General features: G+C 36.0%; 3 protein-coding genes and 1 pseudogene across 7 annotated transcripts; 3 read left to right on the top strand and 1 right to left on the bottom strand.

Moving 5' to 3' along the window:
- The first annotated feature begins 15,910 nt into the window (after positions 1 to 15,910).
- On the top strand, positions 15,911 to 27,529 carry CUNH2orf69 (chromosome unknown C2orf69 homolog). 3 transcript variants are annotated; one of them, XM_023535950.1, is made up of 3 exons: positions 16,249 to 16,381; positions 17,122 to 17,248; positions 24,534 to 27,529. In XM_023535950.1, the coding sequence occupies exons 2-3, from the start codon at positions 17,168 to 17,170 to the stop codon at positions 25,359 to 25,361; spliced, it is 909 nt and encodes a 302-aa protein (XP_023391718.1). In that variant the 5' UTR covers positions 16,249 to 16,381; positions 17,122 to 17,167; the 3' UTR covers positions 25,362 to 27,529. The 3 variants fall into 3 exon arrangements, with proteins under 3 accessions (XP_011367511.1, XP_023391718.1, XP_023391719.1); XM_023535951.1 differs by lacking the exon at positions 17,122 to 17,248 and adding an exon at positions 19,866 to 19,908 and having other exon boundaries at positions 16,270 to 16,381; XM_011369209.2 differs by lacking the exon at positions 17,122 to 17,248 and having other exon boundaries at positions 15,911 to 16,381.
- Positions 27,530 to 28,087: 558 nt separating this feature from the next.
- Positions 28,088 to 46,952, bottom strand: TYW5 (tRNA-yW synthesizing protein 5). 2 transcript variants are annotated; one of them, XM_011369210.2, is made up of 8 exons: positions 46,789 to 46,952; positions 42,257 to 42,411; positions 38,497 to 38,566; positions 36,061 to 36,105; positions 35,097 to 35,234; positions 34,145 to 34,232; positions 33,662 to 33,778; positions 28,088 to 31,576 (listed from the first exon to the last, which is right to left on the bottom strand). In XM_011369210.2, exons 1-8 carry the CDS (start codon positions 46,864 to 46,866, stop codon positions 31,320 to 31,322), a joined length of 948 nt encoding a protein of 315 aa, XP_011367512.1. In that variant the 5' UTR covers positions 46,867 to 46,952; the 3' UTR covers positions 28,088 to 31,319. The 2 variants fall into 2 exon arrangements, with proteins under 2 accessions (XP_011367512.1, XP_023391720.1); XM_023535952.1 differs by lacking the exon at positions 35,097 to 35,234.
- Positions 46,869 to 54,469, top strand: MAIP1 (matrix AAA peptidase interacting protein 1). Of its 2 annotated transcripts, XM_023535953.1 has the most exons (6): positions 46,869 to 46,994; positions 47,154 to 47,641; positions 50,610 to 50,681; positions 51,101 to 51,227; positions 52,433 to 52,580; positions 54,071 to 54,469. In XM_023535953.1, exons 2-6 carry the CDS (start codon positions 47,192 to 47,194, stop codon positions 54,147 to 54,149), a joined length of 876 nt encoding a protein of 291 aa, XP_023391721.1. In that variant the 5' UTR covers positions 46,869 to 46,994; positions 47,154 to 47,191; the 3' UTR covers positions 54,150 to 54,469. The 2 variants fall into 2 exon arrangements, with proteins under 2 accessions (XP_023391721.1, XP_011367513.1); XM_011369211.2 differs by lacking the exon at positions 46,869 to 46,994 and having other exon boundaries at positions 47,055 to 47,641.
- A 3,025-nt stretch (positions 54,470 to 57,494) lies between these two features.
- On the top strand, positions 57,495 to 57,613 carry LOC111745092 (annotated as a pseudogene).
- The last annotated feature ends 14,476 nt before the right edge of the window (positions 57,614 to 72,089 follow it).

Here is a 72,089-nt window from a genome sequence, read left to right as displayed (position 1 = left end):
GAAAACAAGAAAATCCTGTCACTTGCAGCAACATGGATAGACTGTGAAGGCATTATGCTAAGTGAAGTAAATCAGACAAAGACAAATATTTTATATGAAGAATCTAAAAAAAAAATCAAACTCACAGATCTAGAGAACAGATTGGTAGTTATCAGAGGTGAAGGGTTGAGGGCGGTGAAATGGGTGAAGGTGGTTAGAAGGTATAAACTTCCAGTTATAAAATAGATAAGTCCTGGGGATGTAATATACAGCATGGTGACAACAGTTTAATACTGTGTTGTATATTTGTAAGATGCTGAGAGTAAACCTTAAAAGTTCTCACCACAAGAAAAAAAGTTTCTAACTGTGTATGGCGATGGACATTAACCTTATGTGGCAATCATTTCACATTATATACACATATAGAATCATTATGTTGTACACCTGAAACTAACAATGTTATATGTCAATTTAAAAAAGACACACTTGGATGCATTTAATCAATTTATCTGTATTATAGTTTGCAGTGTACTATGAGATTAAAATAATCCCATATATATGGTAAATTTTAAAACATGTACCATGCCATTGTTCTTAAAATCCAGGGTTATGGAGTCAGATGTGGACTCTTTTAAACCAGCCAAGTGACTGAGCAGTTTCCTAATTCAAGCCTCAGTTTCTCTGTTATAAAAATAGTTATAAGAAAACCTACCTCAATGGGTTTTTATAGAATTAAATCAAATAATAACATGTCTATGTAAAAATAGAACACAATACCAAACACATATTAGGTGCACAAAAAGGGTTAGTTCCTTCACTATCTTAGGAAGCAGAGCTAGAGCAGTAGTTTTTTGTTTTTGTTTTTTAACTTTACTGTCCTGAGAATGACCTTGGGAGTTGATAGAAATAGTGATTCCTAGGCCCCTCTTCTGAATCTGTGAATTCTTGGGTTTGGCGCAGAAAATCACCAAGAATGACTTTTGATGTAGATGGTCCCTAAATCTTCTTCTGAGAAAAAATGGTTCAGGTGAAAAGGATACCAGGTGGTGGTATATGTAGGAAAAGTTCTCTGATTTAGCTTGCCTTTCTAAGAGATTTAACATATAGTTTAAGACAAGTTATCTTCCTTTCTATACCTCCTTTAGCCATCTGTAAAATAGGTAATAACTACTTCTTCCTCATCATAAAATACTAAATGAGAATTTAGAGATCAAATATACTATTGCTTTTGATCTAGGTGAAACTTTTGTAAATAATGACCAAGGAAAGGAGAGTTAAATTTGAAAAAGGAATAAAAGCAAGAGAAAATATGTTTGGTAAAAGGCATAAAATTATGTTTGGAATGAGGTGGGATATGAACAAACAAACTAAAAAGGGATTGGAAACAAGCAAAACAAAGATGCAGCAGAAATATGGGGCAGATACGTTTATTTGGGGAATTCAGGAATGAATAGTTACTCCAAAAAGGGAAGGTGTTAAAAGGAAAAGTAGCAAAATGTACAGGAATAAAAGGATTGAATGAATACACAGGAGAGGAAAAACTTCAAGAAAAGGAAGGCGGAGGGGTCCTAGAATTTGTATCTTGCCTAATTATTCCCTTAAGATCCATGAGAAAAAAAAAATTCTGCTGAAGGAAAAGAACTAAGCAGAATTTCTGAAGAGCACAGAACCCAGAACCTAAAGGAAAATTTGTAGCTGTGAGATTTTTCTTCTAAGTCAGCAAATACCCATGCACGGATTTCATTGAAGGATATTTAATTATAAAGTCACTAGGGATGATTTAAAGCTCTCCCATTGACTCAGATGCAAGGATGAAAGACAGACTTTCAGGAATAGACTAATACAAAGCAAATTTTTAAAAAAATCTTTGGGAGGGGAGAAAAAACATCCGGCTATTAACACTATTAAAATAGGATACAGAGTTTTTAAATGATTTTTTAAAATATGTTATCTATAATAAACTGATAGGAAGGGATCATAGAAATGGTAAAACTCCTGAAAAAATGGAATGTGAAAAGAAAAATTATAAAAATGTAATAAAACATCTATAGCAAGGTAATTCGAGTTACTGGTTTGTGCTTGTCCTCTCTACCTCCCTCTGTTTTTCTCTCACTCCATTTCAAGCAGGCAGTCATGCTTTGGAATCCCTTTGTCAGAGGAGTTGTGTAGCTAGTTTAGTCTAAAAACATGAGATATATAAACTCAAGCTCTTTCTATCTTTTGTAAAAGCCAAAATTCATCAAAGATATTATGGCAGGAACCCCACTGGGGAGGGGAGAAAAGGCAGCCAGAAAAGAAATATCAGCTGTGCCAACTGACTTTCCAAATGTTTTAAAGGGCATTCATGGGTGAAAAGGATTGTAGTACTTAACAATCATTGTGATTTTAATAGCATCCAGTTTTTTCAAGTTGTAAATGTAAAACTAGTTTTTCTTAAGATTGAAACATAACATCTAATAAATACAGTTTATTTTATTGTGGATTTAAAAAATCATAAAATATTTCAAGCTTACAAAAATGTATGTATATGTATGTGTATATATACACACATATATACAACATGATACATATGAAATAATATTTATGGTTCACAGAATAACAAAATAAACATCCATGTGGCCACCACCCTGCTTAAGAAAACAAACATTACCTAAGAAGCCCTTTGAGCCTCTTCCTGATGACGTCCTCTTCCCTTACCATCTCTTCTAGAGATAACTGCCTAATTTATTTTTGTGCTCATAATTTCCTTGCTTTCCATAATAGTTTTATCTACAAATGAATGTATATTCTTAAATCATATAGTTTAGTGTTGTATGTCTTTGAACCTGTCTTTTCAGATTTTGTCTGTAATTTGCTTTTTTACTCAACAGTATATTTCTGAGGTTCATCTAAGTGATTACTTCTGCTTATAGCTCGCTCATTTTTCACTGCTGTATAATAGTCTATAATTTGAATAAAAAACTATATTCATCCTTCTGTTAATGGACATTTGGGTTGTTTTTGGTTCTTTTGTTTTGTTTTGCCATTATGAACAAGGCTGCTATGACCATTCTTGAACATATCTCATACTATATACATATAAGACTCTTCCTAGGATAAAATCACAGGGATATAAAATCACCTAGGAGTAGAATCGCTGGGTTGTAAGGTACACTAAATTGTGTCCCAAAGGGTCCCATCACTTTATATTCTCTCAAACCAAGTGGTCTTCATCCTCCTCAACACTTGGTATAGTCAGACTTTTTCATCATTACCAATGTGCTGAGGGATAAAATTCCTTTATAAATCATTTTTGTTTATTCGATGATTAATGTTCGATTAATTTATAAATTCAACAGATTAAAATTCCTTAAAAAGTTAACCCTCCATTACAAAAAAATTAGGCCTTTTTAACTATTTGATGTTTTAAACTATTTAAGATATCTAATTACCTAAGCCACTTTACATGAGTGACAAGGCAGACTAACAACTCACAAGCAAAATCTAAGATTCAAAACTATTATAACTCTAATGAATCAAACTCATACATGTGTTAAGTCAAGGCTCTCTTAAACATTCAATACTATTTACATATTAACTATTTACAGTTTTATTCAATACTATTTACATATTAACTATTTACAGTTTTAAATATATATATTTTTATACACATCCTTAAGTATAACATCAAATAATCTTAATTTTTCTGACTTAAATCACAAGCTAATATATCAAATTCTCTTTATCTTTTCAATTATTTAAAATAACAAAACAAAAGCAATAATTACAAAGTTTATTCCTAACTCATGATAACTATTAACTGATTTACTTCATCAGTATAATTGACTTACCTAACTATAGGGTATATACTTATAATCACAGGTCAGCTAGTTGAGAGATTGCAAACTGCTTTATGGATTATTGGTTAGAGATTTGAGACAACAGTCAAGATTAAATGTTACTTCTAGGATCATTCTGTCAAAGTTATGTTACTTCACCGAGTCCTTAGTAGGATTTCTGCTTGCTCTATTGATGTTCGGGTTATTTATTGTTGCACAAAACTTCCCCCAAAACTCAGTGGCTTAAAACAACTATAATTTATTATATTGATGATTTTTATAAGCCACAAATTCAAGCAAGGATTGACTGGGAGTTACTTCTGCTCCGTATGACTACCTAGGCAGCCATTTGGTGATATTTAGCTGATGGCTGAGCTAGGCTAGAGAGTCAAAGATAGTGTAACTCACTCATCTGTATCTTAATGTAGACATCTAGAAGGCTGGGCTTAGATGGGCCCCTCTCCCTGTAGTCTCTCCTACAGAGTCATCAAACTTGTTACATGGTTGCTCAAGGCTCCAAGATTGTTTCAAGAGGCTCAGACAGAACCCCCTAGGCCTTTTTTATGACAGCCTCAGAAGTTCCAGAGTGTCACTTCTACCATATTGCATTGATCAAGCAAGTTACTAAGTGCAGCCTAGATTCAAAGGAGGAATTAGACTTCACCTCTCAATGAGATGACTGTCAAAAAATTTGCATCCATCTTTAATCTACCACAGTTGAGTTCTGCTTGCTATGTCAACTGACAGTCCTATCTATATTCACACTGATCTTCTAGAATTTAGTTTACCAGAAAAATCATACGCTGCTAGGCGTCTCTCAAGTTTCGTATTTTTCAAATTTACACTATAAACATTTTCAAAATTTAATCGCCTGACTTGAGAAAATAAGATTCTGAACTTCCCACCCAGGTTGCAGCTAATCTCTTAGTAAATGATGGGTTAATTTAATTTTATTCTCCACCACTACTCCTAATCTGGCCTGTAACACTTTATTTAAATTTTGCTTTTTATCTGCCTCTCCCGTCACAATTTTATAATCATTATATTACATCCTTTACTGGAAAAGGTCGGAGGTTGCCAGATTCCAGAGTGTCAGCATCAGGTATATGATAAGACAGCAGAGGGCAAGTAAGTAGGCTGAATTGAAGGCACAGAAGCTACTAACTAGCAAAAGATTCTTATCCCCCAAGCAGGCAGAAGAGTTGCTGGATCTAAAGAATTGGCCATGGACTGGGGGCAGTGGTTATTTTAGTAAAAAGCAGAATGAGCCAATAACCTAAATTCAGGTATCTGAAGGGTCCTCTGCAGTACTGGCCTTTGTACAGTTCAGAGAGGAGGAGGTCTGTGAGCCCCAATAACTATCGAGAATGAATTAGTCTCCAGCTTTATTAATATAAGGCTAAAAGTTAAATTTAAATTGATTTTCAAAAAACAGTGTGGTATGTTTTGTAGACCTGAGTTAATGGACAAAGATTCACGCTGGACCTGGCTAGAACTTTAATACTGTTTGCCAATCCTCTTACTATCCTTTGGTGAAAACTCTTGTTACCCTGACAACCATCCCGAGTAGCTATTAACATTCTTCTATCACTACTCTCAAGACTCCTATTCTCACATTCTCAACCAATGGACCTGTTTCCTTCTTCTCAGAAAACTTTCAATTTCCTGTCCATCTGTCTCCCAGACTTAGCTATGTCCATATGCATTCTTCATGGCAGAGGAAGAAGTGTTCATATGTTAGCAGAGTTAACTATTCCTCTTCAAGGCTAATTACCCTCCTGCCTCTTGCCTTCTATAGAAACTAGACTCTCATCTGAACCATCAATTTCTCTTTTTCTAGTCCATACTTTAGCTCCATCTATAAACTGGTGAAATCTTTTCCAGTCTTAAAAAAAATTATCTTTGGTCCTAAGCTCCCCTCTAGAACCTGCTTCACCTCTCTCTTTTTCATAGCCAAATTTCCAAAAATACTTACTCTAAACTATTTCACATCTCTAATTTACTCTTTGACCCCCTGTAATACAGCTTTGACCCTCATTACTGACACTAAAATTTCTCTTGCAAAGGTAAGAAAGGCCCAGGCCCCAACTTTGATTCCTTCTGACAGTTTTCAGCACTGGTCTTATTTGATTGCTCTGCAGTTTTCTGTACTATAAACTAAACCCTCCTTAAAGATCTCCCCTTCTTCATCTCAAGGTACTCCTGTCTCTCTGACCACTCATTCTCAAGTTCCAGCATTAAATACTCTTTCTGTAAATAATTATTCTTCAGAGTTCTGTAAATAAGAATTAAATACTCTTTCTGTAAACAAGAATTCTTCAGAGTTCTGACCTTGGAGTCCTACTTATTCAACAGTGTTTCCCTAGGCCATCTTATATGCTTCCATATGTTTAAATCTTGATTTGTACAGGCCTTCTCTTTTGAATTCCAGCTCAATACATTCAAGTTAAACTCCACAAGAGGCTGAAATAAGAATAATGGGAGGACAACCTACCTTAAATAGCAAAGTCAGGGAAGACTTCTTTGGAGAGATAAATTGAGACCTAAAAAAATTAAGAGCTAGCTAAAAAAAAACGAGCAGAAGAAAGAGTTACTCAGGCAGAGAAAGGCAAAAGCCCTGAAGAAGCAAAGCATTGGGTTATTCTAGGAAATCAAAGATTAGTGTGGCTGAAACACCATGGGCAAAAGGGAAAAGAAAAATGAGTTTCCTCACATAGAACCCCAAAATTAGCCTGTTCACCCATCACATTGCAGCACTGGGCCAGAGTAGGCCTTGTGCCATCTCCGCACAAGGCAGAGCCTGCTTGTAGAGGGGTACAGGACAATATGCTCTTTGTAGGCAGGCTTATTACCAAGGAGAAAAAGAAAGGAATTGAGCTGAGCATGCTCTGTATACTCTTCCCAAATTTTCCAGACAAGTTTCTCTACCTCTCTAGGCAGGATGAATAAAGAGGCAAAGACAGGTATTATCAAAGGCATCATCATAATAATCGCTCATAGAATTTAAGCCAAACAAAATGTTGGTAGAACAAAAAAGGAGTTGATCAATAAACAAAGTGGGTGGGGTGTCAAGTTACTGGGAGTCTCAGTTAAATCAACAAAGCCTGGCTGTGGGAGTCCTACAGAAAAAGAACTGAAAAGATAGAAGGATAATGGTCAAAAAGCCAGATATTTGCAGCCAAGATTTCAGAGGTAGTGCAAACTTTGGTTCTGATAAATTCAGGAAATGGCTACGGGCATGTGGCTACAATGAAATGGATGAAAAGGTGTTGGAGGAGAGAGGATTAAGGACTGAGAAAGCAGATGTAGAATAAATTATCCACATGAATGATAAAGTTCTAAGGATGTCATAGAAGAAAGAGATGAAGAGAAAGACCAAGATGTGAACCAAAAGCTAAAGTTTCCAATGGATGAGAAGGGGAAGGAGGCCACTTTCCTTCTTAGGCTCAAACTTGTGGCAGTATCTTTATTCCTCCTGTCACATATATAAAGTCCAAAAAGATAAAGACAGTTCTTAATTTTTGAATGATAGACACTTTAAGAACCTGATGACAAGTATATAGCCCTTACTTCAGAAAAATGCACACTGTCGTTTTTTACTTAGTTTTAGAGGTTCACAGACCCCTTGAAGCTCTAACATGGACTGCTTTAAAACTCTTGATATAAATATTTAGAATTTATTAGAGATGATTTAAATTTTTCCTTTTTGCTTATCTTTATTTTCTAATGCTTCCAAAATAAAAATAGATTATTTTAAAATATATCAATGTTTTCTAAAATACCACCGCATTCTATATGGTTTACTTTAAAAATCTTGCAAAATAAATTCATTCTGTAGTGAACTTGTTGGAGACTGACAGACTTTGATTAGAAATGACTGTCATACAAGGCACTCAGTTTTCCCATCTATAAAATGGAGTAATTAATATTAATTAGTCATTACGTTTTATAAATTAATGCTTGGAAAATTCTAATAATTATAATTTACATATGCTCCCTCTGGGTACTCTCCGTTATTTAGGTTGTAGTTTTGTTCTCTAGTCTTGAAGCAGATATAATTCCACAGCTGTTGCTTCAGCTATTCTGTGTTCTGTGAAGGAACACCTGCTTAGAATGTACCTAAGGAGTTATTTCTTTGTTTTTTTTTTTTTGTTTTTTTGTTTTTTTTTTTTTTTTTTTTTGATAATTAAAGCTCTGCTATGGCGATGGCAGACATCTGGATTCACTTTTAAAGACTTCGCTGTTTTTCTGGCTCCTCGGAGATTCATGAACTATAATGTATTAGATGAAAATGTGGTGATGTGCTTCATTTTGCAACAGCAATTTTACTCTTGCTTTGTTATTTCCCCATTGCAATGAGTGAGAGCTGCCACTTTGTTACTGCTGCTAAGAGACTAAGGGAACTGAGTTGAGCTCCAGAAATTTAATATGCTATATAATGCCTGATTTATTTTGATTCTGGCTTTGACTTGAACCGATAAACTCACTTGGGGCTGCTCTGCAGAATCAATATTCAGGGAATAATTTTTTTTTATAAACTGGTTATGAAATAACTTCTTTGGAGGAACAGGAAAGTCTAAGTTCACTTAGCTGCTCCCAATACTAATAGAAAAAGAGAAACTTGGCAAAAATATTCTATTATATATAATTTCCTCAAAAGCTATATTCCTCAATCTCCACTCAATTATACCTCAATAAACTATTTTAGGATTTGCTTTCTAGAATTATGATTACATTATCACTGCCTCTTCTTTGACATTCTTCTTGGTCTGTTACTCATAGGTAACAATACCAATGAAGAAATATATATCAGTCAGGACTAAAAGTTGAAAGTATCATAACCTGATTCTGGCTGAGTGAACAGAAAAGCTTGAAAGGAGATGAGAGAACTCAGAATTGGTGGGAGACTGGAGGAACAGGCATGGAGCTAAGCTTCCAAGAACAAAGCTTATAGCTCCCTTGTAGCACTGACCTGATGAAGAAGCCATGCCGTTACTTACTAGTGCCCAACAAACACTGAAAGCAACTGCCGTCACTCCTGCTGCCCACCAAGGCCACTTCTACACTAGAGATTTAACCTTTTAAGCATTGCCACCCCCAATTGTCAGATGCCTTAATCAGCAGATTGGTTTCTAAGCAGAATCTTTCTTTCCTCAAGCTACTAACTTCCAGATCGAAGTCTTATGCAGGTGCACTAAATGTTGCAGCCTAGGTCACATGACTGTGTGCTAGCTGTGAGAGTCTAGAGATTTTGTTTTCAGTTTACCTTAGGAAAGCAGCACTTACATTAATATTGGAAATTCTCTAAACATAGCAAATATGTTCATAGCATCCTGGGCAGCCAGGAAATATGAAAATGTTTACTACAGGAGAGAATTAATATTTGCTGAGAATATACGTGAAGTGCCAGTTCTTTAAAGATATTACATTATTTAATCTGCAACAAAATAGATATTTTAACACTACTTTAATGATGAGGAAACTGAGGCACAAAGAAGTCGTTGCTAACCCTGATCATAGATTCATGTCTAGGCTTTTTTTCCTTCAGAATTTTTCCTTTTCTCATAAGGTAAACCTAATTTCCATTTCCCGAGTTCTAGTTCAGCTATGAACAGCGGTATACCAAGTAGTGGGTTGAAGGGAGAGTGGAAGCACCAGCACTAGGAGCAGGCAACAAAGGGTGCATTAGCTGCAAGAAAATGTAAAGACAATAATAAAACAGACTAAAAATAGGTCTACTTTATTATTATTATTATTATCATCATTATCATGTGACGGCAATTCTAAAGTATGTCAGCAATAACATATTCCCCTTGCTGAGGTATTCCTACTCCTTGATACACAAGTATATGAAAGAAGCCCTCAATTTAATTTTCAAGTTTTTTTAAAGAGAAGTTTGTTTAAAACTCATAATCAAAATGTCATAAACACTTTTACGTTCCTAGAATAAGCCATATAACGGGGCCATTTAACACATGATGTATCTAAGTCCCTATCTTTTAACGTTATTTCTAAGAAAAGATGAGCTCTAATTTTTATTTCAGAAGTACATCTCTCCCAAGCTGGCAGTGTGAACAGAGGATTTTTTACCTTCCAGTAGCAGCGGAGACTTTGGTAGTAAGGCAGAACCTTCTTGGAGAGTTCCTTTGATGGTAGAGGCTCTCTCGGCAAGGTAACTATTAGTGATGAGGAGGAATGTGAGATGGATCCTTATAATTTATACAGTGGAATAGGAAAAAGTATCTCTTTAAATTGACATGAGACAGTTAGTGTTTAGATGAATCCCCAGATACAGCGATGATGAGATCTTAAAGAATTACTTTACCCCAGCATGAAGTCTTATAAATTCTAGCTCCTAAATATATGTCAGATATGTCTTCTTTCCTCCTTGGCCTATTCAGATCCCAATACTATTTAACCTAGACTATTAGCTGTTAGCTGGTCTTCCTTTCTGTCATTAGTCTCAGCTAATTCCAATCTATTATTCATATAACTATCAGAAAGATCTATGAAATCATGAGTGAGATTATGAAGTTTCCTTGCTTAAAACCTTACATTGACTTTCATGGCCACAGGATAATAATGCAAACTCCTTTGCAAGACTCAGAAATTTCTTTTCTGATATGGTCCCTCCTTACCTTTTCATCCTTTGCCATAGTATAGCTAATCTGAACTACTAGCCCTCCAATTGTGTGATGCTCTTTGAAGTCTTTCTGGTATTGCATATGTTGTCAATTCAGCAGGTGTCACTCCTATTCGTGGTCCTCTAATAAGTCTTCTCTCTTTCCCGAACTCAAACTGCATTAAGTACTCCATACTCTGTGCTCTGTTCTAAAATACTGAAGATTTACTTTCATATTAGAACTTAAATTACAGAAAAGTAATTGCATTCTGGTCTGGCTTCTCCGGCCAGATTATAAACTCTGTAAAGGCAGTGGCTTTGTCTTTTATCTTTGCCACTCAGCATTTAGTGCTGTTTTTAATACAGGTATTATGTACCTGATAAAAATTTTTAAAATAAATGCCAGGTTCTACACAGTATACAAGATATAAAGAAGGTGACAGTCTAGTAGTAAAGATAAGTCAAATTCATATAACTGAAACAATGCATAAACTGTGCCACAATTGAGGTGTAAGTGAAATACTTTGGTTATTTTAAATGGAGAGCTCTTAGTTCTAGTTTTAGAGTGAGGTGGGGGCACAAAAATGAGAGGGATCGAGGGAGAAGATGGCATTTGAGATAGATTCTAACCAAAAAAATCGATAGTTGAAGATGCGGCAAGTATAAAGGATAGGTTAGGTCACATACTGATACAGTAAAATAGTGAGGGTGATACAAGATTATAGAGTAGCCCCACTGAGCATGTAAGATAATATTGAAAAAAAGCTGGAGAAGTAAGTTAGGCCTTACATGATGGCTAAGGAGTCTGTGTTTAATTTAGAAAGCAACTACAGTGTACTTAAAGGCAATAATTAGCAGAAGACAAACTATTAGAGCAACTGTAATAGTGGAATAAGGAATAACAAGGTCATATTTGACACGTAGTATAGCATAGATAGGCAGGCAGACCTGGGCTATTTATTAGTGGTATGATTTGACATGGTATTTAAACTCACAAACTCAAGTTTCCTCATTTATTTCAAAAGACTGTTGTGATTGAATTTATGTAAAGAGATTAGCACAGTGTTTGGCATGCAGCAAATGGTTGAATTAATCAGTGATATTTCAGCTGCAACTGATAAAAATTCACAAATCAGCATAAGCAAATAAAGTAAATTATTAAGAGGCTACTGACAAGATCAATGGAACAGAATAGAGAGCCTCAAAATAGAGCCATACTAATATAGTCAAATGATCTTAGTTTTCTCAACAAATGGTGCTGGAATAACTGTACATCCATATGCAGAAAAATAAATCTAGACAAAGATCTTATACCCTATATAAAAATTAACTCAAAATGTATATAGACACAAATGTAAAATGCAAAACTATAAAACTCCTAGAAGATAACATACAAGAAAAATCTAGGTGACTTTGGGTTTGGTGATAACTTTATTTTTTTTTCAGCAGAAAAAAAAAAAGCTTTATTAGAAGCGATAGTACACTTCTAGACTTGGAAGTGGGCCTGAGCAAGAGAAGAGTGGCTCAACGGCCTGGTGATGACTTTTTAAATACAACACCCAAAGCATAATCCATGAAAGAAAAAAAAAATGATGAGTTGGACTTCATTAAAATTAAAAGCTTCTGCTTTGTGAAAGACACGTTTAAGAGAATGAAAAGACATTCGCAGGCTGGGAGAAAATTTTGGAAAACATATATCTGGTAAATGATTGGACTTCATTAAAATTAAAAGCTTCTGCTTTGTGAAAGACACTTTTAAGAGAATGAAAAGACATTCGCAGGCTGGGAGAAAATTTTGGAAAACATATATCTGGTAAATGACTGGTATCTATAATCTATAAAAGACTCTTAAAACTCAGCAACAAGAAAACAAACCCAATTAAAAATGAGCAAAAGATCTGAGAAGAGGCCTCACCCAAAAAAGATTTACAGATGAAAATAAGCATATGAAAAGACGCTCAACATCATATGTCACCAAAGAATTATGAAATAAAGCAACAATTACATACCACTACACATCTATCAGAATGGCTGAAATCTAAAATGCTGACAATACCAAATGCTGGTGAGGATATGAAGCAACCGGGACTCTCATTTATTGCTGGTGGGAATGCAAAATGGTACAGCCACTTTGGAAAACAGTTTGGTGGTTTCTTACAAAACTAACCTTACTCTTATCACACAATCCAGCAATTATACTCTTTGGCATTTACCCAAATGACTTGAAAACTCATGTCCACACAGAAACCTGTACATGAGTATTTAAGTTAGCTTTATTCGTAACTGCCAAAAGTTGGAAGGAACCAAAATGTCCTTCAATAGGTAAATGGATAAAAAAAAACTGTGGTACATCAATACAAGGGAATATACTTCAGCAATAAAAAGAAATGAGCTATTGTGCTATGAAAAAATAAAAAAACATGAAGGGAAGTTAAATGCATATTGCTAAGTGAAAGAAGTCAATCTGAAAAGCCAACATACTATATCATTTCGGCTATATGACATTCCAAAACAAGCAAAATTATGGAGGCAGTAAAAAGATCAGAGGTTGCCAGGGGTTCAGAGGGAGGGAAGGAAGGAGGGAAGTACACAGGATCTCTATTATTTCTACAACTGCACATGAATCTACAATTAGTGGAAAAAAAGTTCAATTTTTAAAAATTTCATTAGGCTTATTTTTTCATCCTCGGACTGCAGATAACAGTTTTACCAGCTGTTTTGCTATCATATAAGTCACCGCATTTCAAGTCTTCAATAGAACTTTCTAGTTGACTTCGTATCCCAGATTCCCCACACAGCCACCAGCGTCAGATATAAATCTAGGCCTTCTGGGGATGCAGGGAGAAGAGATGTCATTATTCGTGACATGTGAAGAAAACCTGCCTCCCTACCAGAGGATGAAAACAAAGAAAACAAGAGAGAAATCAAATTCCCTGTTTTAGCTTTATTCGAAGCCCTGGGCTGCCTTTGTTTCTGGGAATTACCTCAATAACCATTTTTTTAGAGCACATTAAAAAAAATTTTTTTCATTAAGGCATATGAATTGTATATATATATATATTGCTTAGTGAATTTTTAAATTACTAACTATATTTTTAGAATAGTTTTAGGTTTATAGAAAAATTGAGTGGAAAGTACAGAGAGTTCCCATATCCCCCCCTATTCCTCCACCCTAGTTTCCCTATTATTAATACCTTCCATTAGTTTGGTACATTTGCTACAATTGATGAGTCAACATTGTTACATTAAGTAAAGCCCATAGTTTATATTAGGGTTCACTTTTGTGTTTTACATTTCATGGATTTTGTTCAATGCATAATGCCATGTATTCACCAATACAGTATCATACTGAATAGTTTCATTACCCTAAATATCTCCAGTGATGTCATTTAAATTGCTTTTCCCTTATAGGTAAGGTGTTAATTTTCTCTGGATGCTTTCAAGATTTTTCCTTTGTCTTTAGTTTCTACACATTTAACTTTGATGTTATATCTATTAGCATAGATTTTTTTTTTTGATTTATCTTATTGGGAGTTCATTCAAATTCTTGAATCTGTAAGATTATGTGGAGATCTCTCTATTAGAAAGGAGGGGTAAACTCAAACAACTGGTTACAGTGACATTAAATGTAAGGCCTCTTGTGGGGAAGGAAATCCAAGCTCTAACTGAGAATAAAGGAGGAAAGTTCTGGGCTGTCTGTGCCTATGGCTGTTGGAAAAGTAGTCATTTATAAAACTGGTCTTCCTAGAAACAGGAAAGATGAAAAGAGAAAAGCAGGTATTACAGTAATATTGATGGGACCTAGAAGAAGGAATTACAATATCTACGACTTACTATAAATCAACTGCTAGACTGAGAGTTGTTACTTTCTCTGGAAGTGGTTCTTGTAAGGTTGTATAAATCCTTGACCATGGGGTGAGGGGGATGGGAACTTGTGCTTACTTCACTGTTTCTTTACTCTGCCCCTTAAATCTTTAATTGTATTTCTCAAAGACATCAATTATATTAGAGATACTGAGACAACTTTTAGTATTTATCTTTACTACAATTAATTTTCTTTTTAAAATACAAACATTTCCCCATTCCCTTCGATAGCGATAGATTCAATTAAAAGGTCAATCTTAAAACAAGACACGAAAATCAAAACCTATGTTTGGAGAACATACACATGTGTGGGCTTTCGGATCATATTTCAGTAATCCTCTACCTAACAAGAGAAAGTAAAAAAATGTATGTGGTTTGCAAAATAGAATGAAAGCTGGTTGCTTCAATATCGTTATATATCCATTATCATATAATTAGTCTCTGCTTCTTTTTAACCAGTTATTTTTAGAAAGCAGATCTACTTAAATACAAATAATTTTTGATTGGTTACACCACCATGATGTCAGATGGAACCCAATAACTTAGAACAGAGTAGGACAGCATATTACACCTCTCTGAAGTCACTAAGTATATATAAATATATAGGAAAAATTATATTTTATCATTTGTTCATTGTGTTCTTACTTCAAGGCTATTGTTAATATTTGATATGTGGAGCAAAGAAAACAGTACGTGTGCTTTAACATATATAGACTCAGATCAGTTAATATATGAAGTTCTTAGTTTTATTCTTGGCCTATAGTAAGGCCTCCATAAATGTCGGCCATAATTTTTATAATTCTTACTAATATTCTCTCTCACAATGTTCTTTAAAGTGCCTCACCTCACAATTTTAGAATACTGGATCCTCTCGACTTCATTTTCTGTCTTTAGCATACACTTAGCCAAATTTTATTCTTACACAACTGGCCATAGATGGTTGTTGGACCTCTACAATTTTTCCCATTGTTCAAACTTGTTTTCGAAACCCTAAAATAGAAAATTCCATTGGCTGCAAACACCCAACAGCAAGTATATGTCTTGCCCCCATTTTTCCTGTCTCAGTCTATGTGTCCTGCTCCCTGCTACCAACTAGAGATGCATAAGACTTCATATCTAATCATAAATTCTTATGGACCTAGAAATCTTCGTATTTCTTTACAAAGAAAATGCGAGGGCATGAGAAAAGGGAGATTCCCTTTATCCAGGGCATGTAGAAGACTTCCCACACGGTTTCAAACAGGGCAAAATTTGTCCACTTATATATTTGGGGCTGTGTCCCTTTTAAGGCTCAAAGGACTAGAAAACCCTCCCCTGAAAGGTGAGCCTAACGAAACGGGCGCATGGGGTAGTCAAAACTCTATACCGCATTACTGGACAGCGACCGTCGGGCCGCTCCAGCTCCAGCGCATGCGCCACAACTGCCAGCCTTCTTGCTGGGTGTCTTTAGCTCATTCTGTGTTTTTTTGCTCTCTTTCGGCTCGTTCCCAAACTTCCGTTCGAATTTCCCGGCTATGGCAGAATCCACCAATCACAAACGTCCTTCATCGGGCCACGCCCTTCCATTGCCCAGTCCGGGAACCCGAGATTGATTTCGCGCACACCCCTCCTTCCCTACGCACGCTGCGCGCAGACGTCGGTCTCTGACGCCGTCGTCACCCCTGCGCGGACTCCCCCTAGGGCCGCTCCCTCCGACCGTTGGGTGTCCTGTAGAAGTCCCTCCTTTAGGACTTCCCCTCTCCGCCAACCGTTCTTGCGGCTGCAACCCATGTGGGAGTTCGGGCTCCTGCGGTCGCCACGGCTGCTGCTCCTGTTGCCGCAGCTCGGACTCGGAATCGCCGCCTCACGCTTTCAGGCCGGAACCATGAACTTGGGCGGCGGCAGCAGCAGTGCGCGATGCACCCCTTCCGACGAGGACCGCCAGTGCCTGCATCTGTCCACGGTGCCAGGAGCCGACCCGCAGCGCAGCAACGAGTTGCTCCTGCTGGTGGCAGCAGCGGAGGGACCGGAACGGCGGGGTCTCTCTGGGGACCGGGCGAAGGAGGGGCCTCAGCCGCAGCCCCAGCATCACGTTCTCTATTTCCCCGGGGATGTACAGGTAACCTGGGGCCTGCCTGGGCACCTGTGCGTATGCGAACTCCCTAGAGTCTCTCCTCAGAGCTGGTGCCGGGTTTCTTGCCTCGCCAGAACACAACCACACATGCAGTCACGGAGGTGGCTTTTCGGTTACTCCCCGAAATCCAAACCGCCGCTTCCACACCCCTGACCCCGTCCTCTTGAAGCCCCGGAGGGACGGTATCCTTGCAGAGTTAAGCCCTCCGAAGAGCTAGCTGTCAGTTTAGGTTCCCAAGAGAGTAGAATTTGAAACACAGAAGGAATGAGACACATAATGGCTACTCATTCTATAACTTGGTTTCTCTTAGGGGTGTATGTGAGGTGGGGTAGGGCAGGAGACATGGCTTTTAAAATAATTTGGCACATTGTGTTACACTGGCAGTAATTATAAAGCAGGCAAACAAACAACAACAACAAAAACATTACAAAGGTATGCCACTCAGTAACCCCAAGAAAGGGAGCGTGGGCGGAAGAAATGGACAGTAATTGCTAAGCATGTCAGTGTTTTGATGTTCACCTAAATTGTGTACTTTTGTTTTTTGTGTGATTTTCTCTTTATTATCAGTTTTATAGCTGCAGGCATATAACTGTAGCTATGTTGTCTTGGAAAGCTGGGCCTCAGTCAAGATCTTAATCTAGAACTGTGTTGTCTAATAGGGTAGCCATTAGCTCTCTATGGCAATTTAAATTAAATAGAATTAAAAATCTGGTTCTTCTTACTAGCTGCATTTCCGGTGCTCAGTAGCAGCTAAGGTTTGTGTGTGCTGTAATGGACAGCACAAATACAGAAGAAGGTTCCAGAGAACGTTTCCATCACTCAGAGTTCTATCGGATAGAACTCTGTAGCCAGGTAAAGCTACAATATGGCTAGATGTGCTTCTTATACTATGGAACAGTATTAATGTATTGTTTTCGAAATTGATGCTTTAAAATGATATACTTAAAAACTTTTTGCCCCAAGTCAAATGATGATTAAAATATCTGTAGTTTTTTTCTCATCTTCAAAATAATTGATTTAGTTAACTGCTAATAAATACTATGAAAAAACTAGCATTCAGATTTAAGAGAAGAAACTTAATTTACTCAATCAATACCCTTTTCTTTAGTTTGGGAAAACAGCATGACATTGTTGATAGTGACTTCCAGATTGTGAACCAGCTACTATTGTGTGCATTTATAATAATGATGATGATGATAGTATGATAACTAACCTTCATTTAGCACTTACTAAGTGCTTTTAAAGTGTGCCAGCCAGAGTATAAGTACAGATCTTTAGATGAGGTCTAAAAAATGTTAAGTACAGTTAGGGTAATACCTCCTTCCATTTTGACATCATCCATTTCTTTATGTAGCCTGAGATTCCATTAGTTTTTTTGGACAGTGATATACTGTTGATTGATGAAGAGTATGAAAGATCTGAAAATCCAGATCTTTTAGAGAAGGAGTAGAGGATAATGCATCAAAAGGCTTTGAGACCAGATTGCCTAGGTTCGAACCCCGATTCTGCACTTTTTAGCTATTAAATCTCTGGTCAGTTGCATCTTCAACTATAAAATAAGAATAATAATTTATGGGATATCAGTGAGGATTAAATGTGTGAATACCCACTGAATTATAATTCCTTCTCATCTTCCGGATGACCTTTTTAATTATTGGGGGTACCCTAGTGCTCAGTTCTTGGACTTTTCTTCTACCTTTACTCCTTGAGTGATCTCTTTCAGTCTGTGGCTGTACTTACTACCTGTACTCTCACGACCTTCAACATTTGTTTATCTAGCCTAGACATATTCCCCAAACTTTAGTCTTACCAATTGCATACACAATATTTTATTTTGAATATTTAATAGATGTCTCAAACTTAAAATCTCTGGATCTTTGCCCCTAGACCTGTTCTTTCTGCAGTATTCCTCATCTCAGTTAATGGAAACTTCCTTTTTAGTTGGTCAAGTTAGAAATCTTGAAGTTATCTTTTAGTCCTTTCTTTCACATATCATATCTTAATTCATCAACAAATAAAGTGGCTTCACCCTTTTAATGTATCTAAAAATGATCAGAATCATCATTTTAAAATGTAAGTCAAATCATGCCACACATCTTTCTGCTTAAAACTCTCCAGTAGCTTCCCATATTGCTCAGGGAAAATAAAAGCTAGGTGATTTCTTGATGGTCTGCAAGGCCCTTCACTGTCTTTACTTTTTTCCAGCTTGTTGCTTTTCTGACTATTTCTTTTTTGTTTGTTTTACTCTGTTCCAGCCACACCAGCCTTCTTCAAATGGCTCATGGTTAGGCACACTTCACCTCAAAAGCTTTGAACATACTGCCTGGAACAGTCTTCCTGCAGATACCTATAAGATTCATTATCTTACCTGTCAAGTCTTTGCTCAAAGTTGCCTTCACAGGGAGACCGTTTCTGATCACCCTATTTAATAATCAAACATATGCACAGGATCCCTGTTAACTTTAATTTTTATTTATTTAACTTACTATATTAGTTATTCATTTTGATTTTTGTCTGTCTTCTACAATTTAAGATTTATGTCTGTTTTCTTCACTGATATATCTATGATGCTTAGTGATTGGCATGTAGTAGGTGTTCAGCAGATAACTTGTTGAATGAATGAATGTATGGAAGTTGATTTGAACATTGCATGAAGTGTTTGATAAGTCTTGGCAAGTATTATATGAAATGCTTTTAGGCTCAGATTTTCTCATCCATATTTTTGTACTTGATTCTTTTGCGCTTTATGTTTATCCATAGGAAAATTACCCTGTTAATTACAGCTCATCTTTTTAGTGTATTGATCCTTTAAGAACCATTATTTGAGTTTGTATCATGTGAGATTAAATAAGCATTCTTTCTATATCTTTATTCTTATTTTAGATAAGTATTGAACAGAATAGGGCCAAAAAGAATTTTGTTTGGTATCATTAGAAGCTTCACCTCATCTTAACACAGATTCATTATTTGATATTAATTGGATCTGGCTGTCCATGTAATTTTAAATCCTAATTACCATTTCTTTCTTAATGTTCCTTTTGCATTCATTTTTTGTTGTATATCCTTTTTTATTCTATATTTGTCCTTTTATCATTTGTATTACAGGAAAGCTGAGGCTGTAGTAATCCATATTAGGTACCTCTTGATGTTTTTCTTATCCATCAGTAATGATTTTAGAGGGGGATCAGGATTCTTTTAAGTAGGCATTTTCTAATTTTCTTGAGTTATCTTGCTTTATAAAGCCTCAGGATATAGAATTATACTTCTTTCTTTTTTTTTAATTGTAAGCTTACAATTTGGTGAATTTTGACAAATATTATAGTAATGTAACCAACACCACAATCATGTTATATAACATCTCTATCACTCTAAAAAGTACCCTCATGCCCCACCTCAGTCAGTCTCTTTTCTCTCAGTCCCAGGCAATCACTGATCTGCTTTTGTTCACTATAGTTTTTGCTTTTCCTAGATTTTCATTAATTGGGAACATCAAGATGGAAGAGATGCATAGGGTAAGGTATGTGGGAATGGGTGTGGAGCTTCCATGCTCTCTCTGAACACATCACTTTCCTAGCACCTCCATGTGTTCACCAACCTGGAAGCTATTCAAACCCGTACTTTGGGGATTTTTATGAAGGGTTCATTGCATAGTCATGATCTATCATCATTTCCAGCCCCTCTCTGGGGAATGGGTAGTGGGGCTGAAAGTTCCAAACTTCTGATCATGTCTTGTTCTTTCTGGTGACTAGCCCCTCTCCAGGAGCCCATCAAGAGTCACCTCATTAGAAAAGAGATGCTCCTATCACCCAGGAAATTCCAAGGGTTTTAGGAGGTCTGTGCCAGGAATCAGGGACAGAGACACTGCGTGCGTGCGTGCGTGCGTGCGTGTGTGTGTGTGTGTGTGTGTGTGTGTGTGTACTATATTTTTTCACACCTGGCCATGTACCCTAGGGCTCTGTCAGGCTGCCTTCTTCTTAGGCTGGATCCTTCTAGCTAGCTTACTTGAAATGCCCACTTCATGCTCAACAAAGCTTTATGTCCCCTTGCCCCATTTTTGATGGATGTACAGCTTGTGCCCAATAAAGTTCTCGTACTGCTTTAAGAGTAGTCCACCTAGCTTAAATCTTTATCATAAATGTATATACTCTTGGAGACATGTGTGACGTTTTCCTAAATATCCTTTGTACCTTTACTTCATTAGCAGTATAGGGTGGGCCTGTAAGTTTTTGCAGGTTAGCAGGCATTTGCCTATGGAATAAACATCCCTTAATCTCTCCAAGAGATTCTCTTGCCATCTGCCTCACTGGGGATGATGAGAAGCATGCTCCTACCTCTTAACTCCTACAAAGAGAGTAAATGCATTGCATTCCCAACTGGGATGAAAATTCTCTCAAAAGAAACTCTCTCTTCCCAAAGTCTTTAGCCTTTTTTGTAGATTGGCCTTGGGTAGTTTTGGCTACTTATTAGCAGGTCCTATGAGGATGTCTGGTGTCTTTTTTTTTTTTTTTTTAAATATGGGAGTGCTTATCCATTGTTCTCAGATCTGGGCTTTAACACAACAGTTAAGAATCCCATCTTTACATTTTAGCATGCACAGTTCCTTAGCATAAGCATTTTCTCCCTCTGATCATGGGAGGAATCGAAGAAAATACCAAGTTTTTAGATTTACTACCTCCTGGTAGAGATTGAGACTCATAAAGTCTCGAGTTAATTTTGGCTCATTAACTAGATAACTACATGATATAAATAACTATAGTTTCTAGGACCTCAGTTTCCTTAGCTATAAAAAGGATTTAAATGAGCCCTTTCAGATATAAGCTTCCTATGATCACTTTAGTATAATTTTATCACAAATCTGGATGTGCAGAAGGCAATAGCATAATCCATAAAAAGTTAACTGATAGCCTTTTAATATAGATGATAAACTACTAATAGTAATAAGCTACAAAGTGTTAAGAAGGACTTCGAGCATCCTATTGGGAAAACTGACAAAGTACATAAAAAGATAACTAACACACAAAAAAGAAAATTGCCAATAAACATAGAAAAATATTCAACCTGATTAGGAATTAAAACATGCAAATTAAATTAAAAGTAAGATATTTTATCATAGTAGCAAAAGTGTTTTAAAAATTACTGCTAATAGCCAGTGCAGGCCAGGTTGTGGGAAAATAAGCACTCTTATATACTTCTAGTGGGAATGTAAATTGATATTAATCTTTTTGATGGGAAGTCTAAAAATTATGATGCAAATTTATATTGGTATTGAATCATGCCTATAGTTAAGTGAAAACTGCATGTGTAAGCTTGTAGGGGGAGAAGAATACTCTCATATACATATTTATATGTGTATGTATATTAAAGAAAACTAGAATCCTAGACACCAAAATTTAATAACGATTATTTCTAATTGGTGGTTTTATGGAGGGTTTTTCTATCTTTTTGTAGCTTTGGACGTAAACTGAATTTTTGTAGCATTTATTTTAATTTTTAAATAGAAAAAAAATGTGCATTTTGCCAAAAGTTTACTTTATTCGATTGTACATTGAAAAGTAAGTTTTCAGTCTATGGCCACGCCACCCTGAACGTGCCCGATCTTGTCTGATCTCAAAAGCTAAGCAGGGTCAGGCCTGGTTAGTACTTAGATGGGAGACCACCTTGGTGCTGTAGGCATTTAAATACAAAAAAAAAAGCAAAAAATAAAAATAAAAGTAAGTTTTCTTTTAATCCCATTCCCTCTAGAGTCCCATTTTTTTTCCCCAAGGCTATCACTGTTACCAATTTCTCTGTCTTTCCGGAGACATTCTATGCTGATGCAAACTTTTTTTAAAACAAATGGTAGTATAGCATACAAGGGTTTTTTTAGCTCTTATCTTACAACCCATAGGAGTACTCATAGAGCTGTCTCATTCTTTCGAAGCAGAAATAAATATCATAAATATTTATTCATATATAAGTATATCACTGAGATAAATTGCTAGAAGTGGAATTACTACGTCAAAAGGGAGGTGCATTTAAAACTGTTTGCTATAGAGTATATGACTTAAGAATAAAGAAAAATTACCAGTTTCTCTTTCTCTCACACCCTATGTCCAATCCATCAGCAAATGCTGTTGATTCTGCTTTCAGAATATATTCAAAATCTGACCACTTCTTACCGCCTTTGCTTCTACCACCACTCTGGTTCAAACCACCTTCTCTCACATCAGGGTTATACTTGAGTAGCCTCTGCTTCAACTGTTAGCCCTTCACATGTAGTAATCCTTTCAAAACACAAATTATAACAGCAGAAGACTGTCATATCATAGCAAAAGCCCAAGTCTTCACAATGTTTTACAAGGCATGATCAGCATGACCCTCCTCCCAGCAATATGACTTCCCTAGTGATGACTTTTCCTCCTCCTTCACTCCGCTGGAACGCCTCTGGCCTCATCGCTGTACCTTGGTTATGCCAAGCATGCTTCCTCTTCAGGGCCTTTTGCAATTGCAGTGTCTTATGCCTGAAATATCATGATTCATTTCCTCAGTTCCTTCAGGTCCTTCTCAACAGTCATCATATTGCAGACCACCTGTGTTTTACATAATCTCCTGCCCTGCCCTCTCCAAAACCTTGCACTCCTTTTCCCCTGCTTTATTGTACTCCATCGCACTTATTGTTATCTACTGTTTTGTGCTGTCCAGACACTAGCCACTTGTAGCTGTCGACCACTTGAAATGTTAGTCTAATCAAGGAACTAAATTTTTAATTGTGTGTAACTTTAAATCTAAAAACTTAAAAAAAAAAAATCTAAAAATTGATTCTCAAGTCAGTTCCTGGAAAAGTTTTAAGTGTGTTTGAACAACTTAGTATGTGAATCTACTTTTTCAACAGTAAATTTTATGAAATCTAAATTCAGATTAAGTTATTTCTGATGAAAATATAGCATCCAACTTGAGATGCGCTGTAAGTGTAAAATACACACTGGATTTCAAAGACTTAGTAAGAAAAAGAAATGTAATAATTTCTCTGTAGTTTTTTATATGGGTTGAAGAAGTAATATTTTGAATATATTGGGCTCAATAAAATGTATTAAAAATAATTCTCACATGTTAACTTTTTTAGTTACTAGGAAATTTTGTGTAGCTTATATTTCTGTTGGACAATGTTGCTCTATTTACTAATGGAGTTGTTTGTTGTGTATTTCTGTACTTACAATGTCAGCTCCACATAGGCAGGAATTTAGTCTGTTCTGATCCATAACCAATCAGGTATCTAATCGATTTTATAGAATAAATAAATTTGAATTTCCTTTCTTTTAAAACTATGAATAAAAATTAAAAGGAAAATAAAATCTATGTGCATGTCTTAGAACCTAAACAAAAAGTTATTAATACATATAGAATACTTATAAATATAAGATGCAATTAAAAAGGGGTAAAAGACATGAACTTACACAAGGAGAAATCCAGATGGCTAATAAATATATGAACAAATTTCAACTTCAAATTGTCAGTAAATACAAACTAGAGTATCATTCCTGTGTCTATGAAATTAATGAAGATAAAAGTTATATATATTTCTCTGGAAGACAGTATTAAATTATAATCTAGTTTTTCCATACCTAGGAATTTAAGAATGTAATCACAGATGTGTCAAAAGATTTTTCTATAACGTTCATTGCAGCTTGGTAAAATAAAAATTGAAATCAAACAGGATTCACGTTGCTAGAGTTATCCAAAGAGGGAGGAATGCAGGATGGCAGTTTTAATAGGAAAATATTTTTAAATTCTGTGTTGGTTAAAAAGCATAATAAACCAAATCTTTGTTTTGGTTGTTAATGTGTTATGAATAATAGATTGTATGTATACTAAGTAAAATTTATTAAAAATATCCGTAATCTTGAAATAAGTGTTTTATTATTTAAATTCCTACTGTGCTGTTTAGCTTTACTTTATAACCCTGTCTTTTGATGGATTTGAGGCTTAAACTGAAGATTTGTTCAAAATCTTATAACCAGAAATAACATTTAGTTTTTATAGTATGTTAATCATAGGTCATAACCTCCCAACTTCCTCAGTAAAGATGAGAAACTATTTTGCAGGAATAGGTTTATATAAATGTGTATTTAATGCTTGTTTCATCTTTCTTACCTTTCAGAATTATCATGAAATTATGACTCGTCATCCTGAGAATTACCAGTGGGAAAACTGGAGTCTAGAAAATGTTGCTAACATTTTAGTCCAACGATTCCCCAATAGTTATATTTGGGTGATAAAGTGTTCCCGAATGCATTTGCACAAATTCAGCTGCTATGACAATTTCGTGAAAAGTAATATGTTTGGTGCTCCAGAACACAGTACTGACTTTGGAGCTTTTAAGCACCTTTATACATTATTAGGTAATGCTTTTAACCTAAGTCAGAACAGTTTGCTATCAAAGAAGAATGTGAATGATTTAAATAAGGACTCTAAAACATCTAATTGTAGATCCAGTTCTTCTCATACTACAAATGGTTGCCAGGGAGAAAAAGAGAGGACCTGTAAAAACTTTGATGAGTCGGCCATGAATTTTTATCCACCATCACTAAATGGTGCTGCTTTTACTTTAATTGGATTCAGTAAAGGATGTGTTGTTTTGAATCAGTTGCTTTTTGAACTGAAAGAAGCTAAGAAAGACAAGAACATAGATGCTTTTATCAAAAGCATAAGAACAATGTACTGGCTGGATGGTGGTCATTCTGGAGGAAGCAATACTTGGATTACTTATCCAGAAGTCTTGAAAGAATTTGCACAAACAGGCATTATTGTTCACACCCATGTAACACCTTACCAAGTACGTGATCCAATGAGATCTTGGATTGGAAAGGAGCACAAGAAATTTGTTCAGATACTTGGAGATTTTGGTATGCAGGTGACTAGCCAAATTCATTTTGCAAAGGAAGCTCCTTCCATAGAGAATCACTTCAGGGTTCATGAGGTATTTTAACACTATAAGAATATTAATGTACTCGTTCATTGGAAGAGCAGAAGCACTTTGTTTTATAAATTCAGATGAGATGTAATTCAAAAAAGCATTTTCCATTTTGGGTGGGGAGCACACATTCCTAAAATGAGTGTAATGTGCAATAGTATTCCTTGTGAATGTGAACAGTTTTTAATTTGGACTGGGTTAGAATTAGTTCATTTGAAATCTAAAAGATGGTTTGTGATGATCCTGATAATAATGACCCTTTAGAATGAAAGTTACAGTATAATCCTTATAAAAGGTAATTATTAGAAATAGTTTATTTTCTGAGTAATGTTTAAAATTAGTTTTGGTGGCACTATAACAGTAATTAGATATTTTGGCACTGAAAACTTTTGAGTAGAAACACTATTTCTCTTCAAACAAAGCAAAGGCACCCTTACGTTTTCCATCATTTTGGAAAAATTATACCCTGCCTTTATGTTTTATAAACTCGTGGAATCATTCTTTAATGTGCCACCAAGAGTTTTGAGAGTCAAAATATATCTGTTTCCCAATATCCAAGAATGTGTAGTAGTATAAAGTTTTTTAAAAACATTACACTTAAGCACTCTGGCTAAATTTTCACTTCTGGACATTTTGGAATTTCTTGATCTCAGCCCAAAACCAGTTCTTTTGGGAAAATTGTTTTAAATTGAACATAAGTATGTATATTGGATACAAATATATTACAGATTTAAAATCTTTTTATTGTATCAGTCTTTTGAAAGAGATCAACTTAGGTAAAATATATAATCCTCTGTTAGTGCTCTGTTGACAAGGAAACATATACAGGTCTAAGTCATTTTTTCTCCAGAAGCATTTTTGTCTGCCAAAAGAAAGTAGCATTCTTTGGCCAAAATGCAAATTATATTGCTATAGAAAAGTTACAAGGAAAAGGTTGAAGACAAATGATTTAATTTTGACTCAGAAACTTAGTTTGCCTAATACTGCTACATGATTTGGGTGAGGTTCCTTCTGCATATTTTTCTTGACCTAAATAAAATACATTGACAAAGTAATATCAACAAACACTGAAATGTAGCTGTGTAATTGCAATAAAGAGTGGTCATATTTATAATTAGTTTTTGCAGGACATGAAAAAAGCATGCAAGTAACATGCTGCTTTCAGAATAAGAAAAAAGACAATATCTTAATAACCCGGAGGACCTAAATTTATAATTAAAATGTTAATTTCTTATTTTTTCCCCAAAATATTTTAATGACTCTATACATTCCAAATATTCAGACTTAGGATAAAGAATTCTTAACCAAATGCTTAAAGATAATATCCCTTAATTGTACGAACTAGAGTAGTCTCTCTAAATGTTATATATTTTTTTGAGGACAAAGTAGCTTTATATATTGCTTTGGTTTCTTTAAATAACTTTTTTCCAAGACCAAAAATTCCCAACAAGGAAACAAGTCAGCCTGATTCTAGCATCTTATTACTGTGTCTTAAAGCAACATAATTGATTAGATGGCTTTTTTCGATGTTTAGTAATCCTTGGTTAAATTCATGTGTATCTAATGTAAAATTGCTGTTACTGAATGCTCTAATGGGGGGAAGGAAAGGTATTTAGTTTTACAGGATTAAAATGGAAAAATAGGACTTTTCAGCAGGATTCATTAAAAAATCTGAGCTATTAAAAATCTAGGTTCTTTAGTCATGTGACTACTTCATTATAATTGTTATGTTGAGTGGATATTAATCTCACTGGACAGTTGGAACTGCCACTGCATCAAAATGAGATAGTGTTGAAGAGTATTTCTTGAATGAAATATATTCAAAGTGACCCATATTCAAATATTTTAATACTTCAAATTTGTTCTCCACATTTGTCTAAAACTTTTGTAAATGTTAGTGTATCTTTTTGGATTATACCTTTTGTCATGAATGGAGAAAAGTAGTCATACAAATAATGTTAAAGTTGTTACTGTCACAGCATGAATGTACAATTGTATTAAATCTAATCCACAGAAGTGTTTGGATATGCTTTATGTTATTAGATTTGTTAAAACTTCAGACTGTTATTTGAAAGGAAGCTATTTCCACTGCCAATTTGGGTATGTTTTCATTGACCCCCATGTTTTTTTCAAATGAGCAACTTTGAAACTTCCTTTTAAAATATATCTGCTTTATATTGCTCTACACAAGTCTGCATTATTTCCACTTCTTCTGTTCCAAGTGAACAAAATCTCTCAAAAATGAGTTCTTCCTTTTGTGCTAATCTCATCAGGTATCTGTATTCTTTTAGCTCTCCTTAAGAGACTTGGTTAGAATATGGTGTGATCTGTTTTTCATTTTATTCATGTAGTAGTAGTACCTAAGCACCCACCAAGGCAAGGAGGGTCTAGGCACTAAGAATATAGTACAAACAAAACAGTCCCAGCATGTTAGTAAAGAAATGTGTAAAGCTTAAGAGGTAAAATAGGAAACAAATGGTAGTAGTCTTAAAAGAGCTATTCTGTTAGGCTTCATTTAAGGGCCTTTAAGAGAAACATGCTTTAAAGGATAAGATATACATGTAGATATACTTCGTCTGTAAATTCAGGTTGCTCTTTACAAAGGCAGTGAGGCCTACTAGCTCTGTTAGTGGTAGAGAAGCAGAGTCACTTAGATGGCCATTTTAGTATCCCATTTAATGAAACTTTAAAAATTGAATACAACTTAGGTGTATTTAAGACATTCAAACACTCATGGCCTGTATGCTTAAAATAAGACTTTAAGGTAACACCAGAGATATGTGGGTGACTGCCAATCCATGTTAGTTCCTCCTGACTACATCTGTTTTAGCGCCGGGGGAAGGAATCACAGCAGCACAGTTCCAATTCCATCCAGACCTGCACACCAGCTTCCTGTTTTTTTTTTTGGCAGCTTCTTAAATTCAGCTTAGATGTCTACTGGCAACTTTAGATAGGTGGGAGAAAAGCCTTGTTACTAAGGTTCTTTCCAAATGTTCACATAGCTGCTATTAAAAAGGTTGGAAAGATAGAAAATAAGCCTTCTGGACTTTGTTTCCCTTGTTTTGATATTTTATGGAAGTGATAAGTCTGAAATTCATTGCTGAATAGCATTCCAATGTAATTATGTATCAAGACATACTGTTAATGTGTTCATGAAAAGCTAATAATTACAATATACACGTTTTTCAATTAATTTTAAAATACAGGAGCAAAAATTTCAACTAGATTCCAGTCTGCCACCTATTTGTCTAACCTGAGGCAGTGTCTATCACTGGTTTCTTGTATATTGCTGCAGTAATAATTTTATGTATGTACAAATGTTTACTTACAGCGTATCTTTGTTTTACAAAATAGCAGCATATACCCAGTTTCAAACCTTTTTTCTCATTTAATTACCTTGGAAAAATTCCTTGCCAGTACCTACATATATCTCTGTCTCATTCTTTTACTGCATGGTATTCCATTTTTATATTATACTCTACTGTCTACCTGTTTATCATTAGTCTTAACTTTGTATCCCTTGTCTATGCAGCAAGCAGTACAATGAGTTTTGCTGGCAGAGGAAAACTATTCCTTTGTGCATCAGGCCAAGCCCCCAAACTGTTGCCAAATAATTATATAATGTATTCAGAAGTATTTGAGATGAGCTGCACCTAAGGCAGAAAGAATGGAGAATTACTAACCTGGTCACCATAACTAATTCCAGTTTCTATCACCTAGCTTTGTGAGCCTGGATAATCATTTAAGCAATCTGGACTGATTAGTGATTTCTAAGATCCCTTTCAGCAATAAAATTCTAAGATTTGGAATTCCTGAGAAGTTGCAGCAAACAAATACTGTAATATTTTATACATTCAAAACATCGTTTGGTCTCAACCAGTTAGGCAAAAAAGATTAAAACAAACACCAACATTAAAATTATGACCAGAGAAATAATTTTAAAACTTCCCAAGGTGTTCATCTCAAGCTTTCCAGATATCATAATTAACCTCAAATCACTCAGCGAAGAAATATAATTAAGTGGAAGCTAGCACCAGTCATCAATTATGTGCCTACCCTTGAACCAACTCTGTATTTTTGTAGCAATCCTATAAAGTCTTACTTAGTTCTATTTTAAAGATGAGGAAAACAAGCATCATTAAGATTAACTTGCCTAAGGTCATTCAGTTTGCTTCCCAAATAAACAATTAAAATGAACATTCACTGAGCCAACTGTAATCTGTTTTCCAAGTTTTCTACATGGCTCTGGGTATATACTTTGCACTGATTCTCTCACTGGTTAAAAAAGGGGTGGGGGGAGGAGGGCAAAACAGAGGGTTTATTAAATAACTGACTATAAATACTGTTCAAACAGGGGCATTGTCTTTTTTTTTTCTTCCCAAAGGACTCATGTAAAAAAGTTCTTTGCTTAACCTAAGACATAACCAAATTTCAAAATGTAATAATTAGATCTGGCTAACATAACAATTTCTTTTCTGATAGAATCTCTTCACTTTTGTTGATCGGAGTAACTTCAATACCTTTTCTCAGACACCTAGGAAGTTCACAATAGTTTTTTATACACTTTTCCTTTCTGATTATAATTTGCTTTTTATACCTGAAATTAATCCAACTCCAAACACAGAATATGAAATGAATTATTTCCAAATGAAAAATCATTCTGAATTAAAATACACCAAATTGATATACTCAGAACCCTTTAGATGGGCACATTTGTGTTTAGGAAATATATTTCATCTTCAATTACAGTGCAAATAATTACTAAGGTCCAAAACAAAGAATGGCACAGATCCACATACAATGGCTCATTGTCTTCAATGGTGACATTTTTGGGCTCTCTCACTTATTTTTTTTAAATATTTTTTCTTTAAGGGATAAGTGGAAAAGCATTTCATGGGGGAAAACTTGAATGAGGGTGAAGTTTAACCATAGGTATAAATTAAAACTAATTTGAGTATTTTCTGACATTCAAAACCTGAAAAAAGGGGCAGGCCTAAGTTATACTGGGTTCCAAGAAAAACCAGGATCATTAATTTGTTTTAAATGAATCACAAAACTAGTAATCTAAATTACTATCATCTAATCCAGTTGTTCTCAGTCCTGATTATACATCAAAATAACCTATGATGTCTATCAAATACAGTTTTGGTAAAACCTGAAACACACTGAATCAGTCTATAAAGTTAGGACCCAGGCATCTGTACTTAAAAGCTCAAAAGATTAATATAGTAGACATTTGTTAGTTGCCCACCATTTTTCCTTATCAGAATTCTTATTTTAAAAATAATCATTCTGCCCCCATATGTACCTCATGTACCTTAGCTCTAGTAGACCTGATTGGCCCTGGGGTTATTCCATACCTCTTGCCAGTGACTGGCTAGGGAATGGACTGGTCTAAGCCACTTTAGATCAGTGAGACCAAGAATTTGGTGGCAAACTCTGGGAAAGCTTTCTTGTATTGAGAGGGCCCCTGGAATCCAGCCTGACTCCTCCACTGCATTTAAATGAAGGTGCACACGGCCCCAACTGCTACTGGCAATCATTCCATGACCACGAGGTAACCAGCCTTAGAATGATGCCAATGCAGCAGTTGAAAAAGGGAGGAAAAAACCCAGAAGTTCTTAATGACAATACTAAATCACTGGATCAGAAATAGTGAAGCCCAATTATCATGAGACTATATGTATAATTATTCAATACATTTTCTTAAGTCACTTAGAATTTTTAATTATTTGCACCTAAAAGCTAAAGAGTAGTCCCAGCACAACATTCTTTGAACCATAACAATCTGTATTAAGTAGAAGCCACACAACATCCCTTGATACTTATTTAATTTATAAATCTGAGACTGATTTATCTTTCCTCTTTTAACAAAAAATCTATAAAAATAATTTATATCTTGTATATTTTTCTAATATTTGAGCTGAACTAGATCTATTTACAAGTTTATATTCATTGCATTCGCTCTGTTATTTACTCAAAGTTTTTGCTATAGGCTTTGTCTTGAATGTGTAAGACCATTCGCCGTGCATAAAAGTCCTGGTATTCCTCTGGTAATTCAGCCAATGTTTTTATGGCTCTGTCCAAAATTTGTGCAGCTCTTGATGCTGCTGTAGGATCTTTGTTTCCATAGGTATCTGTTTTATCATAGCATTCAGATGGAAGGTGTTTCCAAAAGACATTCACTCCCACTCCAAACTCTTCAGAAATTACATTATGGAACCATAAAGCTGGAGGAAAAAAAAATTTTAAGTTAAAAATAAGAACTACAGTTAAAAAAATAAAATGTCAGTGAAATATCACGAATTGCATGTAGCCAATGTAAGAAATAATTCTTGTAACGAAGATTCCTTCGTTAGCATACTCCCAGCTTTTAACAGAATCATCTTAACTTTTATGAATTGCCAACCAATTTAAAGTGTCAACAGCACAACCCTACATTTAAAACCTTTGGAAATAGCAATTTTTCCTTTTTAACTTAAAAGACATAATAAAGTTATATTTGTTTTGTAGTTTTGTAATTTGGGGCTGTGTTTTGTGTTACTTGTTTACACTTCCTGAGTCCCATGACCACATCAAAACTATTTTTTTTGTATACAGAACATTTTAATTATTTGAGGAGTATATATGACCTTTTCTTGCTCAGTACAGTACTTTTGTTCTCAGAGACTTCCTGTTCTAGTTGTATTTGATTTTCTAACTTGCTTAAATTTGCATTCATTGTAGCCTACTCAGTTTTATATTTCTAATGCAATTACAATCAGCTTGTATTTCTTTCAGCTTCTTTACAATAAGTATATAAAACTAGAGCAAACATTTTGGTGAAGGAGAGGATGAGTAAACTTTTTCATATTATATAGCTATTTTTTACTTCCACCATAAAGTTTACTTCTTTGTTTTCAATTGAGTTTAAACATTTTTAAAATATGGGTGCTACAAGAATACTAAAGCAATACCACAATATAACAAAGATAAAGTAACAATCACATTAAAAAAAGGTTTAAGCTAGTCAAACAATGAAAGGAAGATTTATAAGATACTAAATTTTAGAAACAAACTCAGAGTGCTCTAGGAAAAACAAAAGCTTAAAATATTTTGACTTGCAAAACTAGTTTTCAAACATGGTTTTAATCTTAAGCACTCTTTCTTTCAGAATCTCTTTTTCCTTATTTAGTGAAACAGGAAAAAAAGCTAAACATTTTGTTAAATTTAAATCCAAAGATGGAGCTTTTGCTTTTATTTCAAAATATATGCAAATGTTCAGTATTTCTGGTTTTTCCTTTTTAAAAAAAAAAATTGTGCACAGAATAAGGGAAAACTACAAAGCCCTTAACCACATTCTAAAGATAAAAAAAACTCCGAAATTTAAATAATGGCAAGAGATTTAAAGACTAGTGCGCTGATTGTTTTCAATGAATATAGAAAGTCAATGTATCAAATTTTTATAGACAATCAATTATATGAAGGACATTGTATCCAGCCCCTCAGGAGGAATATAAAGATTAACAACACATGGTTTATTGTTCTCAAGGAATTTATAATCTAGCCCCAAATGAGATATTTTTACTAATATTTTTAAACTTAATTTTCATTAATACTGTTTAACTTAATTTCATCACTGAAAAGAGGTATTAATGTTTATAAATATATTAACTAAGATATGGGGAAATAACTATAGAGATAGAATTTGTTAATGCACCCCTTTAATCTTAATTATGGTTTTTATAATTTTCAGGTATTCATTTCAGAATCATAATTACAGATATTAATTACATTACTGGTTAGTAACAACTAACGCTTATTTATTATACAAAGAAATTAACTAACACTAATTCAGACTGTAGAAAAATAATGCACACAAAAGACATCACAGGTGTTGGAAATTATAACATTTTGATATTTAATAAAATCTCTAATCTGTTTTGGCTTTAAAATATATTTACCATTTCTTAGTAACTACTTAAATTACATAGTTCTAAAACATATAAATATATTAGAAATAAAATCATTAAAAAGAAAAACCAGGTATAATATTTTCCCGGATAGAAAGGTATCTTGCTTGACGTCATTTAAAAAAATAATTTGGAGTATATAAAAATATATTTATAGGGTGCCTTTGAAAAAGACTGTTGATTTTCTAAAAATGTGCCTAAGCATACTTTAAACACACACAGACACACATTTGTGTATAAAAATCATATTGTACAGGACAGGATACATATTACCAATATACTTTTGTACTAAAAAATCATATAATGGATAAGTGACAGTACAGATTTTATAAATAGCAAACTACGGAGTTTTAGAAATCTTACCAGGAATGAATAATACATCTCCAGCTTTAAGGGAACATTCATACCTTCTAGCCTTGGAAAACAGTGGATATTTAGCTAAGTCTGGGTTATCTATATTTAGTACTTCTGATTTAGTACCTGAAAAGTTCCAAAAAAGGATAACATAGATTGAACAAAGTTAGCATTTTTAAAAAATTACATAAACTTGAAAATTTATTTTCTGTACAATTACTTACAGTACCCACAGTGAGAAGAATTATTATTTTCCTTTCAATGACCCACCCTTTATTTATGACCACTGACATCCATATAATACAATTAAGAAAACCTGAAAATCTCATTCTTTATATTAGCTATCATGACATATATACATAATGGAGAACACAATACATCATAATTAGGAAGAAGCTCTAAAATGTTTTTCTATGAGAATAAAGAGAATTCTTAAAAAAAGTAACTGAATAAACTACTTTAGAAATATTCACTTAAAAAATAAAAAAGTACCTGATAAATATAAATACTGGGCATCTCGAGGACTGAACAGTACAACACGCTTTTTTCCTGTCACTTGTATTAAGAAGTTATCCATTACCTGAAGACCAATGAGAACTTATAGATAAGAAATACCTAAAACTTACATACATAGAACCAATGATATTGCAGTTAATTGTAAATCTTATCCTTTAATGAGACTTGACTCACATTATCTAAAACTCTTATATTAATATTCCAATGAAAATACTTGTATTCCAAACACAACCGTGCCTTTATTAAAGATATTTCTGCAGCACTGCCTTAAAATGGAAAAGGCTGGCAAGCCATTAGGAAATCTGAAGTGAAAACTATGTGCTCTTGTCCCACCATTACAACAGTGAGGGTATTTACACCTACTCGAGGCTCCCTCTGATTAGTATATATTACTTGTCTGTCAAGCAATGCTATAAGGCCAACATTGGACAACAGATTGAAAGCACTTAGAAAAATTAAGTGTTGGGAAAATATAAGGTATTGTGGCAACCACTGCTCTTTTAGTAACTTTTAATATATGGCCAACTATAATATGGTTATAGGTATCTTGATTTCTAAATTACTTCTGTAGGACTAGAACATCCTCATAACATTATCTCATCACTTTTTCCACTTTCATAATTTTCGCCCTTGTCTGGTGGCCATTTTTCACATGTAAAAAAAACACTGCATAAAACTTGATATACATATACGATGAATTAAGAACAAGACAGAGAAATGTACATGTTGAGAAACTAAGCTTTAGCATTATTTAATAATTCACTCCCATATCACCATCTTGCAGAGAGCATCTGTTTTTAAACCTCACCATTCAGCAAATTACATGTCAAAGATCTTTAGGGTAGCCTACAGAGTTGAAACTGTGACTATTATATCTATAGATGCTAAAATCTACAGTAGCTTTAGATTTCTCATTTGTGTAGCATACATCATAGTGGGTCCAAAGTTGTAATCCTGGTGAGCTAATTCGAAAAACACTGGAAAAGAATTGCTCCTCTTTGAAAAATTTTGGAAACTTAATATCTCCTTCCAGTAAAGGAAACTGCTTTCTGATATCTGCAACATCCTGCATTGAGAGAAACAACAAAATTTTAAATAATAAACACAATACTGGCATAATGCTTATTTTATCTAAGGCTGCCAGCAGAGTCCATGATATTAAGAAGGAATGGGGCAAAACTCTGTTTACTACTTTAAAATACTAGAATGTGACCATAACCAACAAATAAGGAAATAACAGACTGTATAACAAGACTGCAGATTCAACAATATTGTTACTGTTAAGTTTACGATGCTCCTTTTGTAGAAAGGTTCTTCCTACTTAAAGCAAGATTAATACAATTGTCATCTAAGATCGAGTATTTTAAGTTTAGGAGTCAACAACTTGAATGTTATCAACTACATAAAACCTGTGGGTTCTACTGAAGGAGAAGAATAAAAGAAGGTAAAGAACTAAATGGTGACATAGAGGCAAAAATATAATCTTATTTGATTATTTCAAGGATCACTCCTTAACAATGAAGCCATAGTAACTGGACTCTGAATGCATGTCAAAGGTTACATAAATTATTCGGAATTTTTATAGTTATTTTAGATTATATTTTCTTAGCTGAATGGCAATCTGTAAAACATACAGTAGAAAGGATTTCTTAATTGTGTAGAGATTAGAGCAGATGACTTTAAACAACTAAGATTCTATGATCCTACTTGAAAACTAAGTTATCAACTTTTAATAGTCGTACTTCTTATTCAAGGGCTAGAATCATTGAGAAAAACAGAAAAAAGATAAAATGGGTCATATGTCAGCTAGTAAGTATAAAAATTATAGTGCCAATTAAAATATATACATCCACTTAAGCTTTAAGCAATTGTTTGATATTCAGAATTCTTACCTTTCTAGGGTCTTCCCCAAGTGACCGTAAGTAGTACTTCTCATTCTTAAATGTCACAAAGAAAAACAACATCAGTAGTCATGTAAAAATATTAGAAAGTAAAGATGGAAGGAAACAAGTCTTAAAATCTAACCCAGTTTTAAGTCATTTTCAAAAAAGTTCCATTTTTCTACCCTTTCTACTAATGCTCTCTGGTGGCCAAATGAAGAAATGTCTCATAATAATGACTGAATCCTCAAAACATTAAGTAAAATAAATTCTAAAGGCAATATACACATACCACAATGCTTAGACTTTATACTCTAAATCATATGAATTCCTAAAAATGTCTTCTTAAGACCTAAAAGAATTTTCATTCCATTTGTATAGCACATGATCTCAAGATATTGCTGAGGGCCAACAACAAACTAATATGATGCAAATGTTGAATAGGGGATAAATAAAATATTTTATACTTTTAATAATTTTTTTAAAAAATTCTGAAACACTGTATTTTATCAAGCTAAGCCTATCCCTGATTATATAAATTCTCAAGCCAAATCCTTTAAGTCAGCTCATTAGGAATTAGAAATATGACATTTTATATTAGTAAATGAAGTTGATACTTTAAAAAATGATCAATTATACTTCACTGAGTAGCTATAATAAGGAACTGTTAAAATTATAAAACATTACTGGTGCTTGCATTTCCTATAAGAATTAGACAACTGAGATATACTGGGGTCAAGCACAGGCGCAATCCAACACAAGAATTCTGCCTCTTTTATCCCTACACTAACACAAACTTCAAAATACATCTTATTTACTGTAACAACACATTATAAATCTATGATCATAAATTTAACTAGCTTTCAACTGTTTTTGTATTTTTAACTAGTACCGAATCAGGTAAATTCTATAAATTACTGGCTAATTAGGTTTCACGTATGTTCTTCAAAATTCTAAGTTTTCTACCAATTCTAATATTTAGGATTTATAGAATATATTTATGTGGCAGATACAGAAATACACTGCAAGGACTCCTTTTTGAGAATGTATTTGCTATTTAGTTGCAATGAGTGAGATTAACTTCCAGCTGCCAGCTGCTAACTCCTTCAGGTCTCCCTCAGCCTTTGAACCAAGGTCCTCCCCTTGTTGGGGTATCCCCAACCAATGACTGAGCAAGATGGTAAAAGGCCTAGACAATGCTGCCCAACACAGGACTCCTCTAACAGGCAATCTTTGCTCAGGAGTTCCACACTGAGTTGGCAGACCTATAGCACTGGCTGATGGTTTCCCAGTATCCAGTCGCCCCCTTTCTTTTCCCAAGTATTATTTCCCAATAAAATTTTTTGCACTCCTAACTCTATCTCAGCATCTGCTTCCTGGAGGATCAAACTGACAGTCCATACTCATCTTATTTACACACTTACCACAATTTTTAAACTTTAATCCTTTACCTCGTTTCTATTTCTTTCATTTCACTTGACATTTCATAGCTATTTAAGCTGTGCCTCTCATTACCATTGGACAGAAAAGTACCAAAGGGCAACTGAACCTACATGTTAAAGTGTAAGCATGAAGTTTAAATACCATTTTTCAGGTATGGCTAATGAAATCAGTTTTAGTAGACATTCTAGTTATACTATAAAACCACAGACCTCCAGAGTTTGTAGGGACCTTGTGGTAATCTAGTATAACCTGTACCTGATGAGACAACTGTGAAAATGCAACACCTTTTACAATCAAACTGACTACCAGCCCAGCTAGCTCAAATGCAACTTTATTCAATGCTTAAAAAACAGTTTATTTTTAAAATGTGCTTTTGAGATGACAGTGAATTTTTAAAATGTATTTATATATAGTATAAGCCTCAATGCCTTATCTCAAGATATTTAAATTGATCTATTTAAAGGTGGACTATCATGTAAATAAGTAGAATAGAATACTTCTGAACAAATGTTATATATAGCAAATACGCACAATAGAAATCACACTGATAACAACTAAAATACAGAAATAGTCTAATAGTCAATAAGATGAAAATAAAGTTCTCCATTAGCATTTGAATTTGGCATATCAGACCAAAGCATTTTCAAAGAAAGTAATATTAAATATTAATGGCTAACATTTAGCGAGTAGTTTCTAGTCAGGCACTGGGCTAAGTATGGATTTTATTTAATCATCACAAAAATCCTATGAAATAAGTACTGTTATTATTCCTATTTTATAGCTGAGTACACTGAGACACAAAAATAATTTGGCCAAGGTTTAAGATCTAATAGCAGAATTAATATCTATGGCATCAGAACCAAACTTTAAGAGTGACTACAGCTGTAGTATATCAAAGAAGTATATCAAAGAAGGCTACAGCTGTTAAATATCCAATGTTCTTATAAGAAAATTCACTTAGTATACAGATATTAATGTTTTCTAAAGAATGTTAAAATCAATTACCTCTGACATAAAGAATTCTTTATGCTTTTCTTCAGCAGCTCTCTGAACCAACTTGTCAAAAGGTAAAGTTCTGAAAACACACAAAAGAATCCTTGCATTTAATAATAATAAATCAAAAAAGAATACTCTAATCACTATATATAGGGGCTTAGAGATGATCTTCCGTTTTACAATATCCATAATTTTTATTAAAATCTATTATGTGGAATTCTAAATTTTCAAAATTCATTTAGTGGTGTGCTTATTTGACCTAGGTTGTCTGAAATTGTGATTTCAAAAAGTAAAGATTTTTACATCTATGGTAGAGATGGATACTTCTCATGTCAAGATCCTCCTAGTCCAAGTTATTGTTAGAAAAATGTTTCTACAGTGTTTGATGACTTTTGGAAATACACAAACTTTCAAGCTCTTTTTGCTACCTATTTCCAAGTGTCATGGCAAAACAAGTCTTGTGATGAATAGGGCAACTACTAGTGCTCTTTTGGAAGAGAAAGCAGGCAAAGGATCCAATGAAGATAAAGTCCCTCTCCCTCTCACTGATCTTCCTGCCTTCTGGCACTACCATAGAACACAGAACACTGTTCTCATCCTTCCACACCACCTTCTGTCATTTTAAGGCTTCTGAGTAATATCTCAAGGAGAATTTTAGTGAAACAACCAAGTTTTATTCTTCTTCAATATTTCTGCCCAAATGCCTGGTTCCTTGCACCTTGGTGAACAGGGCTAAATATCATAGAAGCAAAGTTTATATCCTTTACCTTGCATTCTTGAGCCTGAAATGCGATCTTTTCTCTAGGTCCCATCCTATATCTTGAACCTTCTAGAATCAAACGTACTGCCTCCTATATGAAGATGATCCCATATCAATAATATCAAGACAATGAAGTCCTTAAAAGCATCTGGGTCAAAAGCCTTTCCTCTTCTCTCCCACTACACTCCAGCCTCCAAACCTTTGATTAAGGGTTGTAATCTTATCATTCTTACTACCAAATATCTTTCCACTTGAAATCTGTACTGGGGGAGAGATGGAGAGAAAGAGTTAACAACACACTTTCTCCTCCTCTATAAGAAGATGACCTTGGGCTTACTTTCTCCTAGCAATGTTTTCCTAGAAATGAACAGGGTTAAGATAAACATGGAATGTCAGCTGTGATATCAGGTAATACTGTTTATTATAAAAATGTCCTTTGATTGGTAAACTATGTCTGGACTAGAAGGCTGGTGAGTGGACTATAAATACTTTTTAGGAGGCAGAAGATTTGACTTCCCTGTGTGCAGTGTAACTCTTGCAACTGAGTAAGCCCCTTGGAGGAACCTGGAAGTTCATGAGTCTATCATGTTACTGGTGTCTAAGTTAGGGTATTTCTGCATCCACCTCTATAGTTCTATTCTTTTACAAGTAAGCTGTTACTTGGTGAGCCAAGAAATGGCTCCTGGATTAGTATAAGGACTCCTACTGATGATATCTTGCTAGAATTCTGTTTCCTGCAAAGCCAAGTGAATCTGATGCCAGCTTATAGACTAGTGGGTCCTGTAAGCATGAATGTCAATCTGAACCTGAGGACACTGCTGTTAGTTATGTAGAGTGAGCCCTGCAAGAGAAAAGAAATCTGCCATCTACTTTGACCAATTTCCTACTATAGTTTCTGGCTAATTATATCAACAAATTTACTTGGCATCCTCCTATTCAATGTTTTCCATCTCTGACCTCGCCATATGCCCTTCATTCCCATTAAAGCATCTTTAGGAGTTTGGGAACAATGTGGAAGCCTCTCTGGCCCAGAGCTATCTCTATAATTGGTGCAGTTGCCCAGGCTTAGCTTTTTTACTCAGGAGAACCCATAAGTGTTTCAAGACCTTATAAGAACAGAGCAGACAGAGTGGCTCAGTCCAGAGAAGCAGAACAGCAGAACTTCAGAAGGTTGCTGAAGGCACCCCCAGCAACCTTCTCCCTTAGGTAGTGGTACATGTCAGACATTCTGCAGAAGCAAAGCTGAGAGAGAGGGAAATAAAGTATATGAACTAGAAAGTTCTTTGGCCTTGAGATCTTATCCATCCCATGCATGTTTCTAAAAGGGCATCTGATACTGAAGTTGCATTTGTCTGGACTGTTGCATAGACTAGCAAAGGAGGTAGTAAGAAATTGGGGTTAGGATCATGAGCTCCGTGGAGTCAAGCAAATTTGGGTCTAAGTCTTGATTCCATCATTTCAAGCTATATAATCTCAGGTAAGTTACTTAACATTTTTTAGCCTCTGTTTGTTCACCTGCATTACAATTATTATTAAACTGAAGTGATAATAATGATAAATGTGTGTAGGATTTCTTACTTTCTATTCTGTCTTTGGCCTAAATGCCTCCCTTCTTTTCTACTCCCCGTTAACTGCCAATAATGATTAAATCTATTTTTTTCTCCTTACACTAAGAAAATAATCTTGCAACTCTTTAGTAGCGCCAATGAAAGGTTTGGAGAAAGCTTGGGTAAGAACTATTACATAATGTATGTGCTTCAAAATCAAGTTTCAAAAAGTTTACAGGACATGCCAAAACATCAAGGCAATTTAAGATGAAGTTTCAATAACTACTTGTTACAGCATTGGAATCTCTGGGAAATAAACATCATTAACTGCAATCAGAAAAACGCTTATCATTCCAGCACTTTCTTTCTTTTTCTTGATTTAATAAAAAATGAAAAGTTCTTACACTTGGAAAAACTATGGCAATTAAATTAAATTCATGGCCTATTAAAAAACCAAAACTATAATGGTGAATATTCAAAGGATCAGAAACTGAGAAATGCTTTGGCAAGCTGCTATATGAGCTTGGAAAACTCTAATGAGAAAGAAATGGCCCTGGACATTAGAAGCTCTGTTTAACTCATCTCTAAACTCTGGAAGGAACAGTGAGAGCTAACTCCTTTTAAAAATCAGGCTATTGTGAACTACATGGTTTCTCAATAGATTGAATTTGCTGGGAACTACACATGCTCAGAATTTGAAAGCTGTTAATTTTTTAAACATTTTCAATGAAACTCAAGGGAATAAACAGTATATTAAAGATATAACATTACAGCATTTAAAGCTTTCAGATTTAGATATCTGGCAGCTTTTAACTATCTCTTATTTACTTATAAGAGATCCTAAAACATAAGAGAACAACCATGAGGAAAATTAAAAGTATTTAAGATTATTTTTTCAAAAGAGAAAATTAGGACTGATTTTTTTAAAAAGTTATCCGAGTTAATGAAAGATTATACCAAACATAGCAACTACATGTCCTATATTTCCAGAGAGGGCAGAAAGGAAAACAAGGGCTTATATTTATCTAAAAACAATCTGGATTTAGAAAAGTTTCCAAAAATAAGGGTATTAAAAATCAAAAAAGGTTATGAAGGAAAACTTTAGAATTTATTACTCTAGATAACAATTATTAACATGGTAGGATCAATTAATTAATGAAGCATTGAATGACTACAGCACACCCAATTTCAAATACAATCTCATGAAAATTCTCTGTTCCTTGTGTGATTCCAGAAGGTATCAGGTATATACTGTATTTAAAAAATGGTCATTGGAAATGTCTTTGTATTATTACGTTAACCCAGAATTCTTGTGTTTTAAAAGTCATTCTTTAAAAATTAGTAAACTATTCATGATTATACTAAACTAGCCAAAAGATAAAGTGCCATAATAACACAAAAATATTTTAAAGGTTTACAATAAGTTATTTGTATTCCCAGAGTAAACCTCAGAAGAAAATACCTATATACAAAGTTCTTACTAATGAAGTCCATCTGGGCAACTGCAGCAACATGAATCTTTACTTCTTTCTTCCCTCCAACTTGACTTAGGTAATCCACTGTCCATTTGCTTGTACAGGCTCCCAAATCAATTCCTTCCAACACTAGAGGTTTTCTCTTAAATGGGGGAAAAAGTACAAAAAAAAATAGGGAAAACCAACAATATATCAGAAGTTGTATTTGGCAACGGAGGGACAAAAATAAATAAGTTGACACTTGATTCCAATATGCTCAAGCTCAAACCTTTTGAAAATTCATGCTGTAATTAAAACAGGAAGAAGACTCAATTAATATACTTAGAACAAACTTTTAACACTAGGATAACAAAAACAAAACAGCAATACCATCAATAGCTAAGAGAGGGAAAATCTTAACATTCTTTAAAGCATTTTCATGAGTGTTACTTAGGACAAAACATAAATGATTAAAATTTGTAATTTATAGTCAAATACTATTTGTAACTTTTTATTTTGATACTATGTCAGTGATTATGGCAGTCTCGAGAACATCACAAAGAACTCCCATATACCTTTACTCTGATTAATCAACCATTTATCTAACATTATGCCCCATTTTCTTTATCATCTTCTCTCATTCTTGCTGTGTGTATAGAGAGGAAGATATTATTAAAGATAATTTAATTTTTCCTGAACTATTTCATGGTAAGTTGCTGATATCATGCTCTTTTAGCTCTAAAAACTTGAATATATTTCTTGAGAATAAAGACATTATCTTACATAATCGCAGAAGTATCAAAATTATAGTTAATAATGACATATTACTATTATCTAACCCACAGTCCATATCCAAATTTTACTAATTGTCCTAATAATATCCTTTATAGTTATTTATTTCCCATTTGAGAAGCCACATAGCATTTAGTAATGTCTCTCTTATCTGGAATAGCTCCTCAGCCTTTTTTTCTCATGACTCTGACATTTTTGAAGAGCACAAGCCAGTTATTTTGTAGAATGCTCTTTAGTTTGGATTCATCTGATAGTTCTTCATAATTACATTCAGGTTATGCATTTTTGGAAGGAATGTACCGCAGAAGCAATGTTGTGTCCTCAGTGCAACACCTCAGATGGCACGTGGCATTTGCCCTACTATCTGTGATGTTAATGTTGATCAATTGGTAATTCTTGCCTGAGTCAAGTATGCCTATTGTGAGTACAACGATCATGATATTTAAAAATTCCATTATCTACATTTATTAGCTAGCATTCTAATGTCAAAATGTCAACTTTTGCATTTATTTACTTTAGTCATTGGGTTATAATTTATTAATATAATTTTGATGCTCAAATTATCCCAGATTTGGCCAGCAGGAGCTCCTTCGAACTGGCTGGTGACGTTTTACCTGAGCACTTGCTTACTTTGTAACAAAGTAGCACAATCCAGCAACCTCTTATACTTTCTCTGCCTCAGCCCTACAGTCTTTTCATAAAACAGCTCTGGTTTCTTTTAGTGGGGAATGCTATTTAGAAACCATGACCTGGATGCTAGGTGTGTTCATTGCTATTGGGGTATCATTACTTCTGGGCCTTCTCAGTGGACAGAACCAAGAAATAATGCTAAGCTGTGCATATACTCACCTCCTCAAAAAATATATATACACATACATATGCACATATATGCATATAGGTATATTTATTTATCTCTCTCCATATATACTATATACACACGCACACTTAAGTGATATATATATATGAACCATGATACCTCTGATTCTGATACCTGTCATATCTTATATGACAAGATTCATTCCAATCTTTATTGTTCATGTATGTGTAACTCCCTTCTCTAATAATGAGAAACCTGGTTCCTAACATCCTTGATATTTAACAATTCTACTAACCAGAATTCAGTACCTGTTTACAGTTTTTTTTCTTTTTATTTTAGAGTGAGAATATATACTCAAAGTTATTATTTTCAAAAGTGACTTGGCTTACTTTTCATCCTCCCCATTCCTGAGATTCACTTTTTTAAAAAAATTCTATATTAGTTTTGTTTTTTAAATCATTCTTAATCCTTGTTAACTTTATTACTATTACTTTAGAACATAAAACATTAACATGATCCCCAAAGTCAAAACTATACAAAAAGATCATCCCATCCACATCCTTCCACCTTGTACTCACTCATTCCCTACAGACAGTCAATCTTATTAATTTCTGGCTTATGGTTCCTGTATTTCATTTATTGCAAATTGTTTAAAAACATATACTTCCTTATTTCCCTTCTTTTTTTACACAAAAAGTGGCATACCTGTATTTTAGAGATTGCTTTTTAAAAAAAATTTAAAACTATGTCCTGGATATCACTGCTATCAGCTCAGATTATCTCTTTCACTTTTTTTTATATCTCAGTGTGCCACAGTCTAAATGGACAGTTTAATTAATCACTCTCTTATGCAAAGATTTGAGGTTATTTCCAATAATTTTCAAGTACAATCAACGCTATTTATTTTTATTATGGTGACATTGGTTAATGAAATCCGGTAAGTTTCAGGTGTACAGTAAACACTATTTAAATATTTTAATATTGTTGGAGGTGTAACCCCCCGAGTAAATTCCCAAAAGAGAAACTGCTAGATCGTAAACACATACGGTTTTGTTAGACATGCCAAATTCCCCTCCATAAGGGTTGCAACACTTGGCATAAAGTGTGAGTGACAGTTTCTTAACAGCCTCACCAAGAGTGTATTATTAAAGCCTTTTAATTTTTGTCCATGTGATAGGTGAGAAATGTATCTTAGTGTAACTTTAATTTTGCTTATGAGGCAAAGTTGAACATCTTTTCATATGTTTAGAGGGCATTTTTCTCATGTTTTTTGTTGTCAATTGTTCACTTTTTATGAGATTTCTGGACTTCTCCCACTTAATTTTTGAAAGTTCTTCACATTTATGAGCTTTTACTGCCTTTTATGAAATATATGCTGAAAATATTTTTCCCTGTTTGTATTTCATGTACTTAATCTTTTTATTATACCTGAATTTTGAGTCACAGTTAGAAAATCCTTTTATAGACCTATAATTTAGAAGAATTTACCTGTGTTTTATTCTACTGCTTGTGTAGTTTCATTTTTTTACCTTTAGAGCTCTGATCCATTTGGAGATTACTCTTGTGTATGGTGTCAGATATAAATCGAATTTTATCATTTTCTAAATAACTATAACCCGCTGTCCCAGCACTGTTGATTTAAAAGTTCATGTCTGCTCCAGTGATTTTTACAATGTCATTTTCATCACATAGCAAATTTCCATGTTAGCTTTTCTTTAGTGTTTCCAAGTAGAAAAGTCTTGCTTTGCAATTTTGTTATTAATTTCTAGTTTTATTACATTGTGACCAGGGTGTTGTAATTTTTCACTTTATGAAAGAAACTTAGTGATGCTTTCTTTGTGATATATGTCTTGCCTGGAACATTAAATTACAAAATGTGTTTTTGCTATGCATCTACTTAGCACTTCCACATAAACCATTTGATTTTCACAATACTGCCCTGCAGGTATTTTACACGAACACATCCTGAGGTGGAGGTGGGGTGAATAACAACCACCCATCCAGCACTAGTCCCGCAAATAAATGAGAATCTGTGGGTTGCTAACTCCTAAAAGAAAAAAAAAAACTTCATCCTTGACTTTTATAATACTCAAACTGTAGCTCCATGACCACCCTTATAGATGTAAGTATCAAGTAAAATTGCTGGGGGTGTTTTCTGCCATAAGCATGCTAACTGTAATCGTGTGGGGTTTTTGTTTTTTTGTTTTTTTTCTTTAAATATCTGCTGGGCTCTTTATTCTTAGTTTTTTCAGAAGCTTGGACTCCCTTTCAAAACACTACAAGTAAAAATACTTTTTTTCCCTTAATATTTTTCTGAGTTTTCGTTTAAAGAACTAAGGTTCGAATTACATATATAAAAGATTCCAACGTTTGAACTAGAACCCCGTAAGTTAGAATCCAAAACCAAGACCACTCACTGGACATTTCCTGGGGGATTCCCATTGCTGCTTCTTTTGGCTCGATATAATGAAAAATTGCTCTTTTAAGTCCAATAACTAGAGTGGACGGACAGGTGCCGTCGCGCCTACAGTGGGGTGCTGAAAAAACCTCTAAACTTTAGGAAACCCTAAGGAAAACAGGAAGGCGGGGCAACCCTTCATTGCCACGGTAACGACAGAAGACTACATAATGGAGTACTCCTCGCAGTGAGTAGTGCTTCTTAGGTAAAACGTTTCAGGCACTCAGCTCTCCGTGGTCACCCTGCTCCCCATAAACGTAGAGCTGTTTTCTCCGGAAACTTTAATAGATGAACCATTCGCTATCCCCCATGCGCCCTCGTCTTGGCAGCAGAGCTAAGTAGCTATTTTCGGCCGCCCGCGGCCGCCTCCCCACACCCTGGGTCACAAGATAACAATTCGGAGCCACCCAAATGGTAGGGATGGGTATTCATCCCCTGGCTTCTCGCCGTTCATCCCTGCGCAAGGGTCTCACCTGCGGATAGAGGTGTTGCATGAAATGCTCCTGCGAAACGCCCTCGAGCCGAAGTACCGAAATGCGCTGCCCCGCCATGGTTGTTCACGCTCGTCCTCTTCCAAGTCCCGGGAACCTCGGCCCTAACACGTTCTTCAATTTGTGATCCGTCCGGAAACACAACCCGAAGAGTATAGGTCCGCGTGGCGGATGGACTCGCGAGACAGGTCGGTCCCGGGCGCTGGGCTGGGAGTCTCTGTATGGATCGTGTGTTGGAGAGCCAGGGTGGGGCGGACTCACCAGAGGTGGCAGCAACAGGCTAGCTTTACTCTCCAGTCTCTTTCTCCTAACCCCGCTAAGGTGGTTTCCTACCGACTTTTTTTCAGTACAGCACAAGCAAGCACAGAGGTGAAAGGTCACAAAAATGGCGCTGGTCGCTCAACTATTTCCCCGCTTGCTGCTCTCTCGGCCGTGGCTTGGTGGGGCTGCCCGGCTCCGGACTCCGGGTGCAGCCGAGGTGAGGCCGTCCTTGGCTGGACTTTGCTGTTTCTGCCGCCGCCACCTCGGCTCGGGAATGACCCCGTTTCTTCGAGTCACTTTGTGTTCGGCAGCTTCAGCGCTGCCTGCTCGGGGGCCCTGTCGTCCCCTGCTCAGCCCTCCGGGGCTCTCCGCAGTTCTCCCCGCTTTCCCTGCCTGCCCTCGGCGCAGCTACAGCACCGAGGAGCAGCCCCAGCAGCGCCAGAAAACCAAGATGATCATTCTGGGGTTCTCCAACCCCATCAACTGGATTCGGACTCGAATTTACTCCTTCCTTATCTGGGCCTATTTCGACCAAGAGTTCAGCATCGCAGAATTCTCAGAGGGAGCGAAGCAGGTTTGTTTATTCTCCTGGGGTTGACCTGTACGCTTCTCATGCATTCAACTATTACACGTAAAAGTGTTTAGCCGGGAGCTGTCCTCACTGGGTCCCAAATTACCAAAAGTGTGTAGTGACCCCGGCACAGAGCCCTCCAGCCACTTACTTGAATTAAGCTTCTGCTTCTGTTTGCATGGTCGCCTAGAAGGAGAGATTCAATTGAGACACCAGAGTGAAGTCCCCTAATTACCTTTTCCACTTTACAGAGTTTGAATCAGAAAAGTATTCAAAGCCCATTTCTGCCACATACAAGCTATATGGCTTTATCTTTTCTGAACATGATTTTCTGCAAAACGAAAAAGACTGCTTGGCACTCCATAAATGGTTTTTGAATAAATGAACAAGTGGATAAGATTGTTTTGAAGAGTAAATGAGATAACATTTTAAAAGTGCTATAAGGTCATTTTTGGGTAGAAAGGTAAAACTTCCCGCCAGAGATCCGTTGCCCTTTATTCGTCTGTACCCCATTCCCGACCCTCCCCATCATACTCCTAAAGAATTACGCAGAGGTGATCAGTTTTCCCCTTTCAAAGGATTTGCTGAGACAGCCTGGCCGCTGATAAGTGCACAGCACTCTGCACACTGAGTAGCAGCTTTTGGTGATTCATAGTGCTGATGGTTCTGTCCCTCTTTCTGAATGGCTGATAATATTCCACCTTACCCTTGCCACGGTGCCCATCACTTTGAGTTTTGAGATTACTTGCAGATTTTGTATACATGAATTTTTCTAGGATAAAAAGCCATTTATAACTTTCTTTTGACTCAGAGTTTTTCATTACCAAATATTTCAGAACTATTGATAAACGATAGAAGTCATAGTTTATTTCCCAGTTCATGCCTCCCGTACCTTAAAATTATGCCATCCATCTTATCATTTTACAATATTGAGTGTATACTGGTATTGATATGTTTACTCCTAATTTATTTCAGTTGTTTCTATAAACACAGCCATTTATATTTATTTATGTGACCTGTCAGTTATAAATTAAATATTAGATTCAGTGTCAATATTAACTCCTGTTTCCCGCTTTCCCGAATCAACTCTTGACTGCTTTAGGTGGTTATTAATAAATTAAAAGGCAAAGAGCAACTTGATTAATAGCATCTACTCATGTCAGTTCTCAAAATCTTTAGTCCATGCAGAGAGAAATTGGCATGATCCTACTATTCTCCACAATGCCTGCTGATGACGTGAGCTTTTGTACTTCATAACACATACATGACTGTACCAGTTCCTTTACGTGTTAGGGAATGGAAATCATCTCCCCACCATGGGCAGAAATCAGGCATTAGTCCCTATTTCCTCTGAACACAGAGGAGCATGGGAAACTTTTTAGTCACTCTCCAATCTTAGAGGTCCTCCAGCTATTAGCTATTTTAGCACCCCTTTTTGCTGTTAAGTAGAATCTCCACCCCTTCAGCCAATTCGTATGCAGTTTTGCGTCATCTAAGTCAATTTTTGTGCATTTAGCTGTTCTGATATCCAGAAAGGATTTTGGGTCACCCATAGCAAATGTTTGGTGAATCTCTTAAATTAGTGGTTACTTAACATATATTTCAGATCAAACAAATCAGTTCTTCAGTACCTAAGATTTAAAAGGACATGGCTAAAAAACCTCCCTGTCAGATCTCATAGTGCAAACTGTATGTTTGCATGATATAATTCAGAGGCTTGATAATAATCTGGTGCAAAAACATTAGCTAGTATATCTACTCTCACAGACTCCCCTTGCCCTTTCTCCTTAGGCTAACCTTCCATCAATAAGATGTTATCTTGGGTTGTGAATATCAATTTATCAATTCGATCATGTTCATTAAGATTTTTCTTAATCATAGAAATTGAAAATGAAAAGTCACCTTATGATTAATCATTCTAGTTTTATCCTCCTTTGCAGATGGTAAATCCAAGCTCCAGAAAGGTAAAATAATTGGCTTAAGGATGCACTATCCTGTGACCCACTCTACAAGCAGTCTTGGTCCTCTAGAATCACTAAAATTGAGATGGTTAAGTACAATCTAGGCAAGCTTTTAGTCATCACATGAGCCAGGGGAGTAGGTAATCCAACGCTCTAAATGACTTTATTAGCTCCACAGGCCTGGCTTTCCATCAATGTGTATATATGACATATCTTCCCTATTACGATCATCAAACCACATTAATCAGATCCTGTTTGTTTTCCTATATCTTTCTTGTACATTTTAGCCTTTTCTATGAAAAAGAGGACTATTTCCTAGAAAACGGTTTAGGTTAGACACTCCTATGCCATCAAGGCCTTATCAGGGCTGCTTACTACAGTTCTGACACTAACTCCCCAGATTGAATTCAGATCCCACAGGTTAAGGTCTCAGTCCTACAAGATTAGCTGTACTTCAGATACCAATCTCAAATCCTGTCCTCCATACTTTTGACCCACCAGCTATAAACCGGAAGTTCCCACATCCCTCTTCCTCGGGTTCAGTAATTTGCTAGAATGGTTCGGGGAACTCAAGAAAGCACTTTACTTGCTGTTTACAGTTTATTATAAAGGCACAGCCAAATGGAAGAGATGCAGCTGGTTGGGTATGTGGAAAGGGATGTGGAGTTTCCATGCCCCGTCCAGGCACAACACTCTTCCCACACCTCCGCGTGTGCCCCTGGTATATCTTTGTGTGTCCAAGTTTCTCCTTTTATGAATACCAGTCAGATTGGATTAGGGCCCACCCTCATATAATCACCATTTTAAAGGCCCTATCTCCAAATACAGTCACCATCCAAATCTGAGTCATGTCTAACACTGATATCTTAGTGTTTGACATTGTTTATTGCCTTTATCATAAAATAGTCTTTTTTACACTTAGCTATTTAAGTTTGAGCATTGTATATTATGTGGTATTTTGCATGATGTTTTGAAATAATCACCACCTTCCTTCTACTGTTTTTTTTAAGGCTTTTGCTCATGTGTCCAAGTTGCTGTCACAGTGTAAATTTGATCTATTGGAAGAACTTGTGGCCAAAGAGGTAAAGTATACTTTTAATTTTCCTTTAAAAATAAATGTATTTTTCTCTTGCAGTAGAATGGTATACAGTACATTGTCTATTTATGTGTAAAAATAATGTGTGCCATCAGCTAAAATAGAGTCCCTGTATCATTTCTTTTGGGTACTTTGGGTCATATAAAAGCATAGAATGACTTGCTCTTTAAGGCATAAGTAAGTAAATATGATGTTTTTTGCTGGTTCTCATATAGAATGTTTTGTTAGGAGTTATCTGGTTGAATAACTAGATGGTTTTCAGCCTTTCTTTTGAAGATGAGTAAATATAGTAGTAAATTTAAAAATAGATTTAGAAAAATTCATTCCATTAAGACTTCATTATGCATTTTGAAAAGCTTTTGAAATTCAATACGCGAATTATAGTTTGCTTTTTGCCAAACTTAGGTGCTACATGTATTGAAAGAAAAGGTTACTTCACTACCTGACAACCATAAAAATGCCCTTGCTGCTGACATAGATGAAATTGTATACACTTCAACAGGAGACATCTCCATTTACTATGATGAGAAAGGTAATGCTGGATCACAGTTAACTTTAAATGACACATAATTATCCAGATAAGCTAAACTACTGGATAATCATGAAATAGTGGATGTTCGTTGGTACAAGTGAATATTTGTAGAACTCCAGAGAAAATACTACATTCATTCCTTAAAGATCTAGCTCTGGAACAGTTGAGATATGGTAACAATTTCTTATGCCCTTCTATCTGGAACACTACTATTTAATTCACAGGAGAGAGGATTGTCACTTAAGTTGATAAAATTGTCTAAGACAAGCTGCTCCCATATATCAAATTAAAAATATTTGTGTTTCAAATATCCTAACTTGAAGGAAACAATTGAGCATTTTAAATGCCCAGTTGAATGTTAAATAGAAGGAGTAAGGAGTAAAATAAAAAGCAAATGATATTAGCTAAAGACTGTTTTGAAAGTAAGATTAACTGCAGAACTCCCAAATTAGATTTGGAGACAATGAAAAAAGTTGAAAGGAACATTAGTGGTTATCTGCTTGCCCAATGCATACATTTTCCCTATGACATTCTTGAAAATGTATTGACTTATTTGTTCCTGCTACAAATATTTACATATGTATTATGCGTCAGGCACACAAGAAATCTGGCCTTTGCTTACACACTTTTCAAGGCAGTTCTGATATGGACTCTTAATAGTTAAAATTTTTTCATTCACATGTTAATTCGAAACATTTGTAAAGGTACTTTTAAATATTTTTTCTCTCCTAATATTTCAAATTGCATCTTTGCATCATAGTCCCTGCCTGATTTTTACACAGAAATTGTCATAATCGCTAGGCATAGCAAGGTGAATTAGGATTGAATAGAAGTCTTTCTGGCGATTGGGGTTAATTAGCGACAAGAAATGTTTTTTTCCCCCTCATTTTTGGTTTGACAACAGATATATGTTATAACTTTAGAAAATGACACAAATTGAAAATAATCTATGTAGTATACTTAGTAAATAGTACGTGCTCAGTAAAGAGCTATTACTGCAATGCAAAGAGGGCAAATATATCATAAACCCTAAGAGAATTTTCTAAAAATAGAAAAGTATCAATGCAGGTATTTATTAGGCTAGAATAAACACAAAATTTGATCTGTAACAACTGTGTAACTACTGTCAATTTCTGATTTCATTTTGGATATATGGATGATAGATTATTGTGATTTGTATGTGTATGTGTGTTTTTTTCCCTAAGGAAGGAAGTTTGTTAACATCCTGATGTGCTTTTGGTATCTAACCAGTGCCAATATCCCCAATGAAACTTTAAGTGGAGCCGGTGTATTCCAGGTTAAGTTGGGGGATCAGAACGTGGAAACTAAACAGCTTCTTAATGCAAGCTATGAGTAAGTCTAATCACATTTCATTGTTTTCTTTCTCTAGAAAATGGAAGGTAGTATGAAGGTATGAAAACTAAAGGGAGCTTTAGGAAAAAAGGATTGAAATTTGAGAAGTTATTTATGAAGAAAAAAGTCATAATGACATACTGGCCATGAAGCAGGAGTGTTCAGAAATAGAAGGAGGTAATATTTCTGAATGCAATTAAACGGTGTTTCAGCTGTCATATTGCTGCATTTCAAACCACTCTAAAACTCAGTAGCTTCAGACAGCCCATTTATTTTGCCTGCTGTTCTACTGCTCAGGAATTTTGGAATTTCAGCTGTGGGATTTTCTCTGCTTCACCTGGCATCAGCTAGGTGACAGGGGCTAGAGGATTCATTTCCACAGTGGCTTCTTCACTCACACGTGTGGCACCTTGGTGCTCTTTGGCTTCTCCACATAATTTCTCATTCTCCAAGGCCTCTCTTTGTGGCTTGAGCTTGTGGTAGTCTCAAGCTAGTCCATGTTTTATGGTGGTTGGCTTCTAAGAGGCAGAAGATATAAGATGATAGACCAGCAAAGGGCTATGCTCAGGATTGGAACAAATTCATTTCCGCCGTAGTCCTCTGATCAAAGCAGTCACAGAACCTGCACAATTAAACAAGCCTAGACCAACTCCACCTCTTTATGGAGCAACAGCTAGGTAACATTACAGGAAAACACGTTGGATGGGAGATATGGTTATGGCCATTTTGGGAAAATAAAATCTGCCATAATTGGCACATGGACTCTCTACTCACTGGACATTTTTTGACCATCTCCCACTTACCTAGTACTCTGGTAAGGGTTCAGATACAAAATTGAAAGGTTCTTGCCCTTAAGGAGGTACCATCTAGTAGGGGGTTAGCAAATTATTAACAAGACACTATGGTATATTTTTATGCTAATAAAATTTGGAGTGGCGAACAAGTTAAGTCAATAGAGACATAATTACATATTTAAATACTTATTTAATTTGAATTTACTGACTTTTCCCTTTTTAGACATCATTTATAATTAAAGAACACACACTATGATACTAACTTTTGGTGGTTCTGATAATATAGTTCCTACTAAGACCATGGGCTGCTCATAAACACTGTTCTTTTCAAGACTGACCTAACGTGGATAAACTAAATTCCACTAAAGTGCTGTTTTCATCACTGTAGTCCAGTTTATTTCTCCTCATATTAGATATATGTTATAGCTAGTATTTAACCACAGAATAATACCCCAGTTTCTCTCAAGGACTGACAGATTGTGGAGTATAGATCAGTCCATTGAAAATGTACTTTGATTTTGTGAGATATTTTTTTGTTATTGAACTGATTAAACTTTTTTAATTTTGATTTTTATTTACCATTGACCATTAGCTTATTTCCAAAAGCTGCCTCTAATGTACACTTGCAAATTATATAGCTACTAAGAAGTATTTGGACTAATGTAAGATTCACATTATTTGTAATTTTTTTCCTAGATTTCAGAGGGAGTTTACACAAGGAGTTAAGCCTGCCTGGACCATTGCACGGATTGATCACTCAAAGTTGTTAGATTAAGCTTTCTTGGAAAAATCAGCTTTATTGGACTTTTAGCAATTGCTGTGAAACACTGAGGAAGAAAAGTTTTGGATCAACTGATCTTCACTTAGTCAAGTCTGTGGATTACTTTTGTATTATTTCAGAATACTCTGTAGTATATTAGCATAATACAATAAAGCATTTTCCACAGATTGCTGTCACCTTCTGTAAAAGAGGTCAAAATAAACTACAAAGCCTATCGCTGATGTTATATTCAGTATCACTTCTAATGTTACATATATATGTGTATATACACAAACTAATTTGATAGACAATAAAGATATCTAAATGTTTCTAAATAGTTTTTAAATATTTTATTTTTGATTAATATGTTTATATCAATTCGAGAATGTATAAGGCTTATTTTTAAAAATCAATGCTGCTATTTGACAGTCTCTGGTCACCAGGTAGATGAGAAGGTGGAATGGATCGAATTATATCAGATTGGTTACTGCAAAAGTAAAGATCAGTGAACTTGAAACTTTTTAAAGTACAAAGAGAAAAAAAAAAAAAGGAACAGTCCCTCAGCCAGCTGTAGGATAATATCAAGCCTTTTAGTACCTGTATTTGGAGTCCTAGTAGCTGGATAGGAGAGATAAAAACAATATAAGAAGAAATGTCAAAATTTTCTTCATAGAAACTAAAAATCTATATATCCAAGAAATTCAATAGCAGGATAACATAAAACTTCACTGAGGTACATCATAATCAAATTTGTTGAAAACCAGAGAAAAATATAAAGTCAGCTGGAGGAAAAGCTCCATATAGAGAATCACTGCATTTTTTTTTTCCCCTCAGCCTGTGCAAATTAGAGACCTTGGCATGAAATTTTAAGATGCTAAAACCTATTGACCTAGAATTCTATATTCATCAAAAATGTTCTTCAAAACAGGTAAGAAAAGACTTTCAGACAAGGAAAAGATAAGAGAATTTGTTGCTAGTATACCTATTTTGTAAGAAATGTTAAGAACCAAAATGAGTAGAATATAAGATTTAGAAATGGAACCATGCATATTGGACAATTGATTTTTATCTTAAAGAATTGGTTCACAAGGTAGTAGAGGCAGAACAGGCCAGCAGCCTGGAGACCCAGGGAAGAGCTGGTGCTGCAGTTTGTCTGAAGCAAGTCTGCCAGCAAGATTCTTTCTGAAAGAATCATCTTTCTATTAAGACTTCAGCACATTGGGTGAGGCCCACCCATATGATGGCAGATATTTTGCTTTATTAAGCTTTATTGACTTAAGCGTTAATCTTCTAAAAAATATATTTATAGGAATATCTTGAATAATGTTTGACTAAATATCAGTACAGTGACCTACATCTTTTTTTCTCTTATAACTTGGGAAATGCCAACGGTTTCAGGAGCTCTGGGCCAGAAACTGGGATAAAGCCCACATACATATTATAAATTATAGTATCACACACACACAGTTTCTATCTAAAGCATCTGAAAGTAAGTTTTAGACATACCGTTGTTTTAAGTCACTAAGTTCGAAGTAATTTGTTACATCAGCAACAGGAAATTAATATACAACATGGTCCTTGCATGAATCAGTGTTAACATTACAGTTGGAAAAATGATGATTCTCTAATTCTATGTATTCTACTGGCATCCTTCTATAAAACAGGTCCCCTTTCCCTTTATTATTTTTTTTAAACCACTACAAACGTTAATTTTAATCCTCCGATGTAGTATCAATTACAATTATTCTTCTTGAGGCTTAAATAGCCCCTAGTTTTGCCAGTGGGAGCCCCTACAATCCATCTGCTGTGACAGGTTAAAGACTAACATGACCCTGTTAGTCTTTGGGTGCTTCTGCACTTTCTGCATAGCTATGTCCCCGGATCTTTTGTCCATTTCCCACCTCATCCTGAAAAATCAGTGGTTTCTCCAAGGAGTTATGATTTCTTCTCAGGGCAATTGCTATACATTGAATGTTCTCCCCAGCCAGCCCCCCGAAATTCATATGTTGAAATCCCACTCCTCAATGTGATGAGAGAAGGGACCTCTGGAAGAGATTAAGTCATGAGGACGGAGCCCTGTGAGTGGAATTAGTGCCCTTATAAAAAAGAACCCAGTTCTGCCATGTGAGAACAAAGTGAGAAGATGGCTAACAAGGAAGTGGGCCCTCACCACACACTAAATCCACTGGCACCTTGATCTTGGATTTCTCGGCCCCCAAACTTTGGGGAATGTGTTTATTGTTTAAGCCCCCCAGTCTATGGTATTTTTGTTATAGTAGCCTGTACAAACTAAGGGATGACGTTCAGAAACCAAGAATTGGGCATCTCAAAGTGTTTTGACATTTTATGTCTGCTGGAGAATGTTCATATTTATAAATATTTCAGATTTGGATCATTTATCTAAAGGAATGTTGAGAATGCTAAATGTGGACTATCTGCCTTATTTCTGTCAACCTTACGTAAAATATTCCTCCACCACTGCTCTATGCCTTAAACCAGATTTATTTTAGATTATAGTACTTATCACATCTAATATTGTAGTAGTATTATTACAACTAAGGCAGGAATTTTTATATCTTGATTCAGGCACAATATCTGGTATATAGTAGAGCTCAATAAATATTAGTTGAATAAATAAATAAACTAGTGAACCTCACTACTGTTGAGTTTCCTGACTCACATAACAGGAACATTTTCCCTCTTGCTTTTGATTTTGTGCCTTAGCAAGCTAAATGCTATTTCTTTAATCAGGTATAGTCCCCCTCTCAAGAGGTATATGGTATTATTGGATAGAGACTTGGCTTACATAGTCCTATGATAAATGTCTTTTATCCTAAACACCACACGGTGGAGCTAACTGTGTATGGAATCCACTGGAATCAGCAGTAATTTTGAGTAGATCCGAAGTCACCAAGTGACAGGAAGATTACTTTGCTTACGAACAGATTTTTGTAGATACATAAAAGAAACTGCTCGACAAAAGTTTTATGAACAAAAGTTGTTGATGTTGAAAGGGTTAAGCTCATGGGTCAAATTGGAGGGAACTTTTCCCCACATCTCTTCTCTGGTTGCTGGAACCATAGATTATACCATTCAGTTCCTCTGCGATTACCCTCATCTTCAGAACCTTTTTCTGAATAGTGTGGTATACTAGTCAATATAATGTAGATTATGCTGTAGTAACAAAAAAATCTCCAAATCTCAGTGGATTAAGGCAAAAAAGAAGGTGTATTTTTTGTTCACACTGCATGTCCAATAAGAGACACTTGGAGACTCTGCTTGGTGGCATCACCCTCCCTCCTGGACACAGCCGATGAGCAGCCACTACCTGATACTACAGCAAGTGAAGAACACAACTCTGTCTATGGCCATGCCACCCTGAACGTGCCCGATCTCGTCTAATCTCAGAAGCTGAGCAGCGTTGGGCCTGGTTAGTACTTGCATGGGAGACCACCTAGGAAGACCGAGTGCTGTAGGTGTTTAAAAATATAATAATAAATAAAAATAAAACACAACTCTGAAGGGTCTCACATAAGAAATTACATGCTAAACTAGGAAGTGAAATAATTCACTGGCCCAAACATAGCCCCACTCAACCACATAGATCCAAGAAGTATAATTCTACCATGTAGCTGGAAGACAGAGAGTGAGAAACATTTTGTGAGCAGCAATGATTACCACAGGCAGCAGTTAATGGTTTCTCTTGTTTAAACCCTAGAAATGGCAATCTTAGAGCCACACAGTGCACACTATTGCCATCAGAGATCAGGAGGCTCAGGGGAAAGAAAGATTTCCCAGGCCTTTTGGTGACATATTATTAGCTGAGAATTATTGACTACTCTGCTATAGGAGCTTGAAGATGAGGGCATCTCTTCCTGTATACCAATGACTACAGTTGTCTTAAACTAGTTTTAAATGAAAAAGGCCATAGAACACCTGAATTCCATTCTCTTCATTTTATGAGATCTGCCATAGGGGGTACCTATGAAATAAAAATTCGTCAGCTAAGACCTATAGTGTCAGTCTTACTATAAATTATTTATCATTTCAAGATATTAACTAAAGAACTTAGATAAAATAAGACTATGAGAGCATTTAATCTTAGTCATTTAATCTCACTATTTGGATAGAGTATACAAATGATTGGTGTATCATTTAGGATTAGTTCTGACTGCATGAAACAAAAACTTTTAAATCCTGAATTAAATAATATAGAAGTAGTTGATTTCTCTCACACATAACAAAAGTCCAGATATAGGAGGCTTTGTGTTAGTACGCTAGCTCCACAAAGTCTTTGGAGATCCAGATTCTTTCTAAGTTATGATCCTTGTCCTCATAGTACAAAATGGCTGATAGAGCTCCAGCTACCATATCCATATTCCAGGCAGCAGAATGGAGGAAAGGAAAAAATGGCAAAGAGTATACATCATCTGTCTTTTAAGATGCTTTCCCAGAGTTCACAAAACATTTTCACTTAACTTCGTTGGCTAGGAATTAGTCATATGACCACACATAATTTTTGTGGGCCAGCGAAATATAAATATAATCTTTTAGCTGGGAATATTTTATTGCCCCAAATATAACTATGGGTCCTAAGGAGAGGAGGAGGCAACTAGTAATTTGCCCTAATTGTGTTACTTGAGTCATGAACCCGTACAGACTCTGGTAAATTTGTTTTGCTGGCTTCATTAACTGAGAGCTTAGCTTTTAGAGACTCTGGGGTCTGGTAATAGTCCTAAACATTGCCCAGCTAATTTTTAAAACCTAAATGTAATAGAGAACCCAGAAAAGTCTTTTTGATTTCAGAGCTATTTAACGATGCTCCAAATAATATGTCCAGACCTCTGAGAGCTCACTTCCTACTGTTTACACCACACACACATTCCTGCCTGGAGGACCCTGGAAACAGTTTATCCCATCTTCAAAAATAGAAACTTCCTCCTGCCTGCCCACCCCTCTGTAAACCAGTCTATTGAACATTCTATCAAAATTTACTTCATTTACTTGCTTAATAAAATACAACTCTGGCTCAGTTTTCTGATAAGTATCCTGTGATACTTTTTGCCTACATGTAAAGAAATCCAACAAGTATCATGAAAGAATTAGATAATCTGTTCCTTTTTATGAGCCTGTCCTTAACTTCTGACATTGTGAACTCATAGTATCTATGGGCAAAGCTGTATGGGTTTAACAGAGCACCCTGCCTGCCTTCCACCCTGCCTCCTATTCTGGCTTTATTGATTCTCAAAATGTGCATTGCAATATTGCATCCTACTCAGAGCAGCTGAAAAGCTCTTATGGAGTAAAATGGAACTGTGTTCTAGTCTCCCTTCCTTTTAACTTCCTTCTTATGGTACCTCATTTGAATAGCTACAGATCGGGAAGACACAATATGGTTTATCTTAAACCGGAAGTAAACAAACCCAATAATTTACTTCATTAAATAATTCATTTCTAGGAAAGAGACTTCCTATTATTGCTTTTTAAAAGGAAAAAAAATAGTTTTAAAACCAACTTAAAAGTTGAAACACATAACAAATTGCATATTTCAGTCATTGTCTAGTACTTTGAGACAACATTTTTTTCCTAGGGAGTAAACCAAGCAGTAGCATTGTTCAAAGGAAGACATTTGGCTCCCATCTCCCTCCATGCCGCAACTCTCTAACCTCTCATTCCTTCTGTTTCTCAGTCTCCTCGTACCTTTTGTCCCTACTTTTGCACCTTTTCAGGAACTAACCTTTGCCAGCTATGCTCTTTGCTCAGATCTTGAATGGCTGGTCACCTCTCATCATTCAGGTTTCAGTTTAAATGCCAGCTCCTCTAAGAAGACTTTTTCTTCATCTAGTCTAAAGCAGCCTGATCCCATCACCTTCTACCTGCCACCCTGTTTTATTTTTATCACAGCATTTATTATCATCTAATAGCTTCGTATGTATTTATTTGTTTATCGTCTGGCTTCCCTCTATCAGGATGGAGACTTGCAGTTTCAGTTTAGCACATCATCATATCTGACGAAATATTCTCTGTCTCACTGGTGTTTAGTGTTTAGTTAGGACAGTTTCTCATTTGGGGCCACCTAATTTTTTGTTGTGGAGAGCTATCCTGTGCACTGTAGAATGTTAAACAAAATCTTTGGCCTCTACCCATTAGATTCCTCCTGGTTGTGATAAAAATGTCCCCTAGACATTGCCAAATGTCCCTTAAGGGAAAAAAATCACCAGCAGTTGGGGAGTACTGGTTTAGGCTATTGGCTACCTTGTTGCTGCTTTGGTAATTCAGGAAAAAATATCATCTGAAAGTAATAATGACTTTCATTTATCTGTATGCCTGTAGGTATTGGGCACTGTTCTGTGGGTTTTACATTTAATCTTTACAACGATCCTTATAATAGGTACCAGTTATCTTCATTTTACAGACAAGAAAACTTGTCTAAATTGATAAACTTGTCTAAATTCACACTATTAATAAGTGGTAAGCCCCAGGAATCAAATTGGACAACAGGCTTCAGGGCTGCTGTGCAAATCTCGTTGTCCTGACTCTGCTGGCAGAGACCGGGCATCAAATGGGCTCCCCATTCTCCCAGTCCCTAGTCATTCATTCAGAGTGACCAGGGGGAAGTGATAACTTTCTACTCCAAGCCTCAGTTGTCTCTGTAAATAATAATTAATAATAATAATAATTTTCATGCAGGGTTGCTTTAGGAATTAATTTCAATAGCATATGTGAAAATGCTTAGCCTGGTTTTCAGCTCATAGTAAGTCCTGAATTCGTTTCTCCTCTCCTTCCTTTTTCTGTGGCTCTAGGCTCCAAGCACTGAAAGCAGGTCCTAAAAACTTTGGTCAGAGAAGCCCATGAGAGAATCTAACCGTTAAGCAGTCTGTGCAGTTTTTGTTTTTGTCGACCAGGAATAGGGGAAGTAGAGGCTTCAGCCCCCTTAGAAATAGCCTGTCAGGCTGGCATCTTATCCTCTTCAGCTAATGACCAATAGCACAAACTTTCAGCACTTTCCCATTAGGCCAAATTTGGCTTTTAAATCTGGACTGATTAGATACTCGGGGGCCTGCTGACAAGCAGCCTTCCCGCTCCATTTCTTGATGTGTGTCAGTAAATTAATTGCCTGACCTGTTGTTTTTTAACATGGGCAATTAAATGAGGTTTTGGTTGAAGAAGAACATTAGTCTTTTGGCCAGCAGGGGGCCTCCTTTGCTAACATAACTGACTTGGTGCTCAGGCTAGCCCACAGAGCTCCCCTCAAAATTAGGTACCTTTGAAAAGTTTACTTAGAACAGGGGTTCTAAACTTGGGGGCCACTAAACTCCAGACAGAATTCTATGAACTTCGATGGGGGAAAAACTTTATTTTCACTACCATCTGAAATTTAGCATTGTCTTTTATTATGAATGTAAGCAAGAAATCAAAGCTATTTATTTGCAGATCTCACTACAGTTGCTGCAGAGATCTTGAAATATCGCTTACATCCCTCATAACTTCAAAATTACTGTAGCTAGAGGACCTGCTGCTGCATCTTGTTATTTAATACATTAATAAAGAAGTACATAGGGACCATAGCACGAATTTATCATTTCTGTTGATGGTATTTTAATATCATCAGTTTGCTTTGTCATCTTATGTATTTTATTTTATTCGGTTTAAAACATTATTCTGAGAAGAGGCCCATGGAGGTCACCAGACTGTCAAAATTTATTCATGGTACAAAAAAGGGTTAAGAACACCTGGCTGAGAGGCTACTGAGGTGGTCTCTGGAGAGAAAAAAGTTACGTCTTCAGGGAGTCTTTATACTTATACTTTTAGTCATGTCTCATCTCTTGCCCTTCTCTCTCTTCTGGTGACATAAAGATGTGTCACACATATTAAAACAATTAGCTATAATGCTTGGGAGTGTACAATTCACATCAGAATGAAATTTTGGTGTATTCAGAATTGTGTTGACTAAATTTTAGAACATCCAGGATGCCTGTCATCCTGGCCTTGGAGGGAAGGGGCTTAACTTTTCCAGCGGCCTTTGGCTTCACATTTTTGTTATGCTTGGTTCCTTTCCGAGGTTCAGGAATCTTCTGAAATCATAAGTTTCTCTTTACACTCAGCACTGAGATTTGCTTAATTTTCAGTGAGAAGGCCTCAGCACTCTGGGAGTGTTGCTTCCAGAATCAATTCTTCTCCTACTCCATAAGAAAAATCCTGTAATACCGATGCCAGAAGGAGAAGAAGAAGTGGGCACTCTAAATTTCTTTCTTCAGATTCTTCTGTCTTTTCACTCAGAGAAGTAAAGCCACACTGGGGAGATGGCCAGATGGCCCAGGCTGAGGTGTCTAGTTTTCCTGACCAGCGCTGATAGCTTATCCCAGGCATTGACCCCTGAGGGCACAGGAACCAAGTGAGCCCAGCAGACTATGGTCACCTTACACTTTCTCCTCCCTTTTCTGAACCTCCTACTTTTTCTCCACAGCCTCTTCCCCAGCTATTCCTCAGGCCTGCCTTTTCATTCTCAAATCAAACCTTTTCTTTATTCCCTGAAAAAAAATAAAAAAAGACAATGACCCCTGCAGCAACAATAATAACAAAACAAAACAAAACAAAAAACCAATAACCACCTCTGTATTTATTAAAGACCTAGAATACATAAGTATTGTACGGGGCTCTTCACATTTAACCCCCTAACCAGCTATCATGGGTTGATAGTGCACCCTTCACCATTCATGTCCACCTGGAACCTTAGAATTTGAAAATAGAGTCTTCGCGGATATAATATATAAGTTAAGGAGTGAGATGAGATCATTTCGGATTAGGGTTTGCTCTAAATTTAATAGCCGATGTCCTTAGAAGAAAAGGAGAGAACACAGAGACAGAAGAAGGACATGTGAAGACGAAGCAGAGATTGGAGTTACGCTGCCACAAGCCAGGAACAACGAGGGCCACCAGAAGCTGAATGAGGCAAGGATGTGTCCTTCCCTAGAGGCTTCAGATGGAACATAGTCCTGTTGATACCTTGATTCTAGTCTTCCATCCTCCAGAACTATGAGAGAAAAAGTCTCTGTTATTTTAAACTACCCAGTTTGTGGTACTTTATAACTACAGCCATAGAAAATTAATATACCAGCCAATGAGATGGGGATTTTTACCCCTCATTTGTCAAATGAAGAAACTCAGGCTCAGCGGCTGAGTATCTGCATGGGTTTGCACAGCTGGTGGAGGAACTAGGCATAGAATCCCAACTTCCCTTCAGCAATATTGGGTTCAGTTAGTTGTTGACTTTGATGGTTGATTAAAGTACAGTCATGTGCTTGCCACCTAATGACAGGGATATGTTCTGAGAAAGGCATCATTAGATGATTTTGTAATTGTGTGAATATCATAGAATGAATTTAGGCCAACTTGGATGATATAAGCCTATTACACACCTAGGCTATATGGTTTAGCCTACTGCTTTTCCTCTATTAGTCTGGGTTCTTGGCTGAAACAACCTTGTAATAAAAGACAGATTAACAGAAGGAAAATGAACAAAAGTTTGATAATATATACCTTCTGTATACATTAGAGAAACCCAGGAAAACTGAGTAACTCTTCCAAATGGCCCAAGCCATCACATTAAATAACATCTTCAGCTAAAGACAAAGAAGATATTGGGTGGGGGTGGGGAGTCAGTTAAGGGAAGTTCCTAGGAAAAGCACAGTAAACAAGGGTACGGTTGTTATGCAGATTTAAGTCTTTGTCTTTCATGTTGAGAAGAGTTCCTAGAGGTGAGATCATTCCCTTCTTCCTGGTACAGTGAAGGAGACACTCTTACAAATGGAGGTTACCCTTGTAAATGTAAACGTCTCTCACAGGAGGTCATTTCTACTTGGTTTTCAGAGCTTTTCCTGTGTCTGCTGCTCCTTAAAATTAACTAGCCTAAAATAATCCTTAAGCCAAAGAGCCATAATTTGGGGTGACAAATTCTGTGCCCCTACAGCTCTTAGGCTACAAACCTGTTGGTCCAGCGTGTTACTATGCCGAATACCGTAGGCAATTGTAACACAATGGTAAGGATTTGTGTGATGTGTTGTGCTATTCAACATCAGGATGCCTGCGACAGCACCAGGTGATAGGAATGTTTCGGCTCCATTATAATCTTATGGGACCACCATTGTATTTGCGGTCTGTCTTGATAAACATCGTTATGCAGCACATGACTGTAATTCATTTTCAAGTTTGAGGAGGACATTGGGCACAAGCTGTGGTCAGTGCATTGTAAAGAAGAATATAGAATTCCCAAAGGACTTCCAGCCTAGCTGAGGGAGAGAAAGGGAGAAACATGAGCAGTTCTCCACCCAATTTCTGCTTAACTACCCTTGGAGTAAATTACATGGAAGCTGCATTTCAGGCCCATTCCTTGGGAAGGTTTGCTGCTCTCCCTTCGCTTTCATCCCAATTCAAATTATTTTATGGGGTTCTACAGATGTTCAAATGAAGAATCAAGATTTCTCTTTGAGACAGGCCTTTTATTGTTATAGTAAACCCTCTATTTCCCAGAAGATTGGAATCTGAAAGTCTATTAGGAACTTTTTTTATAAGCCCAAAGTGTCACTATAAAAGTGCTGGCTAAAGTCATCTGCTGGTGAACAGAGACTTGCTTTTGTTCAGGTGCACATTTTTTTTTTTCCATGGGAAATTTCTGGAAAAATGGGTGTCTCGCCTTATAAAATCACTCCATTCTGAGGCTCTTGGAGGTTTTGCCATATTGCACATGCCAGGCCCTCTAGTGTGGTATGAAGTTCCCAGGGATGTTAGACACCTGTAGACCCCAGATGATGTCAACATGGTACGTGGATGGCCTGTGACTTGCTATGGTGATGCTGCGAGGAATTCAATGGTGTCAAGTTACTTGGCTGAGGACCTGGAAGTTTATCAATGTCCCTATCCCTGGCTTGTCAAGAGTTACAAGGTTATACATTGACAAGAGAGTTTTTATTCAAAAAATAGGATTTCTGAGACAAGGTAAATTTTAGTCTTAGCAGTCCTGATACTGTCACTTTAGGTAAAACTCATCATAAGTTCAAATCCCAGCTCAGTTAGGTGTCCTCAGGCAAATTCTGAAGCTTCCCAGGGCTCTTAACCTTTCAGTTAAAAAAATACTAACCCATCTCAAGGGTCTGTGGTAGACTGAAAATTTTTAAGTCAAACAGGATATAAAAATGAGAAAAAACAAAGTAATAAAACATGCGTGTTAACTCTGTCCCAATTTAATAATTAAAGATTATAGTGTAGACACTGAGAAGATTCATTTGATGTGAATCCTGAGAAGGAATATACAGAGCATAAAGAAATGAGGACTTTTGGACTTTACAAAATGGATTCCATGAGAGCCATGACAATAATGTCAACTTGCACATAAGGGGAATGCCCTTTACACCGGGTGTAAGCAGATCAACCAAAACTACAGAAATGTCAGCCTCCATCTGCAGGAGCTGATAAGCATGAGGATACCACCTTGTAAGGACCTCATAAGCTGAACACCTTAGACAGATGATGCTCAAGCCTGACCCTATAGCATCACAGAGGGTGCGTTAGGGCGGAAGAGTGACCGTCTGACCCGTCGTAGCCACTGGCTTGGGACAGACACACAGCTCTCTGGACCACCAGTCAATAGAACTTGGTTTGGAGATGCTAAGGACTTTCATCCCTTCTCACTGTCGTGTAAGACTCTGTATTTCCTTCCCTCTCTCTGTCTGTTGTGTGTTAACTTGTGTGGGTACCTGATCGGTTTATCTGAGAAGATTCCACTCAATAAGGCTGGCATTGTGGAAAGACACGAAAGCATTCAAGACTTTCTTCATAGCCACTTTTCTTGCTCACGACAAGGAATTTATCTGCTGACATGGACTCCCTCATAGTCAACCGAGGGCCCAAATTTTATAAATAATAGAGCCTAGTGGCCATTTGCTGACGGGCCTCCTTCCGTATACTGGGAAGAACCTCAGACTGAACTCTTAGCTTCCTGCACTATGCCCCGCTTGCTTAAGCCATCTGGGTCAAGCACCTTTTACTACCAATGGACTGAGACCTGCTCTGTCCAATAAGAACTGCACAATTTGGATACTTCATTTACATAAAATGGAGCTAATTGAGAACCAGAGTGGGAACTTTCGCTATAGAAGGTGGCCTCGCCTTTGTCTAGGTGGAATACAATTTAAATTGCTACCTGAATCTGTGTTTCCTGGGCTGCAGCTCCTTTTTGCTCAAATAAATGCCTTACAGTCTAAAATTAATTTTGGTTTACAATGGTGAGATGTGGATATGACCACAGAACTACTTTCCAAAATCAGAAAACAGATTATCCTAGATAAATGTTTTAAAAAGCTGTTGATCCCCTTCTTTTCATTTCCCATCCAATTCTTAGCAGGAGAATAGATGATGGGAAATAATAACTTGTGTCAATTTGGCTATTTTTGTACTTATGTACAAGACTGTGCTATTATCAAGCTTGTGAGATCAGGGGGTCTGTAATTATGTAAGAGGAGTCTTTCTTTCTAGTTGTGTATTAGCCAGGACCCTGAAGCTCTTTTGTATTAGAGTCCTAGTGTCTTGTGGAAGGAGCCTTCAGTCTGCTGGTCTAACCTCCTCATTTGACAGACAGGAAAATGGAGGCCAGAGAGTGTTGTAGCCTTTTCAGGTTTCATTTTCCTCATCTGCAAAATGACGATCCTCATGTCAGACAGTTTTTCTATATTTTAAATGCATAGAAGGGTGCCTGGCATGTGATAAGCCTCATGTAAATGTTAGAGAGGCAGCACACCTTGGTACTGAAGAAGAAATCTGTATATATCAGACAGCTGGGTTCATACAATGGTTTTCCCCTTACTATTTTGTGAAATTGGGTAAATGAACTAAAGTCCCTTTTCCTCATAGAACTGTTAAAAGGATTAATTTATTTTATATATATATATATAAAACAGTGCCTGACTCATGATAAGCACCATAGAGGAATTAATTCTTATTGTTATTTTAAAAGTGAGTATGTGATTTATATGAGATTCCCCATTTAGTGGCAGAGCCAGAAATAGAATAAAAAATATTAACTGCTAACTGTGCATGCTCTCTACCAAACCAATATTCCTTTCTAAGGAAACTAGATACACATAAGCACAGTGTCCATTTCTAACCTCTTTGAGGCCATTTCTGACTCCTGTGATTATGATAGAGCTGAATTATTTATTTCATTCACCAGGATCATGGAGTTTGCAGCGCGGCTTAATCAATAAGCTGGGAATAAGGATCATCAATAAGCTATACATATGTCCCTTAACTGAAAAAGCAGCTCTGCCATTTGTCTCCATTAGGGGGCGCCAGAGGGAGACAGAATGGTGGAAGGAAAAGGAAGAATTAGCCACTTCCTGTTTGCTCCATTTCCAGTGGGGGTTGCCCAGCGATGGCACTTCATCCTAACTCTTCCCCAGTGGCAGTGGATTCCAGTTTGCAGTTTCTCCAACCTTTGCAGACACCCCCTTGTCAGAGATCTGAATCTGTCCTCTGAGATCCTCACGCACCAGCACCAGCCAAACTCCCTTTCAGGCTCCTAAAATTTAGTAATCCCAACCTCCTTGCTTTGTTCCCCAGCCCTAGGTGGTGGCTGCTTTGTGCAGTTATTACCTCTGTGATACTTCAGTGTCCCTTTTTTGCCTTTTCCACTCTTTTATACCTAGTTAAAAATTCTTTATGTTAAATTCTCACTGTTAAAATATTTAGAGTGGTTTTTTATCTTCTGACGGAGACTCTGGCTGATGCATGAATATGCATGTATAAAAGTTAAAAAATTACAAATAGAGGCAAATCAAGATCCTCAATCATCTCCTCCCCCTTGTCATACTGGTTGTGGTCATATAAATTAACTCTCCTTTCCATTCCCTAGAGGAAATCATAGTTACTAACAGGTATGTGTCCCTCCAGAACTTTAAAAAATACATTTACAGATATTTGGAGTATGATCACCTAATGAAAACATAATGAAATAACGTAGTATAAATATAACCATAATTAGCATTTTAGAGACCTTTTTCTCTTTTCTAAGAAAATTGATTTCAATTTTCAAATCTTAATTAGATCCTAGTTCTCAAATTTTAATCTGATCCTCCTTCTTCTCACCACTCAGAATGCCATACTCTCCCCTCAACTCTTTCATTTTTTTCCCCTGTGCTCTTGATATAACTTATGATAGGTACATAGTAAATGCACAATAAGTGGTAGCTGTTATTATTACCACAACAGAACCTCACTGCCTGGCTGCCTTAGAATAATAAGGTTCAATGAGCTCATTATAAGATGCTTGTGTATAGTTCACTAACAAAACCAACACTCATTTATAATTCCTTTAACAAAAAGTGCAGTGAGAGGTATTTAGGGAAAACACAAAACATACAAGATATTGTTCCTGCCTTTGAATTTCTTATGATCTAGTTGGGTTCCCCTCCCTTGAAGTTAAACTGTACCAAATGAATATGAAAGGTAATACATGCTTAAGAGTTCAGAACAGGAAGAAAACACTTTCAACTGGAGAAGCCATCAAAGACTTCACAGAGGACTTAATTTAAAGATTGCTTTGGTTATTCCAGATCCTTTGTAATTTCATAAAAACTTTAGAATCGGATTTCAAATTTCTACGTAAAAATCTGCTGGAATATTGAGATTTGTTGACTCCAAAGGTCAATTTGGGAGGAAGTTACATCTAAACAATATTGACTCTATTCTTCGAACATGGACTTAATACACTGGACTTCCAGACAACATTAGAGAGAAGTGTTTAGAATGGACATCCTTGTCCTATACTTGACTTTCCAGAGAAAACATTCAACCTTTTACTATTAAGTATGTTGTTAGCAGTAGTGTTTTTTAGATGCCCTTTACCTGGTTGAGGAAGTTTTCTCTTATTCCCAGTTTGTCGAACATATTTCTATTAAAATTGAGTGTTAAATATTGACAATGTGGCAAATCACATTGTAAACCAACCTTGTATTTCTAAAATAAATCCCATTCAGTCATGAGTATAATCCTTCTAATATGTTACTGGCTCCCATCTGCTTTCATTTTTTTAAAAAGGTTTGCATCTATTTTTAGGAGGAATATTGGCAATTTCCTTTTCTTGTAATAGCTTCCTTGTCTAGTTTGAGTATCTGGATTATGCTGGTCTACTAAAATATGTTGGGAAGTGAAAAAAAAAAAAAGACTTCACAGAGGAGACAGAATTGGGGCTGAATCTTGAAGACGGCTTAGACTTGAAATATCAGAAAAGAAAAGCCAACGAGAACTTTAAGATGTCTGAGCTATGTGATCTAGACTCTCTATCACAGTGAAACAAGTTACTTTCTGCATCCTGGAGCAGGATTACACAAAATCTACCATGAGGTGGATCTAAGAAGGGAACTAGCTGTACATAATCTATGTCATAAGGTAGCTCCAAGAAGAACAGTGTCTATTTTTCCAGTCTAGGGTGGGATGGTTCTATACTGTCTTGTCCAAGGTGTTATTAAATTTTTTTTCTCTTGTCTTTATCCTTTCCACAGTCGAGACAATTATCCCACTGTTCTCTTTTTCATTCAACACGACACAAGGGCCCTCTCCCACCTCAAAAACTCCAAACTCTCCTCCAAAAAGCAAACAAACAAGCAGGAACTTTTTTTTTTTTTTAACTTACTTTCTTATTCACCTGAATTTGTAGACTCTGGTCTTACATTCAAGTCAAGCAGCCTTGTTGCATTATCATTCGTAATCCCTTTAGATTTTTCCTTAACATCTCAATGAAATTCTCTCATAAATCCCCTTCTTTGCTGACCAAGTGCTGTGCGGTTGCTGATTTTGCAAGATACGTGCTAATGTAAAGTATGTCTCCTTTGAGTCTCTTTATCACTTGGTTGCTCTCTGCTCCACCTTCTCCATATTTATGTCCTTATCAGAGCCGCACACAGTATTTCAAATGAGCCTCAGTATTCTTCCTGCCATGCCAGAATACTGACTGTAATCCGATAGCCTATCTCAAAATTGGTTTGAGGGTTCTTTTATTCACTGTGGTTAAAATCACTTGCCTTGTAAACGCCAGAATATATGTATATATATATATTTTTGCAGATTAGGGTTTTTACAAAGAATGGTGTCAAATTCTTTCTGGAAAGGTGTTTAAATTATTTGGAGAGGCTGTTTCAGCCATTAACATTTTCCTTTGCCAGTTAACCTCACAGGTGTGCAGAACAGTCTCCTCACTGAAAATTTGTGCTGATTTCTTTGTAATTAAGCATAACTTTCTTAGCAATTCTCACATTCAAGCTGTGGCTTAGAGCTTCAGAACACTTTTCCCCTGCTGTTGAAATCACGAAGTCCATTGCCTCCCAGATCCTTTCTAAAAGCCTCTCTTAACAGAGAAGAAGCCTTCACAGCTTCTGTCCTATTCAGCTGTTGCCACTGATAATTTCAAAGACATATTCACAGACTCTGCTTTGCATCAGGCAGCTGTTATGTGGTTACTGAGTGTTTGTGTGAAAGTTTGTGCCTCTATATCTCCTTTCAAGTTTCCACTTGCATGTAGGATTGTCTGTTTGGGAAAGGTTTTGTGCTTTCCCTCCAGTGCATGTTTTCCTTGGGAGGGCTCTGTGCTGTAATTATTTTTCCATTCCAAGTTTCTTCTAGGCTGATTTACTTAACTGTTTGGATGCCTTCTCTGTGTCTATATTTGCATTTCTACAATACAATTTTGGCACTTATTTCATATGGGTATAACACATTTCACTTCTGACTCATCCATATCATTTCTCTCTACTCAATTTATCTGTGCACATGCCACATCCTTCCAGACCTAAGACACAAAACCTCAGTTTTGCTTTTCTGGTGCTTGGATTGATGTCAAGATGATTTATAAAGCACTCTCATCCCAGTGCCATGGGCAAATGATACCATCAGTTTTGCAGCTTCTGAGCTGCTTACCTGGACTTGCCTATTGATTAAGGCCAATACCAGATGTAGCTCATTCCGTATGTTCCATCCAGCAAGCCCTGGTTTATAAGCCAGTCATTTACGATGAGCATCATTTCAGTCATCATTGCATGATGCGCCTTTGGCACTTTTTTGATTCACATTCATAGACTGCAGTCACCTGTAATTAAATCCTGTCGCTGTTGCATGAATTATTTTATCTAGTCATATTTAATTCACCTCCTTCTTCTTTTGGAAATCTCTAGTGAGCTTCGGGCCTCATCCTAGAGATCTTTTGTCTATTTCTGAAGCTAGAGCTAGATTGATTACATATTCTGGCCTTTGAATACTTTGTACTAGTCCTCATGCCAGGAATAAAAAGCAACCTATTACCAATCTAGTTTTCTCCTTTCTTTCTTTTGTGGGATCCAAAGTTTTTCAGATCACTGTAATCCACCTGAAGGTGGTAAGTGTTTCTATAGACCAGGGTTTCTTAACTGGAATGATTTTGTTCCCCAGAGACATTTTGCAATTTCTGGAGACATTTTTGGTTGTTTACAACTAGTTGTGGGGGTGAAGCTGGCATCTAGTGCAGCCTACAATTCAAATGGCAGCTCCTCACAACAAAGAATCATTTAGCCCCACATATCAATAGTATTGAGGCTGAGAAATGCTGCCCTAAACCATATGATTCTAGATGTACTTAAATAGGGTAATAATATATCTCTACATGTACCTTCTCAGATTCCTGATACTGGCTCTCTGGGTTTAAACACCATCAGACTATCTTTTGATAATTATCTGTGTTTTCAACTCCAGTTTTTAGGATCATGCATCTGAATGACTGAAGTTATATGTGCTATTTGCTATTAATCCTTGCTACCTTCTTAATTTAGTTACGCATTATTCTTTTGAGCAGAAAAGAAAATTATAGCCAGCTAGTATACATTTCATTCATTCACTCACAACTATTTTTGAGCACAGGCACCGTGCTAGGTGCTG

The sequence above is a fragment of the Pteropus vampyrus genome, unplaced genomic scaffold, assembly GCF_000151845.1.
Source record: "Pteropus vampyrus isolate Shadow unplaced genomic scaffold, Pvam_2.0 Scaffold146, whole genome shotgun sequence".
Lineage (NCBI taxonomy): Eukaryota > Metazoa > Chordata > Mammalia > Chiroptera > Pteropodidae > Pteropus > Pteropus vampyrus.
This window is presented reverse-complemented; position numbering and strand designations above follow the sequence as displayed.

Coding starts and splice junctions, on each gene's coding strand:
- CUNH2orf69 (XM_011369209.2), top strand. CDS start 16,052: ATGTGGGAGTTCGGGCTCCTGCGGTCGCCACGGCTGCTGCTCCTGTTG. Junction 16,382..24,533: donor ATTTCCCCGGGGATGTACAG/GTAACCTGGGGC, acceptor CTTACCTTTCAG/AATTATCATGAAATTATGAC.
- TYW5 (XM_011369210.2), bottom strand. CDS start 46,866: ATGGCGGGGCAGCGCATTTCGGTACTTCGGCTCGAGGGCGTTTCGCAG. Junction 42,412..46,788: donor TGCAACACCTCTATCCGCAG/GTGAGACCCTTG, acceptor CCCCCATTTAAG/AGAAAACCTCTAGTGTTGGA. Junction 31,577..33,661: donor AGATGTATTATTCATTCCTG/GTAAGATTTCTA, acceptor TTTTTCCTCCAG/CTTTATGGTTCCATAATGTA.
- MAIP1 (XM_023535953.1), top strand. CDS start 47,192: ATGGCGCTGGTCGCTCAACTATTTCCCCGCTTGCTGCTCTCTCGGCCG. Junction 50,682..51,100: donor AAGAACTTGTGGCCAAAGAG/GTAAAGTATACT, acceptor TGCCAAACTTAG/GTGCTACATGTATTGAAAGA. Junction 51,228..52,432: donor CATTTACTATGATGAGAAAG/GTAATGCTGGAT, acceptor TTTTTCCCTAAG/GAAGGAAGTTTGTTAACATC.